This window comes from Eschscholzia californica, unplaced genomic scaffold, assembly GCF_041429995.1.
Source record: "Eschscholzia californica isolate CP2 unplaced genomic scaffold, dmEscCali1.0.p SCAF_5, whole genome shotgun sequence".
NCBI classification, from domain to species: Eukaryota; Viridiplantae; Streptophyta; class Magnoliopsida; order Ranunculales; family Papaveraceae; genus Eschscholzia; species Eschscholzia californica.
This window is the reverse complement of record NW_028238472.1, coordinates 16872587-16929504: the sequence shown is the minus strand read 5'-3', so window position 1 is coordinate 16929504 and position 56918 is coordinate 16872587. Positions and strand designations below refer to the sequence as shown.

General features: G+C 37.6%; 4 protein-coding genes, 1 long non-coding RNA gene and 1 pseudogene across 12 annotated transcripts; 4 read left to right on the top strand and 2 right to left on the bottom strand.

Annotated features, from left to right (window-relative positions):
- The first annotated feature begins 15427 nt into the window (after positions 1-15427).
- Positions 15428-16539, top strand: LOC147537513 (uncharacterized; annotated as a pseudogene).
- Positions 16540-23755: 7216 nt separating this feature from the next.
- Positions 23756-25989, bottom strand: LOC147537512 (envelope glycoprotein). The gene is made up of 3 exons (XM_086644419.1): positions 25663-25989; positions 25454-25572; positions 23756-23962 (listed from the first exon to the last, which is right to left on the bottom strand). The coding sequence occupies exons 1-3, from the start codon at positions 25794-25796 to the stop codon at positions 23943-23945; spliced, it is 273 nt and encodes a 90-aa protein (XP_086500545.1). The 5' UTR covers positions 25797-25989; the 3' UTR covers positions 23756-23942.
- Positions 25990-29456: 3467 nt separating this feature from the next.
- On the top strand, positions 29457-32573 carry LOC147537511 (NADH dehydrogenase [ubiquinone] iron-sulfur protein 8-B, mitochondrial). Its single transcript, XM_086641664.1, has 8 exons — positions 29457-29665; positions 29959-30037; positions 31224-31277; positions 31383-31474; positions 31555-31668; positions 31876-31943; positions 32034-32145; positions 32229-32573. Exons 1-8 carry the CDS (start codon positions 29612-29614, stop codon positions 32322-32324), a joined length of 669 nt encoding a protein of 222 aa, XP_086497790.1. The 5' UTR covers positions 29457-29611; the 3' UTR covers positions 32325-32573.
- A 1422-nt stretch (positions 32574-33995) lies between these two features.
- Positions 33996-34833, top strand: LOC147537510 (uncharacterized). The gene is made up of 2 exons (XR_015225495.1): positions 33996-34368; positions 34570-34833. It is a non-coding gene; the product is annotated as an uncharacterized LOC147537510 (long non-coding RNA).
- A 1078-nt stretch (positions 34834-35911) lies between these two features.
- On the top strand, positions 35912-44444 carry LOC147537509 (nucleolar protein). 8 transcript variants are annotated; one of them, XM_086641436.1, is made up of 27 exons: positions 35912-36339; positions 36451-36612; positions 36709-36874; positions 36982-37101; positions 37203-37339; positions 37443-37602; positions 38589-38656; positions 38841-38939; positions 39047-39162; positions 39459-39633; positions 39721-39831; positions 39906-39984; positions 40097-40240; positions 40328-40441; positions 40821-40942; positions 41034-41116; positions 41219-41343; positions 41442-41556; positions 41641-41778; positions 42245-42341; positions 42450-42575; positions 42919-43011; positions 43099-43204; positions 43296-43423; positions 43561-43647; positions 43763-43909; positions 44036-44444. In XM_086641436.1, the coding sequence occupies exons 1-26, from the start codon at positions 36166-36168 to the stop codon at positions 43898-43900; spliced, it is 3183 nt and encodes a 1060-aa protein (XP_086497562.1). In that variant the 5' UTR covers positions 35912-36165; the 3' UTR covers positions 43901-43909; positions 44036-44444. The 8 variants fall into 8 exon arrangements, with proteins under 8 accessions (XP_086497562.1, XP_086497558.1, XP_086497565.1 ...); XM_086641432.1 differs by having other exon boundaries at positions 41439-41556; XM_086641439.1 differs by having other exon boundaries at positions 35917-36339; positions 44136-44444.
- A 550-nt stretch (positions 44445-44994) lies between these two features.
- LOC147537508 (peroxidase 7-like) lies at positions 44995-46684 on the bottom strand. Its single transcript, XM_086641890.1, has 3 exons — positions 46335-46684; positions 45892-46237; positions 44995-45639 (listed from the first exon to the last, which is right to left on the bottom strand). The coding sequence occupies exons 1-3, from the start codon at positions 46650-46652 to the stop codon at positions 45215-45217; spliced, it is 1089 nt and encodes a 362-aa protein (XP_086498016.1). The 5' UTR covers positions 46653-46684; the 3' UTR covers positions 44995-45214.
- Between the last annotated feature and the right edge of the window lie 10234 nt (positions 46685-56918).

The following is a 56918-nucleotide window of genomic DNA, read 5'->3' as shown; positions in this document are numbered from 1 at the left end:
GTATCCAAATCCGTTTGGATCGGATTGGATTGGTCGGTTCGGATACTAAATGAACACCCCTACAAAAAGGAGGTCATATGGGAATTTTTGATAAAGTTAGAGGCTAGGCAGCAAGCTGGTTACAAAGTTAGGGGTTATTTGGGAAATAACCCTAAATAAATTTATTTTTTGAAATAAACTACAAAACTAATACCAAGATACATTAAGATTTATGAAATGAATGAGCACTATAATTGTCTGATTTCTGCTCTTACAGGTCATCCTAAGGGGCCTAAAGCCCAACTAATGTAGTTCTACTACTTATTTATACCTAAGTTCAATAATTCTTGAATTTGCACTTTTATATCGTCGATTCTTGGACCTACGTGTTGAAAAATGGCTGTTAAAAATGTGTTTTTAAAGAAATACTTTTCTTTGTTGACTTTAAGTTTGAAATTTAGGTGTAATAATTTAAAATCTTAAAAATCTTAAGAGTAAGGTGGGATTTTAGTCCAATACAAATTTAAGACTTAAGAATCCTTAAGATTCAAGAGTCTAAGATTTCAGTTGCCAAACAGAAAACAAAAGTGACAAAGACTAAAAATCATTACACAACTACATGACATTGGATCATGGAAGAGTAATCTTAAAGGCGTCCCTCCAAATTATTACTAGCGCCCCCTGAAGGAAAATTCCGTAGGAAAGCCTTTAAAATTAAGGGTTATTTCTCAAATGGTCAGGTTCCCGCGTAGCCCCCTAGTTTATCAAAAATACTCAGATGACCCCTTTTATGCTGTTACCGTCAAAACACCGTTAATGTCAGACTTTCTATTCTTAAATTACCCTTCCTTGTGTTAAAACACGCATTTTCATGTGCATCTTCCCCAGGCTTATTTAATGACTCACTCATCTTCTTCACCTTCTTTCTCTAAAAGACTTACTCATCTTCCTTACTCTCTCTCTCTCTCTCTCTAAAAGACTTACTTTAAAGCCTTCCTTATTTTTCTTCCCCACCAACAGAGAGAAAGAACAAAAATTATAATTATAATCAAAATCAAATAAAATATATCTTGTTTCAGTTCTTATCTTACTCTTAAATTTTAAATCCAGAGAGAGAAAGTGGATAGAGATGAGAGGTAACGATAGAGATAAAGAGATTTCACTATCGATTTAACAGGATCATTTCGAATCGATCCTTCTATTACGTTCGAATCGATCGACTGAATCTTCACCTGAAAAGGCATCGAAGAAACAAAATTTCTTTTTCAATCCACTTTAGAACATCAACAGAGTTGATCAAGAGTTGCAAAATTTTAACCTAATCGTTAATGGAGTCGATCAGTTCTCAACTCCGATATTCGTTAATGGAGTCGATTAGTTCTCAATTACGATAGACTTCCAGTTGAAATTTGTGAAAGAAAGTTATACTAATTCAAATTACTACTGCAAAAGACAAGTTTCATCAAATAATCTGACGATGATGATGATGATGATGAAGAAGAAGAAGAAAAAGATGATTATCTCTAGAGAAGACAACCACACGCGAGCCTAGAATTGGTGACGAACATATAATAACTGAAAGTCGTTTGATAAGGGCATCTTATTAGTGAACAAATTGCAACAAAGTTAGTAAACTGAAAATAAGAATCTATGAAAACTTAAAAGTGTTCTAATTAAACTTGATTTCTATTAAAACCAGTACTTAAACCAACCCAAATATTCTAAAATTACAAGTTAATCTTGTTTTCTCTTTGGGGAAAAGCATCATCGTTTACTTGATTCTCACGTTGGTGATATAATTGGAAAGGTAACATCAATAACAGTGGTTACTGTAGGGGATTACTAGGGTATCTCATACACCTAATTGTCTAGTGTTGGTAGCGGAATCTCAAACATCTCTATGTTTAACACTAGTTTCCAGGATCTATACATGAACATACAATGAACTAGATTGGAAAGATGATTACCTCTTAATCGCTTTCCCACGAACTAAATCCCGACCAGTATTCGGAAGATAAGAACTCCAAGTGTAGCTCCTCTACTTGAGACACCGAGTAATGACTTGAACTCCCTCCTTTCAGTCAGCTAGGACCTTCTTGAAGGTTGAGATGAAGAACTCCTTATTCTTGACTAGATACTTGAGAAAACTCCTTTTCTCTCTCTCTCTCTGAGATGTATATTCTGAAACTCTTTCAGGTTCTCAGAGAAGCACACATACTTGGCTTAGAATTGTCTCTTTCAACTCTTTCAATTCTCTTTCAACTCTTTCTTAACTCTCTTTCTTTAGGTTGTATTTTTTAGGTATATATAGAAATCCCTAGAAGAGGTATTAGACTCATACTAGGATTCCTAAAACCTAATTATAAGGCAACACCTAAAATACCCTCCTTTGGGTCACTTACAGTGGCCGGCCTACATAGCCCTTTATGGGCTTCCTTGGCCGGCCCATGATAGGCCTAAAATAGGTCTATTCCCCAAGTGTAGGGATCAAGTTATAGTAAAGTTTGTAAATCGGGAAATCGTTCCAAGGGACAAGTAATTTTATCTAAATCTTAAATTAAAACCCCTTTCATTAATTTTGGTTGGTTTTTGAAAACTATTTGAAAAGAAAACAATAAAAGACTAAAAGAAATGAAATCAAGATAGGAAAGAAATCTAGGGTTTTTTATTCCACCACATAAATGGACTATCTAAAACATGCATTCAATTAACAAATTCATTTTTTCATATATAACTCAAAATCTAACATAATAAACTATTTAGATTCCGGAAGATATTCTTTAATAACACATTTCAAAATCATTTATATTTTAATTGATTATCACATAAAATTTATATTCCTTAATAATCATTCATCATCTAATAAGCATATCCCATCTAATAACTTAACAAAAGCATAAAATATCTCACTATGAAGCATGAATAAAGACAAAATTATAAGATCTATATGAAATAACAATTAATAGACATTGAAGCTCAATACAAGGATTCATTAATCAATAACATATTTCAAAATAAGCCCAAGTATGGGTTTCCTCTACACCCTAGATACAAGATTAGCTACTCATGAAATCTAAAGTAATATTCATTGAAATTCTAAAGTAAATGGAATAACAAAAGATAATGAAAAGAAATCACCAAATGAGATTTAGATCCATAGCTCCTTGTGCCTCCATGTTGATGTCCAATATTAGCTCCAAATATTTCCAAGAATATTACCCAAAACTCCAAATAATAGCTTTTTAGAAGATGAAAGAAGAGAAATTTAGAAGAGATATAGAAGAAGAAGAGATTTATGGGGAAATTAGAAGTTTGGATGAAGAAATTAGAAGGTTAGATATAGAGATTAGAAGTAGAAAGAAATTAGAAAGAAGATATGAAGGTGGTAGAGAAAGTAGTAGAAGAAATGAATTTAGGGTTAGAAGAGGGAAGGAGAAGTGGCTTAGAAATTAGAGAAGGAAGCCTTTTGAGAGGGATTTTAAGTCTAAAGAGAAATGAAAGAGGTAGAGATTTATTTATAGGTGGGTTGATGGCTAGGGTTTTAGGAGTTAATTGAGAGAAAATGGGAGAAAGAGGGTTAAAATAGGAAGTTAGGGTTGCTTTCTACTCAAGAAATGATTTCTTATTGGTTGAACATAAAGTGAGACAAAAAGCAAGGGCATAAAAGTAATTCCCGGAGGGCTTAAAAGTGAAAAGAGGGACCACATGCTGCTGTCCGTTGGGTGCATTCAGGACGTGCCACGTCACCTGGTTGTGTCCCACCAGCCAGAATGGTGCCCAACAGTGTCCCACCAGTCTACATTGTTTGACTCCAACTTTGACTATACATATCTCACTCTTCCGAACTCCGAATTCACTTCCGTTTTCTCCTACGAGCTCGTCTCGGACTCTACTTTTCACCCATGCACTGATCTTGGACAAATTTACCAGAATACCCTTGTGTCCAAAAGACCAAAATGCCCTTCAAGTAACTTCCTCTCGTTTTTAATCGTTTTTCACACATAACTCTACAAAAGACACCTAATCAAGAAAACCAACCATTTTATTATAATAAAGACTCGAAACCGACTAACTTGGCTAAATTAAACGACTTAGATGGGACATTTTCATGACCCATCAGCCCACTTAGGGCCTAACCGGCCATCACATGGCCGGCCCTATTGCCTAGGTCGGCCATCTCATCGTCGGCCTTCCTAAAGCCTTTCCGGGCCTCCCTTTTGGGCCCGGACATGTTTATATCTATTCGGACTTCTCCGAATCTTTCTGGACTTACCAATAATGGATCCAATCCACTTATTTGCCATTATCCTTCTAGTCAATTCTCTCTGTTCAAATTATTACTCTGATGTGTAACCCTTGTAGGATCCGGTCTATGTTAGCCGCGAATCAACTCCTTGATTCGACGATCGTAGTTGGCTTCTAGCTAAGCATTACAACCCATAATTGGACCGGACTAATGATCTTCCGAGTAAGGTCATTAAGATCCTATTCGCCAAATTGTACGCATTGCAACGTTGGTCGAAGGACACTCCTTCGGAAGGATACCATTCCTTCAGACTTAGGCATTGTATCCTTCAGTTACTGGTCTTGGCCTAATATAGTCTTCCTCATCTTTGGGATGGTGGATGGTGACCAAATCCGGCAATGGAATTATTGGCCCTTGATTCCGTAGGATAGTTAGAATTTTTAGAGGAATGAGATAAGGGATGTTGAAGAAATTTTAGAGGGAGAGGGAGTTCAGTAGAAGTGAGAGAAATGTAATAATGGTGATGTTGATTGAACCTTAGGAAGATGCGCCTGAAAAGGTGTGTTCTGACTAAAAAGATAGAAGGGTAAATTTGGAATGAAAAATTTGACTTTCAGTAATATGACGGTAACGCCAAAAAATGATCATCTAGGTATTTTCGATAAATTAGGGGACTACGCATGAAGCTGGTCATAAACTAGGGGATATTTGAAAAATAATCCTAAAAATTAAGGTGGCCAATATATGGACAATCAATTATCTTATACTGAAAACAATTTTATGTGGACAAATGGAAAAATTAAAAATTTTATATGGACAACTATTTTTAAGAGGACATTCCTCTAATATATTTCACTCATGTCCTCTAAACATTAGGGTTTTTAATTTTAAGTCATCTCTTTTTCTTCTTTCATAAATCTTTGGCAACACCTTCTCATTATTCTTCATCAACAACATCTAGAGAGAAATATTCCTTGCTGACCATTTCATCAGCTTCACTAGCTCTCATGTTTTCAACCTTCACCTTACCAAATCGTGAATAAGGATTAATTAAATGACATGATCTCATCAATAATGTCACAACGAAGTTTCCCTTATCTAACTCACTGAAAGTGGACCAGTCAGTCAGTCAGCCATGGAAATAACAACTCCATCTTCTTCATTCTTCAGAACTACTAGTATTAACAACACTAGTATTACTCGTTTCTCTCCTGACACCCTTAATCTCCATCCATTTATCTCCACAACTTCTTTACTTCTCCGATTTCAATTTCTCGTGATTTTCTGTCCTACAAATGTTGCTTATAATTCATCATCTTAAGAACTAGCTCTTCCCCTTGAAGTTAAAGGGTTACAACTCTCATTTTTCTTTTCAGATTCACCTTTATAATTGACAAAGATATAATTTCATTTTGTTTTTAGGGTTCCCAAATATCCCCCATTTTTATGACCGGTTTCCTGCCTAGCCCCCTACTTTATCAAAAATATCCAGATGACCCCCTTTTTCAGTTACCGTTATAACACCGTTAACCACCTTCTCTCCTCCATCTCATCACCTCTCTCTGTCACCTCACCTTCTTGCCACCTCATCGTCTTCACCGTTCGGAATATTTTTAGATATGTTCTCACGAATATACCATTAAAGATCTGTTCGTGAGAACATACCAGACCTTCGGCGAAGGTTTCCCTTCGCCGGAGTGTTAGAGAGAGAGAGGAAGAGTAAAAAAGAATTATGTTTGAAGGTCGTCGGCCGGAAAATTGGTCAGCCGACGACTTTCGCCGGAGAAGACGATGAGGTGGCAGGGAGAGAGGAAGAGATGTAGGAGAGAGAATTGATGACTAGTTAACAGTGTTCTAACGATTACTGAAAAAATGGGAATTTTTGATAAAGTTAGGGGCTAGGTAGGAAGTTGGTCACAAAGTTAGGGGCTATTAGGGAAATAACCCTTTTTTTATATATATTTTTGCAATGGATAGTGAAAAATCGACAACACGAGATCACATCTCTTAACATTGAAATTCAAATATATAAAATAATTTCTTAACAGTATTTATGAGATTAAAAAGAAGATGAAGGGGAACCATTTTTGTAGGGTTTTGTGTATCCTATACACTAACTAGTGTTGTAAGCGGAATCTCAAACATCTCATGTTTAACACTAGATTGCTCAGGATCGTTATGCATAAACTAATCAATGAACTAGAGAGGGATAAATACCTTAACGCGTTTTTCCCTCGAACCATTCCAATCGCATGCAAAGATCGAGAGCTCCAATTGTAGCTCCTCTACTTGAGACACCGAGTGAATAGACTTGATCTCCCTTCCTTTCAGACTGCTAGGACTTACTAGAAGGTTGAGAAGAACTCTTCTTCTTGACTAGATTGATAGAACGGGAGCTTTTTCTCTATATTCCTCTCTCTCCAATAGCTGTATATTCAGAGAGAGAGAGAGCTGTATATTTTTCCTTAGAGAAAAGTCCACACCTTTTCTGTTCTCAACTGACCCAATATATAGACAAACCCTAATTAGAATCTCATTCAGATTAGGTTTTCTATTTTCTGGGTTACAGAAAAGATAATTACCAAAATACTCCCCTTAAGTGTGGCCGGCCAGGGCAGCCCACCATGGGCCTTATATGGCCGACCCACTTACTCTGGTCGGCCATCTCATGGCCGGCCCAAAGAGCCTTCCTTCTATCTTGTCCCGAATCTCCATTCGGACCCTTTCAGCCTTTCCAGTTGAATCCCATCCAACTTTAGCCAGTTCCCGTCTAGTTAATTCTCTCCGATCAAGCTACCACTCTTATGTGTAACCCGTTGTAGGATCCGGTCTATGTTAGCCGCGAATCAACTCCTTGATCCGACGATCGTAGTTGGCTTCTAGCAAAGCATTACGACCCCTAATTGGACCGGACTGGATGATCTTTACGTGTGGTCATCGTTATCCTAACTGACAAATTGATCGCATTGCCACCTTGGTCGAAGGACACTCCTTCGGAAGGACATCTCCTTCAGACCGAACGGATAAATCCTTCAGTCTCCCACTTGTACTTAGAACAAGTGCAATGCTCGATTCCCATGTCGCTTAGTATCTCATCTGATACGTCACACCGTTCAGACTTTCTTGATCTAGAGAACAACTGTCAATTCAAATGATTAACTCTTAATCCATTTGAGTGTGGCCACACATTTTCCAGTTGCTTCTCCTCAAATGGCCCGGAGATACTTATTCCTAACTTAATAGGAGGACATCATCCAGTCTTGCACTCCCACCTAACTTCATGTCTATCCTGTCTCCCCCAGTACGCTGCCTTTATAACCTCCTTTTACGGCGCGGCGTTTGACAGTACCAAAGTTCGACATTCCTTACATAAGATGAGTGGAGCACTCATGTTTACGGAATCTCTCCAATCTTGCCTATGAGAGTTTGTGACGCTTTTTCAACTCCTTGAAAAACTCTCATCTTTGGGTTATCCAGTGTAGATTCCCCAATCTACACCCATGTAATTGACTTAAATACCATATTCCTATAGCCCATGGAACTGCGCTATCAGTCAATTCCCATGCTAGTATTCTTAAGTCATTGTTGTCCATGCAATGACCTGGACTAGGGACTCAATAATGAATCTATTCCATGTTCACTTAGTAGGGTTCCATTTACCAGATCACGTATCTGATAAACCTACCTGGAATTCCTCATTATTTTTGGACTGTCATTAAACACTAAACCATGATTTAACGACGAAATAATTAACTTATTTCTGATAATAAGAGTTTGTAAATCTTGAGCCTTCCCGTGTAACTCCTTACACCCCCAAGTTTACTAGTCTAAGCTTTTCAGGAAAGCTTAATGCCTATGACCTTAGTATTACCACCATACTTAGTCAAGGTGACAGTTTAGTTAATAGATCAAATCTATATGGATTTTGCTTGTTATCATCCGATGATAATCTTCAGTATCGCCATACCGAATTAAAACTTCCCAAGTTTTAACTACTTTCTTTTATTTGTAAAGTTTGCAACAGACTCTGCCTGGAACCCTTCTAGCTTACTGTTCTTCCAAGTCAAGATTGTCATCTTATTCTGGAAGTTTGCAACATATGACTTTTCAACCTTTTATTTTCATACCGAGATCACACAAGTTCTTCTCAAGTACATTGTGTGATCCAGATCAGCTTATCTGGATTTGATTGGTGACGACCATAAATACTCCAAGTATTTTGTGACGTCGAGGCGAATGCTAATCATGTCCCACATGACCGATCTTATGCCTTTTGCATAACCATCTTTCTCATGCGTGCTTGCTCATCAGAATCCTTCAGATTCTAAATCTTGCTAAGCTGTGTGCCATGAGACTTGGGTAGAAATACTTCGTTTGAGTGTTTCACATTGGACTTTTCAAGACCTTTTCTTGAACAAGTCTTATCACCTTCTCGATCTATCTCCATAGATCTTTGGTGCCCAAAAGCATTTCACCTTTATGTGGTCCTTTTATTGAGTCAGTTCTAAACTGTTTTCAACATCAGAATGTTGTTCTCAATCTCTAGTATGTCGTCTACATACCGGACCAAAGAAAACTGGGTCACTCCCACTAACCTTCTTGAACTTCTTAAATTCAAGATTTCTCTTCATTCCCAAAGAAAACAACTCTTGTATTCTTTGCTGAATCGAAGATTTCAACTCCTACTTGCTCGCTTTAATCCCTTGATGGATTTTGAAGCTTGCATTCTCACTAGCTTTAGAAGAGTTAATCTTCCTCCTGAATGAGTCATGTACACATTCCTTTGCTAGTAATAGATCATTATGGTCATGCTCTGGGAAACACCAATGTTTCCCTCCTTGTCTGTTTTTCACTTTGAAAAACCTATTTGATCTTAACAGGAACCCTTCCTTTAAGCAAAATAGACCAAGTTCCAAACTTGATTTCAGACATGGATACCATTCTGATCATATGGCTCCAAGCCATGTTTCGGAGCGATTCCGTCACAGCTAGCTCATTTTCTTCTTCAGCCGGATCCTCATCCTCTGAGACAGATGTATGAGCTTTCAAGGTCTATAAGAGGTTTGAACAACTTTGAGACTCTCTCAACTCCTTGAGAGTTCTCCTGCGAATCACATTCGCTCTGCGCGGGAGGATCTCCGAGATCTACCATCTCTTCCTCTCTTTCCTTTTCTATCGGCTCAGAATAGTTAGGAATCGCGACTTCTGACATCGGTACAACGGTGTCAGTTTGTTGCTCAGATCGAATTTCTTCGATATCTAATATTTCTCCCACTTGTCTTCTTGAAATAACTCTTATTTCAAGGAAGACACCACCACGAGCAACAACCACCTTGTTCTCTGATTGCTTGTGGAAGAATCCCCAATATTTATTTATCCCATAAATAAATATTCTTTCATGATATGCAAACTTGGTTCTCGGAAACCATTTACGTTTCATATCTATAGACCTTCAGAAAAGACCACTTTTGGAACCCTTCCAAACCCATACTCTTATGGTGTCTTTTCAGCTTTTGACGGAATATGGTTAGCTAGGATGAACGACCGTTTTGAGAATATATCCCAGAAAGTGTTCGGAAGATTGGCTTTAACTCATCATTGATCGACTCATGTCTCACATGTTCGATTACTCCCACTAGACTCATCATCCATATGATGTGTTTGTGGAGCAAGGTGAGAAACTATTTCTCAACTTCTTTTGATGGTCATCAAATTTCTGATTCAAATATTCATCATCTCGATCCAATCGAATGACTTATATTTTCGTCAAGTGGATTCAGGTTGACTCTAGTTAGTGTACCAATAGTTTTACGTACATCTGTATGTACAAAAACTATTAGTTTACTAGTCCTTTCTCCCTTTCTAAAAGGTGACTTTGTCAAATGGCCACGTTGAACAAAATTCACATGTGTCGTATGATTCAAAATCATTAGACTTAGAAATCCATACCATTGGATCTTCTTCATGTGTTTTATGTCAATTTGACCAATGACAAAACATGAGTTGACCTCTCCGAATCCTTTGATTATAGCCTATCGTATCATTGTTAATGTTCTTGGTTCTCTAAGAACCTTTCGTTAATTTAGCCCTATTTTAAAACATCTGATGTTTCTAGAAGAACATAATAACTCTTATTAAGTTCTACCTAGATTAGTGTCTAAAAGAAGACTTTGATCCCTTTCAGCATCCTTAGCAACTCTTGCTTCTGCTCCCTCTTGGATCCTCACTTCTTTTAGTCAAGTATGTTATTTCCACGAAGGAAATCTACAAAACTTGCTAGATTAACTTAGTCAACAAAGATACAAGAATCGGAATTCATAATTCCTTTTCTTTTCTCTTCCAGGTACTCAGGGTAGTTTCCTTGAATGGCCTAGCCAAACTTTTACGTCGACCCTTTAACCTTTTGAATCATAAGAACTCTTCTTATATTCTTTTGGTAACTGAATCTTAAGAACGTTTCTTAGATTCACTTTTCCTCAATGTTCTTATCAAGACGACTTTCTTAGAGGCACCATCCTCTCCATTCACGAAATCTAGTGGAACTCTTCCTTTAGTTGTCGAATGGTTGTGCACGCATCCATATCATTAATCCCTACGTTAGAGAAGAATTTTATGGATGTTCACAAAAGACTTTGGATAATCATATCCTCAGTCGTCCGAAGAAACAATGAACATTAGGAATGATATATTCTCGGACATTTTCTTTATTTCGAATTCGAGAACGCTTCTCGGATTCCTTTCCAATCATGAAAATAATTTTCGTTTAATTTCTTCTAAAGGAATGAACGAAGGTTGGAAAACTATTTTCTAACAGTCATATATTCTCTACTTTTAAAAGAAAATAAAACAAAATCCTAAAACTTATTATCATTGCAAAAACACTTTTTGCCATATTATTCAGTGAAAACCGTCCCCTTTTGAATAATATGATTCCAAGATCCCATTCCTGTGAAGTTAAGCGTACTTTGGCACTGCCCTTAACTTCACCCTCCTGGGTGAGTAACTCCTTACTGATCATATCTCATATGACTCTTGGTTGATGAATAACACTTATGTGTTCAATTCATCCTTTTGCCTCGAAATCCAAAACCCTTTTGCTGACTCGTTGAGAATAACCATTTAGACATGTAGACCTCTTCATAGGTCTACCCGTATTGTCCCGAGGTAAAAGATGGCACCCTGCTTTGGCATGACCCACCATCGATGAACAAGGGCGCAACAGGTGTCTTAATCTGGGTAGGCATTACTCAAAATTCTTTTTGGGGACTCTTACGTTTTTGTTTGCATGCATTACTGTGAACTCTAGCATAATCATACACCACATAAAACGTAAATAAGTAAATGCGCGCGAGAAAATAAATCAAGCAGACATGATCCTAGTATGGCCCCTAACCTAAAAGATCTAATCTTCTTAGGTTCTTTGCTTGTTTAGCCTCCGTTCGCCTGGATCTCCATCCTCGAACATCCATTGAATTCTCCCACTCGAACCACGATCTCATCCTTTGGCTCTTCAATGGACTCAATTGTACCCTTAACTCTAATTACAAGACTCAACGATTCGCAGATCGTATAAAACTTGAAATTAAATTAATTACATCGGGCACCCATCCGTGCTTAAAAACAAGATAGAACAATTCTATGGCCATACTAGAACCCGCATCCACATCCATACATACATAATAATATGACACTCATAAAACACCCAAGTATGTATGAGATTCGCTTCCTTAGGTCGAATCTAGGTTTGCTATGTTCTAGATAGCTATTCGGGAGATACTACCGACATCTCTATGTCTAACGTGCCTCAAGTCTAACTAATGGCTCGTTTGGTTTTATCCTAAAAGATTTTGAAATCGTTTTGGAAAAACTCCGATTCAGGCTTTGGTTGCCCGGGTCGCTTTCGGAAAAAATATGGTCAAAGTCGGAAGAAGAAAATAGAAACCTCCCACTTAAATCAAGGCCCAAAAGACTCGAGTCTAACTCCAAAGACTTAAGTCAAACTTGGTCAAGGAACCCTTTGACTAGACCCAGTCAAGTCACGGTCAAGGTCCGAACCAAGGTCGGACCCGGATTGGCACGTTCCAGACCGTGCCAAGTCCCTCGGGTGGACGCGTCCTGGCCCTAGGCCAGACGCTTCCCAGCCCAACAGACGCGTCCTAGACGCTCTGCCCAAGCCCATGCTTCTCGAACTCCCAGTCCGAGACAGCTTCTGGTCTCACCAGACGCGTCCCAGACGCGTTCTGGAAGGAACAGTCCCGGTCGCGTCCGGATTCTCAATCCGAGACGCGTCCGGACTTCTCTGTGGTCGCGTCCTGAAGACGCGACCTCAGGTGCCAGACGTTGATCCTTCGGAATCCTAGTCCGAGACGCTCTCGGACGCGTCTTTCTGTCCGAGAAAAGCTCGGACGCGTCCTTATCCGAGACGCTCTCGGATTCCCAGTCCGGGAAGGACTGGGACGCGTCCTGGTCAGTCCGGCTCTGGACAGGACCATGCTCCCTTCCAATTTTCCAAAATCTTCCATCTTTTTGCTGTTTTTGATGAATCTTCATCCAAAAACCAGCAATTTGAAAACTCTTTTCAAAAAACCATCCACTTTAAAATTTTCTTTTGAAAACTCTTTTCAAAAACTCAAAATTTTAAAGCTCTCCCATTGAAACTCTTTCAATTTTCTATCCGATTAAGTCTAAATCTAATTTAAACTAATCAATTTCATTTTTAAATCCCTATTTAAACATAAAATCATCTAATCAATCAAGCTCGAATCTAATTCGACTAGTCAGAGATAGTTTCATGCAACCGGCTCGTGATGCCACTGTAGGGTTTTGTGTATCCTATACACTAACTAGTGTTGTAAGCGGAATCTCAAACATCTCATGTTTAACACTAGATTGCCCAGGATCGTTATGCATAAACTAATCAATGAACTAGAGAGGGATAAATACCTTAACGCGTTTTTCCCTCGAACCATTCCAATCGCATGCAAAGATCGAGAGCTCCAATTGTAGCTCCTCTACTTGAGACACCGAGTGAATAGACTTGATCTCCCTTCCTTTCAGACTGCTAGGACTTACTAGAAGGTTGAGAAGAACTCTTCTTCTTGACTAAATTGATAGAACGGGAGCTTTTTCTCTATATTCCTCTCTCTCCAATAGCTGTATATTCAGAGAGAGAGAGCTGTATATTTTTCCTTAGAGAAAAATCCACACCTTTTCTGTTCTCAACTGACCCAATATATAGACAAACCCTAATTAGAATCTCATTCAGATTAGGTTTTCTATTTTCTGGGTTACAGAAAAGATAATTACCAAAATACCCTTTTTGGGGTATTTTGATAATCCCCTTAAGTGTGGTCGGCCAGGGCAGCCCACCATGGGCCTTATATGGCCGGCCCACTTACTCTGGTCGGCCATCTCATGGCCGGCCCAAAGAGCCTTCCTTCTATCTTGTCCCGAATCTCCATTCGGACCATTTCGGCCTTTCCAGTTGAATCCCATCCAACTTTAGCCAGTTCCCGTCCAGTCAATTCTCTCCGATCAAGCTACCACTCTTATGTGTAACCCGTTGTAGGATCCGGTCTATGTTAGCCGCGAATCAACTCCTTGATCCGACGATCGTAGTTGGCTTCTAGCAAAGCATTACGACCCCTAATTGGACCGGACTGGATGATCTTTACGTGTTGTCATCGTTATCCTAACTGACAAATTGATCGCATTGCCACCTTGGTCGAAGGACACTCCTTCTGAAGGACATCTCCTTCAGACCGAACGGATAAATCCTTCAATTTTCAGATAAGTGCTTGCCGGATATTTGTGTAGCCGTAAGAGACGAAGAAGAAGATGAATGGAAATTAGGTTTTTATTTTTGTCAATGGTCCACAAATTAGTATTAGTTAATATTTAAGGCCCTATGGAATTGTCCCCTTATTAAATCAAAGTCAACTAAGTCAAACATAATCGACTCGTTCCGGCCCGAAAATAGTTGTCCATATAAGAAAATCGGTTATCCACGTATTATCCACCAAAATTAACTATCACAAAAATGCAACATGAATAGAATGAGCACGTGCACCACTAATTCATTGACACTCTAATCTTTAAAGATCATAAAATGATCCTAAAAAAGCACGAAGAACTCCTAAAGGGTATTTAAGACACAATTGTGAATTTAAATATTCAAGAAGATAAACTATTGCACCCAATAATCGAATCATGACCTCTTGGTGCACACTCAACTGAGTTATCAATGGATGTATGGCTTTAAAAAAAAAACAGATGTACGGAAGAATTAAAAAAATAATGCATATGTTAGGGGACTAAAACTTCAACCGGGAAATAGATTCATATTTTTTGAAAGATAGGGAGGCAAACAAGAAACTGATCATATTCTAAGCGTTATAATTCATGGTGAAAACAACTATTTTATTGTAATATTTTGTCTTCCACTACTATCATGTGTAACATCTACACTAATGAGGTCATATGTAACCTACAACTTAAAGGCACATTCATGTGTATGCATGTAACTCCTTGTGTAAATGCCCATGAATGTCCTTACTTTGTAGAGCCTATAAAAAGGGTTCTAATCCAATGTAATTGACACAACAAAATAGTAGAATATTATACTACAATCTTAAGGTACAAATATGGTGTTCTTAGTCTTTAGTTTTCTCTCATCTCTAATCTCTCTTCTTTACTTAGTTTTTCACAACACGTTATCGGCACGAAGCTCTATTTTTTTTAAGAAGAGAATCATAGAGAGTATACTTCCAAATAGTTTTAATCCTTATAGTATACATAGGAATAATTTTTTTTCCTTCACTTGCATCTTTAGGAAAAGTAATTAAATATGAAGGTAGTAATTTTGTTAGACATAACTATTCATATTAGCATTTGTAGCATATATCTTTTTCATGATAGGATTGAAATAGTCTTCATCTAATATTATAGATAAACTCTAACAAACAATTTTTTTTTCTAATGTTGTTCATATTAGTTTTTTTTCCCTATGTATGCATGATTAAAATTGCTAGTATCAACCATGTCCATCTATAGTGATTATTAATAGTATTATGAACATATTGATATCTATGCAATGATGAAGATTTTTTTTTTAAAAAAAAAAAAAAAAAAAAAAGGAAGAAAATAAGCAAGTATTTTTCTTAGACATATTTATCTAACTTGTTTGTTTGTATTGTTTAGATCATGTCGGATAATCTTACAAAATTGCAATTTCTTGCTCTTGATATTACGGGAAAAAATTTCTTGACATGGATTCTAGATGCTGAAATTCATCTTGATGCGATGAATCTTGGAAATACCATTATGGCTGCAAATGAAGCATCCCCACAAGATCGGGCAAAAGCAATGATTTTCCTTCGTCATCACCTTCATGAAGGTCTGAAAACTGAATACCTAACGGTAAAAGATTTAAAGATCCATATGTTTTATGGACGAATCTGAAAGAAAGATATGACCACCAAAAGACTGTCATACTCCCAAAAGCTCGTTACGATTGGATGCACCTGCGTTTACAGGATTTTAAGACAGTAAGTGAATACAATTCAGCATTGTATAAAATTAAATCTCGCCTACAATTATATGGAGAGAATATAACTGAAGAGGACATGCTAGAGAGAACATATTCAACTTTCCACGCATCGAATATGCTCCTGCAGCAGCAATATCGAGAGCGTAGGTTTACAAAGTACTCTGAATTAATTTCTTGTCTTCTTGTTGCTGAACAAAATAACGAGCTGTTAATGAAAAATCATAATGCTCATCCCACTGGGACTGCACCATTCCCTGAAGTGAATGTTGTTGCATCAATGAACCGTGAACGCAGACATGGTAATGGGCGTGGTCGAGGTCGAGGTCGATATAATAATCGACAACGTGGTGGCCCTATTAGGCATTCAAGTGAACAAAAATTAGCATCAAACCACGAGATGTGGAATAATGCCAAATACAAAAATGACAAAGGAAAAGGTGTACAAACATCTAATCATCGTGAATATAATTGTCACCGATGTGGTATGAAGGGGCATTGGTCACGTGTTTGTCGTACTGCGAAACACTTGGTTAATCTTTACCAAAATTCCATGAAGGGGAAAGGTAAAGAAATAGAAGCCAATTTGGCAGAATTTGAAGTACCGATGAACAAAACTCCCTTAGATATTTCTGACTACTTCATAGATCAAAGTGGTAAAGAATTTGAAGTATCCATGGATCCAACTCATCTGGATGTTTCAGATTTTTTTGCAGATCCAAGCAGCAAAGAATTTGATGTTTTACTTAACAATGGAAATGTTAACTAGAATCTATACTAAAATTCTAGTTTTAATATGCTTTTAGGAAGAATTTTTTTTCTTAGACTATGTTTTGCTTTTGTCATTTGCTTTGGTCATTTGCTTTCTCAACAATTGTGTTTTTGTTATGTTCCTTTTATTATAACATATTAAAACATTTCTATATTTTTCTTTTAGTTTCTTATTAGCATGGAGTTTACTAAAGATTTCAAAACAAATTGTGGGGATGAATGTCTTATCGACTGTGGAACGACAAATACTATTCTGCGGAACAAGAAATTTTTCTTCCAACTAAAATTAGTCAAGGCTAATGTCATCACAATTTCAGGACCCACAAACCTGATAGAAGGCTCTGGCAAAGCCGTTGTTATACTACCAAATGGTACTAAAATTGATATCCCAAATGCTTTATATTCTACTAAATCTGCACGAAATCTATTAAGCTTTATAGATATTCGTCATAATGGATATCATATTGAGACAACTTGTGACAAAATGAAAGAATACCTTTGTATTACTTCAATAGTCTCAAACAAAAAGCTGATACTAGAAAAGCTTCCAGCTTTTGCTTCGGGTTTATACTATACAAGTATAAGAACTATAGAGTCTAATTATTTGATGAACCAGAAGTTCAATTCAATGACTCTTGCAATTTGGCATGATAGACTTGGTCATCCGGGTTCTATAATGATGCGTCGAATAATAGAAAATTCACATGGACATCCGTTGAAAAACCAGAAGATTTTTCAACCAAACAATTATCCATGTGCATCTTGTTCGCAAGGAAAATTGATTGTTCGACCATCTCAATCAAAAATAAGCATCGAGTCACCTAGTTTTTTACAACGGATTCAGGGAGACATATGTGGACCTATCCATCCACCTTGTGGGCCATTTCGATATTTCATGGTCTTAATAGATGCTTCAACACGATGGTCACATGTCTGTCTATTATCAACTCGCACTGTTGCGTTTGCTAGACTTCTTGCTCAAATAATAAGGTTAAGGGCACAATTCCCTGACTACCAAATAAAGACAATTCGTCTCGATAATGCAGGAGAATTTACATCAAAGGCATTTGATGATTATTGCATGTCAATTGGGATTACTGTTGAGCATCCAGTAGCTCATACCCATACTCAAAATGGATTAGCTGAATCTTTTATTAAACGCTTACAGCTTATAGCTCGACCATTGTTGTTAAGAGCTAAATTACCTAGTTCGGCATGGGGACATGCTATATTACATGCTGCAGCTCTAATTCGTATTAGACCATCTGCTTATCATCAATACTCTCCAATACAACTTGTATTTGGACAACAACCAAATATATCACATCTTAAAGTGTTTGGTTGTGCTGTATATGTGCCAATTTCACCCCCACAACGAACAAAGATGGGTCCTCAAAGGCGTCTTGGTATTTATATTGGTTTTGATTCACCTTCAATAATAAGGTATCTAGAGCCACTTACGGGTGATGTATTTACTGCACGATATGCCGACTGTCATTTTGATGAAGAGAAGTTTCCACCGTTAGGGGGAGATAAGCCACAAAATGAGGCAAAACGTGAAATTTCTTGGAGTACATCCTCTTTATCTCATCTAGATCCTCGCACTAGCCAGTGTGAACTTGAAGTTCAAAGGATCATTCACTTACAAAAGATTGCAAACCAATTACCAGATGCTTTCACAGATTCAGTGAAAGTAACAAAGTCACATATACCAGCTGCTAATACACCAGCACGGATTGATATTCCTAAAGATCAACTTAAAGATACAAATGTATCTAAAACACGGTTAAAGCGTGGCAGGCCTGTTGGTGCAAAAGATACCATTCCACGGAAAAGAAAGAAACATGAAAAAATAAATAGTCCTCCAGAAGAGGCACGAAGCACACATGTACATGAAACGATCAATCAATCCACCAATATGGAACTCACTGCCCCAGAAGAGGCACAAGAAACTAGTGTGAAAGAATTATCAACTAATTATATTAGTACAGGAGAATGTTGGGAAAGAACCAAAATCATTCCTGACAATAAATTTGCTTTTGCAATAGCTCTGGATGTAATAGCAAATAATGACGATCATGAACCACAAAATATTGAAGAATGTCGACAAAGAAAAGATTGGCCAATGTGGAAGGATGCTATTCAAACTGAGCTAAATTCTTTAGCGAAGAGAGAGGTATTTGGACCTGTAGTTCCAACACCAGAAAATATAAAACCTGTAGGATACAAATGGGTATTTGTGCGCAAAAGAAATGAGACAGATGAAATTGTCAGGTATAAAGCACGTTTGGTTGCTCAAGGTTTTTCTCAAAGACCGGGTATAGACTTCCAAGAGACTTATTCTCCTGTAATGGACGCAATAACATTCCGATATTTGATAAGTCTAGCAGCATCGGAATGTCTTGAAACACGTCTAATGGATGTAGTCACTGCCTATTTGTATGGCTCACTTGATAGTGACATCTACATGAAAATTCCTGATGGATATAACTTGCCTAAAACATCTAAGTTAGGATCGTCAAACATGTATTCGATCAAGTTACAAAGATCGTTATATGGATTGAAACAATCAGGACGAATGTGGTATAATCGCCTTAGCGAATACCTTTTGAAAGAAGGATATATTAATAATGCAATTTGTCCATGTGTATTCATTAAGAAATCAGAAAATGGATTTGCCATTATTGCAGTCTATGTAGATGATTTAAATCTTGTTGGGACTCCAGAAGAGCTCACTAAGACGGCTGAATATTTGAAGAAAGAGTTTGAGATGAAAGATCTTGGCAAAACTAAATTTTGTCTTGGTTTACAGATCGAACATTTGCAAAATGGAATATTTATCCATCAATCGATGTATACAGAAAAAGTCTTAAAACGCTTTTATATGGACACAGCTCATCCTTTAAGTAGTCCTATGATTGTTCGCTCACTTGATGAAAAGAAAGATCCATTCCGTCCTCGGGAAGATGATGAAGATCTTCTTGGTGTTGAAGTACCATATTTAAGTGCAATTGGTGCTCTTATGTATTTAGCAACTTGTACCCGACCAGATATAGCATTTGCTGTAAATTTATTAGCAAGGTACAGCTCTGCACCTACCAAAAGACACTGGAATGGTGTCAAGCATATACTACGGTATTTGCGAGGAACTACCGATATGGGCTTGTTTTACTCGAAAGGAATAAAATCACAATTATGTGGCTATGCAGATGCCGGATACCTCTCTGATCCTCACAGTGCACGGTCACAGACAGGGTATCTATTTACTAGTGGTAATACTGCAATATCTTGGAGATCGGTAAAACAAACTATAATAGCTACTTCTTCCAATCATTCTGAATTAATTGCTATTCACGAGACAAGCCGTGAGTGTGTATGGTTAAGGTCTATTATCCAGCATATTCGGGCAACATGTGGACTTTCCTCAATCAAGGATACTCCAACAGTATTGTATGAAGATAATGCAGCTTGTATTGCACAACTTAAAGGGGGATATATCAAAGGTGACAGGACGAAGCACATATCTCCTAAATTTTTCTACACTCATGAGTTGCAAAGAAACGGTGACATAGAAATTAAGCAAATACGTTCAAGTGATAATCTTGCAGATTTATTTACTAAAGCTTTACCAACTTCAACATTCAAGAAATTAGTCTATAACATCGGAATGCGTCGGCTAAGTGATCTTGCACAATCTCAACCATCTGAACGTCTATGAGGGGGAGTATCTATGAGGGGGAGTGAACTAAGAAAGAAAGTGACAAAGTGAAAATGTATCTTACATTGTAAATCTTCGAACTGTACTCTTTTTCCTTCGCTTCGGTTTTATCCCATAGGGTTTTCCCTGGCAAGGTTTTAATGAGGCAGTATCTACTTCTAAAATAATCGAAGATATTGAAGAACATTGTACTCTTTTTCCTTCACCATGGTTTTTCCCATAGGGTTTTCCTGGTAAGGTTTTAATGAGACAATTTCTTATGTTGTGGAATCCAAGGGGGAGTATTGTAATATTTTGTCTTCCACTACTATCATGTGTAACATCTACACTAATGAGGTCATATGTAACCTACAACTTAAAGGCACATTCATGTGTATGCATGTAACTCCTTGTGTAAATGCCCATGAATGTCCTTACTTTGTAGAGCCAATGTAATTGACACAACAAAATAGTAGAATATTATACTACAATCTTAAGGTACAAATATGGTGTTCTTAGTCTTTAGTTTTCTCTCATCTCTAATCTCTCTTCTTTACTTAGTTTTTCACAACATATTTTACTTTTTTTTTTAATGTCACCTTTTTGGAGAAACAAGAAAATTTTCGGAGCACCAAATCTAAGGTGAACAATTTTGGCCCATTTTTCTATTTCTCTTTTGTTTCTCCCAAACTCTCACCATTATTTTGTCTCCACGTCGGTAAGGGTCGCCGGTAAACTGTCATTGCCGATCTTTAATAGCTTTTTAGACGATTTTGCTTTCTCTTCTCCCTCATGTTCTTCTTCTTCCTTCTCTCCTATGACACCGCCCTTTGTCTTTTTCTTTCTATATATTTGCTCTAGCGAAGGGGAGAGCTCCTTCGTCGGAACTCGTGTTTTAATAGGGGAATGTGTAACCAGCTAGTTACACGACCTGGTGTGGGGGCCAATCTGGTTTGGGGGTTTTCCCTCAACAAGGAGTCGATCTGGTTTAGGGGTTTTCCATAAATCGGAACCCGATTTGTTTGTGGGCAATTCCCAAATCAGATGGGTGTTCCGACGGAGAAAACCATCCCCTTCGCCAGAAAAGAGAGGTACAAGTTAGGGAAGATAAAGAGGTTGAAAGAGGGTGGAGATATATGTGGTAATGTTCGGAAGTGGTGGGAGGACGAGCAAGAAGAGAGAGGGGAATAATGGTGGTTGGAAGCGGTAGCCGAAGTTAGTTGACGAAGATGGGAAGGAAGAAAAAATTTTGTTGCCCGAAAAATTCAACAAAATCTTTAATTCTCTTTAAGCTTTTGTACCTCAAAAACTTTTCTTCTTCCCCGAGATGCCGACCTAAAAGAAAGTTTACTTTTTGCCACCTACACTTGACGGTGTATTTTTTAACTGAACAAAACTACAACATTTACTATATTAAAGTCAACTTTTTGCCATTTACATTCTAAAGAATTTTTTACTCTAAGGTCCAAAAAATGTTATGAACACAGTATCACACAAAATCTTTGAAAAATCCAAAATTTGTAGAATTCATCAAAGAAACATATTTTACACGGCACTGTTATCTTACTACATAAAGCAAAACGTAAGTAACCCTATGCATTTTACTGTTTAATTTCATGAAAATTATTTTTGTTACGTAAAAGACAAACATTTGCCTATACATATCGACACCTTTACTAAAGAATTAACACATTAGCGACAAATTTATGTATTTGCATGTGGAAAAAAAATCGAAATAATAGCCCTTTTACCTATTTTTTATTATTATCAAGTTTAGACCTTAGACCGAATATACTTTTGTTTTGGGCCGAAAAATATCTTTACCAAAAAAAATTGGGATTCGTGCCGAGGTAGCTTCGAAATAGTAAATTTTTACCACAAAAAAGTTTAAAGATAGCTACAAATTTTACTAAGGTTAGACCTTAAACCCAATAAACTTTTGTTTTGAGCCGAAAAATATCTTTACCAAATTAATCTCCATTTATGCTGAAGTAGCTTCCAAGTTATAAGTTTTTACCACCAAAAAATTTTATGTTTAGTTCAACAAAAAAAAAAAAAAAAATTTATGTTTACTTTTTTTCTGTTGAGAAAAGCTACCCTACTTTACATTTTGAACTGTGGGTCGCTTTTTTGAGTTGTTATGACTCATTCTTTGGGGTTGGAATAACTCCAACCCAAAAGGGACGTAAGATAAAAAATTACTTTTTTTTATTTATAAATAAATAGAGGAATTTATCTCAAAAATCAACTCCAATCCAAGAAGAGTTTAGGCATAAAATTTGTGCCCTGTCCGGATTTTTTGTGGGTGTGTCAAAAACATGTGTGATCTTGTGTATGTATGAAACACGTGTCTGAACTATTTTCGAAATATTTTTTTAAAAATTTTCTTTTTCTGATTTGGGATTTCCCATTTATTTTTCGAAATTAAATATGATTACAACTACGTGATTGAAAGCTTAAATTTACTTAATTATGATTAAACGACAATGAGTACAACCGACTAAAGATAACTAGAAGGTGTTTCTTAGGTCTCGTGGAAGATCAGCCATAAAAGCATCTCTAGCTCCTTCAGCATTCGTGCACCATCTTCATCGAGAGTTCTGGAATCAATCATCATTAGGTTCACATCATATTGATCTCTAGTATCTTGCATTTTGTGGTTCTTGCATTCTTGTAGTATTGTAGGTTTTCTTGTTGAACCCTTATTAGAGATTCTTTTTGTATCTGTCCAGTTTCTTATCGTAATTTCACAACCCCATCCATTGCAAGAAAGAAAATGGGAGTAATTCTAGAGAGAATTTGGGTGTAAGAGGGGAGTATGGGTTGGTCGTTGAATTGCCCCCAACAATCAGATCTGGTCGTCGGGGGCAATCCAACGGTCGGGAGCATTCCCCGCATGACCGTTGGGAGTCCAACAGGTTATGTGGGGGAGGTCCAACATAAAGAGTCGCACCCAATTGGGGCTGAGCCTCGGCTAAGCCCCAAGGGACCCAGCTTGGACTAGGGGTCGGGGCCTAAAATTTGAAATTTGGGCCTCAATCCCTTACGACTGGACTTGCCCTTATGCTATATTACCTCTAACTCCATAGAGGGAGAATTCTGGTGCAAGGAGGACATCCTTATTATCTTCTCCTTCAAACCTCTCTTTCCTCTAGCTTCTTCATCTGAGAGGGTGAGAGAGAGAAGAGTTCCAATCTTGGCCAATTAACCAAGGAAAAAGGAAATGAAGATTTAGAACTTCTGTTCAGATCGTTTCTCAGTAAGCAACCAACATGAATCCTTCATTTTCTGAAGATTTAGTTAATGTTTGTTTAGTTTTATATAAAACCTAAATCAAGAGCTCAAGTGGCTCGTGTCAAATTTCATAACGCTTTTTTTTCGTCTGACTCGTGATGTATGACTTATTTGAATGGTTGAAAAGTAATTCAAGCCCAAATAGAAATGCAAATAGTAAGTGTTGAGAGAGAGAGAGAGACAAGAGACAAGTTCAAAATTGCTTATTACAAGAGAGGCAGTCCCCTATAAAACTTCCCTATTTCATTTCAATGTGAAGTTTCAATAGTCAATAGTTTGGAGATGGTACAACAAAGAGAAATTTATACCAAGCAAAGGAACTTGAGAGAAATAAAATAGAATTGAATTGTGACCTAATAGCATGATTTCAGTTAAGGTTGGTTCAGAGTGAAATTAGTTGTTGGCCTTCGTCACCGAGGAACTCCAAAGTCTAAGAAATAATAGACGAGGAAGATGATCAGTAAAGGTAAAACTTCAAATATAAAAGCAATAAGATGATAGAAAGACTATAAAATACTCCATATATGAAACCAAATGAGTGAGAAAGAACAGAAAAGAAAATAATAAGTAGCCTATAGTTGAATATCAAGAAGAACAACACAATTCCATGACACAACTCAACCTCAAAGAAACTACGAAGAGACAAGGTATCCTGAATATCACTGACCAGAAACCGGTTTCATATTCTGGACAAGTTCTGTAACACTAAAATGTGGGCATTAAATGACGAGTTTTCAGTGGAACAACAATTGTGGATAAATATTCGTTAAAACAAATTGTCTTTTTGTTTTGAGTCGAATTCAGGTACTCCCCAAGGATAACTAGGACAAGATGACACGCCATAATGGTGCAATATAGGACACCTATTCTAAACAGTTCGTAGACATTAGTCGGACTTCAGATATCAAAAAATTTACTCAGTTATCTCAAACACGTCCGAAGTTCATCTCATGGCCCTTTATTTGGTACGAGATTTTGATCCTTCATCTTTTAGAAGTACTGACTACTGAATACCACAGATACACAAGATATAGAAAATAGTAACAAAAACATTTTGGTACATTTCCCCAGAAGCAGACACAAAACAACATCCACACTCCTTAAAAAAGTGGATAGCAGTTCCTTTATAACCCTACTAGCTCTGATGGCAGTATCCGGAAATCGGAATTTACCACAGTGCAGTCAATCATTCAGACTGATTCCATCCCCAGACAAAAAACTATCAAATTTCCTAAGCACACTCCAACCCACAAATTGCAACTATGCGAATCAAACAAGCTATGTGTTCCGTGATGTTGAGCTAGAGGAACGATACAAAATTCAAACATTTATCATGTAAGTTAGTTAGATAGACCAAGCCATAAGATGCTTAACCGAATTTAGGCCCATAGAGGGGGTGAAAGATCTTGAGGTAGATGAGTTACGGGAATACTTAAAGATCATATTGACTAATGACACGGGAATAGTTTGCCTACGAACAAAATGATTAGGCAGCTTAGTCTTTTGTCCTTAATCTCCTAACATAATTTATTACTTCGGTTTGCTCGTTTTTCATGTTCCCTAAAACCTGCTAACTTGCAACAACAAGAAAACATTTCGTCAAATTCACAGACCACCCATTACCAGACATTTCAAATTAAAATACAGATGAAGTTGTCTATTTCCCTAAAGATAATCAGACAACTGACAAGAGTATGCATTCCCAATTAACATCAAATACTTCATATTTGCAACGAAAAAAACCCTAAATCTGTCAAAATATTTTGCTTCTAGATGCTCATTACACCAATTAGGCATCTGTGAGAGAAATTTTAAGGGTGAATTACTGCAACCCCCACCTTTTCATAATGCACTTTAACAATTGAACATCCAAGATATCTATATAAATAGAGATAGAGAGAGAAAGTATAAAAATTATTACCTTGAGACATCCAACTCCAGCAACTGGAATCAATACCAATTCTAGATTTGAGCCGAGAAGAAGCAATTGCATTATGAAGTGGCATAAGAGAATCCAAACTTGATAATGCCACAGCAATCCTGAAAATGAGAAGAAGAAGAAGAAGAAAAGAGGTTATCAAATAAATTAAAGAAGGAAGATTGTCAAGGTTTAAGATTGGATTCACTTACCTAAAAGCGCGAGGAATGGAACTTGTTGGAAAGGGAAAAGGAGAAGATAGGGTTTTAGGATTTAGGGTTTTGTTACGAAGTGTAGAAATGGATCTCAAGCTGGAATTTGCGGCTGTTCGGCAAAGAGAAGCCATATTCTTCTGCTTTCGTAATTTTTAGGGAGACGAAGAAAAAACCCTTTCCATAAGGAGAGAGACCTTTTTCGTCTGGCGCGTGGTGGAGTGCTAGCCCGGGGAACAAAAGTTAAGTTAGTACGTGATTTCTCATACACACAGCAGTGCAGCACCATCTTCCCCCAAAGTAGCCCTAAATCCTCCTAAAAACAAAGGCCAGCGCTTTGGGGAAAGCTAAATAGTTTCCGGGGTGTGAAATTTTAAAGGGAATATGTAGAATTTTAGAGATTTTCCGGGGAAATAAATTTTAAGGGAAAATAACAAAAAAACATTCCACCTCACCTCAATCTATCTCCACCTCACCTCAATCTATCTCCACCTCACCTCACCTCATTGTCTTCTCCGATTTGGTCGCCGGCCGGAAAATTTTCCGGCCGGCGACCATGAAGAAAAAAAAAAAAATTTCACTCTCTCTCTCTCTCTCTAGAAACTCCGGCGAAGGGGTTTCCCTTCGCCGGAGTTCCGGCCTGTTGAAGAACAGACCGATCTGGCCTGTTGAATAACAGACCGATCTGGCCTGTTGAAGAACAGACCCGATCTGGCCTGTTGAAGAACAGACCGGACTGGTCTGTTCTTCAACAGACCACTTCCGGTCTGTTGAAGAACAGACCGATCTAGTCTGTTCTTCAACAGGCCAGATCTGGTCTGTTGAAGAACAGACCAGTTCCGGTCTGTTCTTCAACAGACCGGAACTCCGGCGAAGGGAAACCCCTTCGCCGGAGTTTCTAGAGAGAGAGAGAGTGAAAAAAAAAATTTCACTCTCTAAATAAAATTGTCAAACAAAATTGTATTTTGCTTTCTCTAAACAAAATTGTCAAACAAAATTTTTCACTCTCTAAACAAAATTTTTCACTCTCTAAATAAAATTGTCAAACAAAATTTTTCACTCTCTAAACAAAATTTTTCACTCTCTAAATAAAATTGTCAAACAAAATTTTTCACTCTCTAAACAAAATTGTCAAACAAAATTTTTCGCTGAGGTGGAGAAGTATTTTGCTTTCTCCCTAAATAAAATTGTCAAACAAAATTGACCAATTTTTGACCAAGTCTTCACACCCCGGAAACTATTTAGCTTTCCCCAAAGCGTTGGCCAAAACAAAATGTGTGTTTATTTGTCCTTCACAATGCATACTATACCACTGCCTAAAATGTATAATCATTGTACACACAACTAGGGTGGAAATTATGTCTGAAACCTAGTTGCAAATGTTTGGTTAGTTGAGAAATGTCAAATCTAAAGTATGTAGGGGTGTGTATATTTGTCCCGCCTACATATAATGATCAGACTTGGATTTTTCTATGAAAGTCCTACCTGATCGTATTACCTGAGTTTTAAGCCTGTACCACTTACCTGTCTAAATAACCTTAGAAATAGGGGTATTGGTCACCATTATTCCTATAAATCGTAACATTTTCACTTCCTATGCTAAGAGAGTGTGTGTGTTTTGTGTGTGTGGGAGAGAGGGAGGGAGGAGAGAGAGAGTGTGTCGTCTGCAATGGGAACAAAAGAGCATGGAGAAGACGAGCTTGAGTTCAGTAGCGTTGGTCCAAAGAAGAACAAAGAGAGTCAACAGATGTAATAGTTGTACAAAATAGTTTCCTTTATATTTCGAATCTTCACCATAATATGTTCTTTTGATGAGTACTTTTTATTTATTTTTCTTACGTGGATAGCTCTAGAATTGAAGAAAACATAAAAATCTAATGTTTTATTTATTTATTTTGACACGGACAACTCTAGAATTGAAGAAAACATACAAATCTTTTATCTCTCATCTTCAATCTAGTTTACTATTTATTTCTCTCGTCTTCCTGTTCTACATTTATTTTTGTAGATCTATAAATTATAATATTTTTTTGATATCTAGTATATGTACGATATGTTGTATGTTTTATCCAAATTTTGTATGTCTGAATTTGACTTTGTTATGTTTATTGTAAACCCTACTTGTATATTCTTGTATAAGACTATAAACTGTTATTGTTTCTCAAGATCTACTAATATTTATATCATACGTGGGATCTAAGAACCTTCACTTTTGTTGATGTCGAAAATTAACTCCCGGTTAAATCAGCATGAAAAAGGGGAGTTGATGCATGACAGTCTCCGTTATGATAGAATATTCTGTTTAGAGATGAGAGATTCCTCTATATAGCTCTGTCTCTCTACTCTGCTCCACTCCTCTGTTCTGCTTCTTTGCTCCTTGCTTCCTCCTTCAGCTCCTGACTTCTTGTCCAGCTCCTAATTCCTTGCTCCGGCTCCCGATTCCTTGCTCCTGTTCGTCTGTTCCCGAGGGGGGAAAACCTGCAAAGGGTTCGAAAACCGCTCCGACGCTCAAGACAGTCAGGGTGCTCTTTGCAGTAAAAGAATGAATATTGATTGATCTTTTTGGGGGTCGAGTTATGAGAAATCTGTTTCGGGGGGTGATCCTTCTGGTGTGAAGGGATCTTATTTTTAGGAGAGATGGTCTGTTTGTTTCCCAGAGATCGTGTCCTTTGAAGGACGATGTGGGGGGCCTTTTATAAGCGAAGGTAAGCCGACTGTCCTTAGTGGCGGTGGTGAGACAGTGGTCGTCAAACCGTAATAGAAATTACCTCTTTGCGTATCTAGGGTTTCTCTTCGAGTCTATCCCTGATCTTTGATAAGTGAAAGTTCCTAAGTTCAAGGATACTTCGTTGATATCTTGCCGGAGTGATAGACTCTAAAGGAGAAGTTTCCTCCTTCAGATACTGTTGAATCCAACCGGGCTTAAACATTTTAAGATGTGTAACCGACTGAGATCTTTCTGGAGAGTCCGGGATTAAGTCATTAGGTTGCGCAGTGCTGATATCTTTCCAGTTCCGGGCGTAAGATATGGGCCGAACCTGTGGAGACCCCCCCTTATTCCTTTAGAGATCCTAGGGCCGATCTATCCATGTCAAGGGCGTTTTGTGCAGAGCTGGTTTCTTCTGGCCAACCTCCCGGTTGTGGGAATGTGTGGTGGACCATCAACGGTTTTAGCTGTCCTGCTGCCTTAAGTCGAGCTGTTCCGAGAGACTTCTGGTCTGATCTTTGACTCTACAGACGTCCGGACATTTTATGCATCATCAACTTTGTGTTGATATAATTTGTTTTAGCAAAATGTAATTAGTCCAGATTTGATAATAATATGTTCACTCTTGTATTAGATATCATGGCCTGTTTTTATCTTCTTGCACTTGAAAGTGAAACGCCTGCTACCGGGCCTGCTTGAAGCTCGTTAAGCCCGTCATAGGGGTTTTGTGCAAGGAATCTTACACGTGTAAGTGTGTAGCCTAACTGTTACTATATTAATTGATTATAACTATCTATATACAACTCAAATGTTTAAGTAAGTCAAAAATATCAATCGGTCAGACTTGGACGGAAGGTTGGTTAGAACTTTTTGTCCGTGCCCGTCCGACTAAATTTGGCGGTCCGGACGGGTACTGTCCATGTCTCGGACATCGGGCTCGGGCGGCTTGCGTACAGACCCGGCTTGCGGGCCTTTTTCCCATCCCTAGCAGATCCTGGGTACAAACCCTTGTGTGTGGGCATTGTTAAAAGCCTTGTGTGCCTCTATTATTAGCCAAACAAAATGACCATTGTTATTGGAATTTGGAGTGACTAAAGTTCTAACGACGCCTCACTATGTGCTAAAGGCGCCTTTTTCTACTAGCACCGAACTACCGAAGTGAAATTTATTTCTTTTCTTCCCCATTTGTATCTTCCACGAGCTTCATTTTCTCTCTCGCTTTCTCTCTCTCTCTCGAGCGCCATGGCTGCCATCTTAGCTAAGAAATCTATTCTCGCGCTTCAGGCACGGCAACTGGTAAGATACAAATCCATCAACTTCGACTCTTCATTTGATTGCATCATCTGTGGAACATCTTAGTAAACCCTAGTTTTCTCAGTTAGGCGGTTTTAATTTCGATCTTTATCTGATCTAAATCAAAGATTTTCCTCTATGGGAAACCCTAATTGTTACATGGATTTAAATTCGAATTGGGTGGTTGTTTCTATTCTGAAATTGTCAAGGTGGAAAGGATTTCAGTTTATGTCTCACTAGATTTTGTCAATTAAGATTTTGTTACATGATTTAATCTACTTCTATTTGGTTCTTAGGCTGGAGCAGGACAAGCTCTGCAAGGCTCGCGTCATTATGGACTACGATTCAGTGCTCACCAGTTTTCTACGAAATTAGGTTTTCTTTTTTACTTGTCAAGTTCATACCTCACAGTTCCAAATCTTAATCGTAATCACCGATTTGAAAATAGCATTTCCAATGTGATTATTGAGATGTTTCCACACCATTAGGTACATTGATTTGGTATCATAAACCGGTTTGAGTAGCGTTGCCCTGAAGAAGTGGCATTGTAAGGGTTCATGTGTGAGTTCTAGGATAGATTAGCCTTGTGCTATGGTGCTGGTGGAATGCAATTTCATTTATACAGCACTAGGTCGAGTCATAAGGAAATTGGGGCATTGGCCACATAACTAATTCCTTGTTTCATTTATGATTTCCATCGTCTCATTGCAATTATTCGTGTTGATCAGTGGAAACTGTATGTGTGAATCTATCCAGCAGTACCTGTGGCATGAGCTTGCTAGGATTAATCTTAATTGATGTGTCCCAACCTCCTGACCGTTGTTTAAATAGTGTTTTTCTGCTTCGAGGAGGTTTGATTTAATGAGACAACGCGTAGCATGAAGGCGTAAATTTGGTTCGAGAAAGTCTAACTAACGCAATATGTTGAGGACATAACATAGTTTACTGCTAACACAGATTTAGAAACAGAAACAAGTCGAGTAGCAAATAAACAAGTGGCGAACAAATATAAAACAAAATAGTCCAATTTCACAGACTCTGATGAATATGAATAAAATACACTTCATGTCAAATCAAAAGATTCAATAAGGTCAACCTTGTTTTTTCTATGTTTATCTACATGTTTACAAGTTATAGAATTAAGTAATGGAATAGATACTTTTTTCTACTATTCACATCCTGTTTGTATGAGATATATGACTTAACCTGCCTCAAGGCACACATTGTGGGGGCGTACTTCTCAGTGTGAAGAGATAATGAGATATGCACTCTGTTGGTTTAAACAGCGTAGGCCTCAAGGCGCACCTCGACCGCTTTTAGAACGTTAGTCCTCAAATCAAATATGTTAGTGCTTAATCAAGATTCCTTTGAAGGTGGAAACTAGATTTAATGGAACTTTAATCTTATATTCTTTGAATAAAAATAAACTTCATGTCACCCACTCTATGTAACATTTAGGTTTGTATTTCCTGTATCCACATTTGGGGGCATCTTTTCATACCCTTTGAGTATGATTGAAAGATTTTATCTTTCTGAATTGGATAGTTTGTGGTTTATGCAGAGGATGAAGAAAGGGAGCAACTTGCAAGGGAGATGTCAAAGGACTGGAGTGCTGGTAAAATGTCCTTAGCTAGTTCTTATTTTATTCTATTTCTAACTTTCAATGATTGGCAGCATCATTGCTTTCTGCATTTATATTCTAATGCTTAGTGAACTGCAGTTTTTGAGCGAAGCATAAATACATTGTTTCTGACTGAAATGGTGCGAGGTCTTAGTCTGACACTCAAATATTTCTTTGAGAGAAAAGTTACTGTAAGTTACTCTGTTACCTTCTTTCTTGATCAGTTTGTTTTAATGATGTCTATTCTCACGAGCTCGTATTATATATACAGATCAACTACCCATTTGAGAAGGGTCCTTTGAGCCCACGTTTTCGTGGGGAACATGCACTCAGGCGTTACCCAACTGGAGAGGAGCGATGCATCGCATGTAAACTATGTGAAGCTGTAAGAGTTCCTAATCCAATTTTTATGTGAAGAATTCGTTTATATTCTTTTTGATACCGCAAGTTGCAAGAATGGGAGAGTAAAATATGTCAGGTGAAATTCATCTAATTCATTTGAGCTGTTATGGTATCTGGATTGACTATTTCTCTTAGACATTGATAATGGAATGCTTCTATGTACCTCATGACTTCTTGGTTGTCATTCCAGATCTGCCCAGCACAAGCAATCACAATTGAGGCCGAGGAACGAGAAGACGGCAGCCGTAGAACCACTAGGTAATATATTTTCATTTATCTATGCATCTCTCTCTCTCTCTCTCTCTCTCTCTCGCACATGCACCATATCTCAAATATCTGTTTTCGCAGGTATGATATTGACATGACCAAGTGCATTTACTGTGGATTCTGTCAAGAGGCATGCCCAGTGGATGCTATCGTCGAAGGACCCAACTTCGAATTTGCTACAGAAACCCACGAGGTAGATTTGGTTATAAGCTGTTGACCTTCAAAATCTCATCTGTCTTCACATAAGAAATAATTATATCCTTGCATTTTTCGCAGGAGCTGTTATATGACAAGGAGAAATTGCTTGAAAATGGTGATAGATGGGAAACAGAGATAGCTGAGAACCTCAGGTCTGAGAGCTTATACCGTTAATTTGGTTGATGTTCGAAGACGACCACCTCTTTTGATCAGCAAAGATTGTTTTATATCGTAAACTTGATAAATAAAGAAGGGTTAGTTTCTTTCAGGATGTTTTGAAGAGAGAATCTCATTTTCGAGATTCAGAATTGATGATCCTTGATGTATGTTTTTCTTCTTTTGTTGGATGAACTTATTGGTCTTCTGGATCTTTTCTGTTAACTGATAAATGCAGAAATTGAATAGAAATTTGTAAACTAGAAAGGTGAACATGCACCACAAGTTTCTAGCTAACAAATGTAGCAAGGCTCTATAAAAACTTCCATTGTGGAACAGGAAGCTAAATTAATATTCTTACTAACTTCGTTCATGACTCGAGGAATGACTCGTGATGTCTGCCTTGTCTGAATGGATGATTAACATCGATTTGAGGTCCACTTGTTTCGGACCATTTTGATTTGAACAAGACGGGTCAGATTTTAGACAATGAAGAAAAACGAACTCCATCCTCTACCAAATCATGCAATCTATAGACTTGCCAAGGGAAATATGAAATACAATACTTTTACAAGTACAAAATTATAGGATTTTTGAGTCAACAGTCCAAAATCTGGGGGGTAAACCCAAAAAAAATCCACTCTTGCCCAAAAATTAGTTGCAGGTCCAAATGTCAGTTTTTTTTTTTATTCCCCTCTTGCCCTTGGACGGGACATGCTGACTTTTTCCTGAAAAAAAAAATGTCTGGTAAATAAAATAATTTACCAGTACACGAAAAATTCAAAGTTTCAAAATTTTTTGAAAATTTGAAATTTTCAAACGAAATTTCAAATTCCCGCCCAACAAACCATCTCTTCCCGGTAAATAAAATAATTTCCCGTACACAAAAAATTCCAATTTTCAAATTTTTTTGAAATTTTCAAACGAAATCTTTTTTTCGAAATTTTCAAACGAAATTTCAAATTCCCGGCCAAATTTTTTTGAAAATTTTGAATTTTTTTTGAAAATTTTAAATTCCCGCCCAGCAAAAGTGTCTAGTACAGAAAAAAAATTCCAGTAAATAAAATAATTTCCCAGTCACAAATTTTTTTTTTCGAAGTTTTGAAATTTTCAAACGAAATTTCAAATTCCCGCCCAAATTTTCAAATTTTTTTACGCAATTTCAAATTCCCGCCCAACAAAAATGTCTAGTACAGAAAAAAATTTACAGTAAATAAAATAATTTCCCGAAAAAAATTGCGTTTCCCGGGAATTTTTCGGTGGCTGTTCCGTAATTTTCTGAACAGTACACATTCTGATGGACGGGTTGTCAGATTATTTTTCAGAAAAAAAATCGTTTCCCGAGAATTTTCGATGGCAATTTTGTAATTTTCGATGGCATGAACGGTAAATACTTTATTCTCTAAGGGCCCTTTACGTAATTTTGACCCCCAAACTGACACATTGGACCTCCCTTTCATTTTTAGGCAACTTTGGGTGAAATTTTCATTTTAGCCCCCTTTTTGGACCAATGGCCCAACCCCCCAAAATTATATACTAAGTACCAATTTTCTGTTTTAATCGGTACATTTATGCATGATAACTCATGCAAGTTGAATGAACTGCTCTGGAAGATTTGATTCTCTCTCTACCTGTTGCTTAACCAGTTATTCCAATCAAATGGCATGAACATTTTCCTTTCTCTATCAGCTTATATATATATTTCATACTTGTATGTTGGCATTCATATCAAACTTCCTGAAAAGACCCATACTAGTGAAATCTTGAGTTAGGTAGAGAAATGGCAACAGTTTGGACAGCCGAGGAAAACAAATTATTTGAGAATGCTTTGGTAACATTCAATGAAGAAACCCCAAACCGTTGGGAGAAAATTGCAGAAGTGGTGGGTGGAAATAAAACCGCCGAAGATGTAAAGAAACACTACGACAGCTTAGTCGAGGATCTCAAAAATATTGAAGCTGGTAATGTTCGCATACCAAAGTACAATTCAGATGACAAAGGTCCCAGCACTAGTTACAGCACCAAATGATGGTATATGCTCACGAACTTTACCCTATTTCAGGTAAATCCTTACCTCTATAAATCAATAACGTAAAACGATTTTTAATGATGAATTCAAGTTCAAATTGTGGTTTTTGACCTCGAAATATTGACAACTATCTAAGTGGACATATATTTTCGAACGATTTAAAATTGGGAAAAAATATTAGTTACTATTTGGATTAGTAATTTATTGATATTTAAATGTTTAATTTGTGTGCAGGGTGAAGAATCATAAAAGCTTTACTATCTAATGGGTGATCTGCAGCAATAAAGAATTAGAAGTCTTTTACTTAGTTATTAGTTTATATACTTAATATTTGTTTGTTTGAATGAAATAGAATTTGTTAGGTTAGTTTTTAAGGTGGTGAGTTTCTCAATCTTATTGATCTAAATATGTAACTTTAATGGTAAGTGTTTTTCCTACCATTAGTTAATGGAGACTGTCTTTATTAAAAATGAAATGGAATATGGAGATTAAAATTAATATGGCGATGCTATTTATTGTAGTTTTTAACTTTAATGTAACGTAATAATGTTCAATATATTTTTTTTTTACTTTGATGTTATTTATTGTAATATCCCAACTAAGTATTTGTATGTCGATACATATCTCCATCACCCATGTGCTTACGATTTAGATCAGTAAGTGTGTACACATGGAAAGTGGGATAAAGACTCCGGATACAATACTTTCTCATTTTTGCAATTTTATTAACTTAATCAACAATAACTTAAGGGTATGTAATTTCGCATTTGTTTGAATTAATTTTTTCTAACATTTACATCTATTTTATTAATACCAAAGTCAATAAACTCTGGATTTCCACGTTCATGAGATCGAATCTGGAAACTCTGTATTGCGAAGTGAGTGCCCAACCAGTACATCAACGAGGGACATGCACCTAAAATTAATACACTTCCAAGTGTTAAAAGACATCGTGGGAAATGAGATCGTCTTCATAGCTCGAGTATGAATACCCTACTAATCTGACATAAGTACACAATAAAATTGCGTAAAAGGGTGGAAGTGAACATGTTAGAGATCAGAACTTAGATTCAGAGGTACACCTATAATATCACCAAATTCACAAGTACTCATCAAAACGTGAGCTGGAAGATAGGTAACATAAACTTCACGACGAGTATGGATATTAAAATGCAAAGTACGGTGTCGTCCAGGATACCTCGGAATCATCCTATGATTCCATCTTGCAGACACCCTCGTTTCTTCCGAAAACGATGGGTTTATGCTTAATCCATCTTAAGTGTTACAAGAAGTTACATTCGAGCTTCATCTTTATAGATACCAGACGGACTCTCAAGTTTAAATATTGTATCTTACTCAAGAAGAGCTGCCAGCCTTGCAAGCTACAGAATGAAGACTGCTCTACAAACCGAAATTATAATTTGCACTTCTTCAGTTCTGATATTTTGTTGTATTTCTTTACTTATTGTATTTATGTTTTTCTTCTTAGTTTATTGTAATGACTTCTTAATATTAATGTATTCCTTTCAACAAAAAAAAAAAAAATGTTAAAAGACATCAAACACCATCTTAATTTGGTTTGGGTGGAGTAAAATGTTAGTCTACAACTCTACATGTGAACCATGCTCTCCCTAACCCTAATATATGGACCTGTCCGTAAAGACGAACCACTGGAAATGACTTGTAATCCTCAGATAAACCTCACTGCGGCTGCTGCACCTTCTCTCATATTCCAGCCCTAAAAGGCTAAAACCCTCACGTAAACCCTTCTCCCTCTCTCTCTCTCTCTCCCTCTAACACAAAGCGCAGACGCGAAACGAAGAAGCATCAATGGAGGTTGATGGTGGACCTGTGGTGAGTGTTTCGGATTCAACAGACTTGAAGGTAGGTGAACTCTTGAAGGAAGTCCTCGTCGACTGCGATTCAACCACCATAACAAAGTTCATTGGCGAAACTTTTTCTTCCATTAAGGAACTAATCAACAAAATCCCTGAAGATACTAAGGTTTCTTCTTCTTCTTCCTATTTTCTCTCTCTAGAATCCAACATTTTTGAAAAACCCTCTCTCTGTTATTCAATTTGACATCCTATTATTGCTTGTAAATTAATTATGCAGGTTGGTGAAGATGAAGCACCAGGATTCATCAGAGACATTAAAGCTGATAAATTTGAATTCAATTTTAAGAGACCTATATCCATTGAAATTGGTGGAAGTTATTCATTTCAGTCTATTGCTAAACCCTACTTTAATCTTGATCTTTTCATTAGACTACCCAAGGTAAAAACAAATATTAAATCTTTCAGCTTTGTATTTGTTTGTTTTTCCTAATTAGGGTTTGGTAATGAGATTTTATTGTTTTTGTTGGTCTGACAGGAGTGTTTTCATGAGAAGGATTACTTGAATCATAGATACCATGCAAAGAGATGCCTTTACTTATGTATACTAAAGAAATACTTGAATGCATCTTCCCTGATTAAAAAGATCGAATGGTCTACCTTTCAGAATGAGGCCCGGAAGCCCGTTCTACTTGTTTACCCAGGTGTGCTACTTTACCTTGATATTCATGAGTTGATTGAGTATTTTGTCTGTAGTATTCAATTTGCCTGCCATCCAGTGAAATAACAAGAACTTGCTTCGGTCTTGTAGTTCAGGAGCTTGTCGACATTCCTGGGTTTTTTATTAGGTTAATTCCGACGGCTACATCTTCTTTATTTAGTATACCAAAACTATGTTTGACACGAAATAATGTTCGTGCACTAAATCAAGGTAAACGTAAGCTTCTATTGATGCAGTAGACCACTAGTTGTATTTTCTTGAGCCATGTCCGATGTTTTTCTAGCTAACATTTGATCTTTTCGCTTGATTAGAGGGAAGTGTTCCTCAACCTACACCCATGTATAATAGCAGCATTTTGGAAGATATGTTCCTAGAGGAGAACGCTGAATTTGTCCGGAAAACTTTCCAAGGATGGAAAGAATTGAGCGAGGCATTAATTTTGATGAAAGTATGGTTTTCAGATATTGTGTTATTGTTGCTGAATACATGTGGTTGCAGTTTTCTTAAATTCTGAAGAAAGTAATAGTTATTGTGTGTTTATGTTGATATAGGTGTGGGCTAGACACAGAACTTCAATATACGCTCATGATTGCTTGAATGGATTCTTAATATCCATTATACTATCATACCTTGCAACAGAATCAGGAGGAAGTCGTATTAACAAGTCAATGAAGGCAATGCAGATTTTTCGTGTCACATTGAATTTCATTGGTACTACTTATAACTCCATGTTTTCCTAAATCCATTTTCTCCTTCATTGAGATTTTACCTTAAGCTGAAGTACCACATTTGGGTGCTTTTGCAGCCAAGTTGTGATTGGTTTTACTTGTTTCAAGTGTAACCTGTGTTTTTGGCTTCTTAGAATTTGAAAAGAACTACACTGTTTAGTTAGTCATGCTGATTCAATAGATTTTTATGTCCAGATATACTTGTTTTTCATTTCTCTGTTGAACCAGCATGTGTCAACTATGAAGGGTTAATTCCGTTTTGGCCCCCCCAATTTGTGACAAACTCACGATTTTGGCCCCCATAAGTGTCCGACAATTTGATTTGGGTTCGAGGGGGCAAGAAATTTCAAATATTTCCAGAACTACCCTTGGGATCCAAAATGGGATTAATTACAAACAGTTTTAAAAACATAAACTCCACCTCATCTCTCCCTTTTTCTTCCATTTATCACCTCTCTCCTCCACTTCATCTCTCTCGCCACCTCAGCGTCTTCTCCGGCAAAGATCGCCGACTGAACAAATTTTCCATTAACTTGAAGGTCTGGGTTTCCTGATCTGGCCGACGAAGGGCTACCCCCTTCGCCGGCAAGAAAATAGATAGAGAGAGGGAAAAGAGATAAAAGATTTTTGTTTAATGTTTGAAGGTCGTCAGTCAGAAAGTTGGCCGGCCGACGATCTTCATCGGAGAAGAAGATGAGGTGGCGAGAGGGATGAAGTGGAAGAGAGAGGTGATGATATGGAGGAAAGAGAGGGAAAGATGAAGTGGCTTTAATGTTTAAAGTTTTTTGAGAATTAATTCCATCTTGGCCCCCAAGGGTAGCTCCGGAAAAAGTTGAAATTTTTTTGTCCTTGGGGGCCAAATCGAACTGCCGGATACTTACGGGGCCAAAACGGTGTGTTGGTAACAAATTGGGGGCCAAAACAGAATTGACCCAACTTTTAAATTACTGATTCGTTGATTTTCAACAGCAACTTCCAAGTTGTGGGACAAGGGTCTTTCACTTCAGCCTCAAGTCCAAAGCAAGATTTCCAAGGAGGTTCGATAGTCATATTTTTTCTTTCTAGTAAATATTCATTTTTTTTAATGTTTGTGGAAGTCGTTAATCATCACTCTTCGTCGAAGCACATATGTTCATGACGTTTCTGCATGTAGTCTAAAGCTTTAGGGAAATTGTTGGCATTTTTTTAATCGTAATTGAATTTATGGATTGGCCCTTGCAGAAGAGGAGGCAATATCTACAATCATTTCCAGTAGTTCTATTTGATTCTATGTCTCAATTTAACCTAGCATTCCGGATTACAAGAAATGGCTTTTCAGAGGTATCTCTATATTAGCATTACACTTTTGATTCACCGTATTTGAAACGACACTGCATTTCTCGCTTCCTCTATTCTCTCTAACACAATCTTGTCTGAAAATATTCAAGCTTCAAGACGAGGCTGCTTTGACACTAAATTGCATTAACAAATGTAGAGACAGTGGGTTTGAAGAAGTTTTTATGACCAAGGTTGACATTCCTTCAAAATATGATCACTGCATAAGGTACTTTTTTTTGGCTTTCACTAGTTAGATATAAAGGTTTACTTTAAATATTGGTAGTTCATGTTTCATGGTTGTAAGTTTGTTACTTATTTACTTCTTATCATATCAACTGTTCACCTATGGAATTTATATTGGCATCTCCTGGTCCTTTAACTTTAAAATCCTTCCTGGATCCTGCAGACTGCAATTTTAACTTTGAAGTATTTCGGCGCAGAAAACAACCTATGGAATTGTACTTATAGTTCTCATCTCCGGTGCTTGTTACACATGGATTGTTTCTTTTTGTCTTTTTTCAGAATAAAATTGGAAGGAAGCGATGAGGTTTACGCCTCTGGGTTTTGTGTGGACAAAGAATGTTGGAGAAAGTACGAGGAAAAAGTGCATTCTCTCCTGGAACAAGGACTTGGTGACAGGGCAAAATTTATTCGTTGTACTTGGAAAAACAGTGTCTCCGAATGGAATATTAAAGAGGTACATGCTCAAACTCTATTTTATTTCACATTATAGTCGATTGGTTTTAATCTTGTAATATCACCTGATAAAGTACCTTGGTTCCAGGGTTTCTCAAGGTTTGGCAGCGACCCTTTGCTTGTTGGGATATCAGTCAGCTCGCCTGAGAAGAGTTTTAGAGTGGTTGACATTGGCCCGAATGCTGAGAACAAAGTAGAGGTATTTGGCTTGTTCTTGCTTTTTCTTCCTTTCACGAGGATTATCCACCTAGACTTAATATCTCGCTGCATCAGGTTCTCAAGTATAGAAAGTTTTGGGGAGAAAAGGCAGAGCTTCGAAGATTTAAAGATGGAGCTATTGCGGAAAGCACAGGTAGGCTACTTTGGTTCACTTAAACGTTGATTTGTCTCTGGTTTCAAGAGAAAAAATAAATTATTTTCCTTGTTGAGATGACTTAGTTCCTGACAAACGTGTTATGCCACAGTATGGGAATGCCCGCAATCAGAAAGGCACCTGATTGTTAAGAGAATCACTGAATATGTTCTTTCACGACATCTTTCTGTATCAAAAGAAAATGTGACACATACTTCTGATCAACTGGACTTTTGTCTTCTTAATGGTGCTGGAGGTAACATCATTAGCTATCCTCTAAGAGGAATCTTTGATCCCCTCATTTACTGTTATTCTAACTTAATGTGTTTGTGATGATATTCAGATTCAATATCATTTCATAGGAGTCTTCTTGAGGCATTTGAAGTTTTATCAAAGCGATTGCGCAGTATGGAAGATATTCCTTTGAGGGTATCTAGCGTGCAGCCTTTAGACTCAGGTCTGTTTTTTAGCCAGAAAGATCCATAGACGCCTAACAGAACATTTATAACTTTTGTCAATCTTAATACACATTTGTTTAATATATGTCCTCTCTCACGTACTGTTTTCAGTTTTCATTTAGATATCTTATTGAGAATTTCAGTAGGAGAGTAAGAGGGTAGTACTCCACATCAATTTTATCCTTTTGGCAGAACGGTGGTAATATTGTAGCTAAATTTGGTAGAAGTTATTCATACATCATATGCCGGGGAGGCGCAAATTTATGGATTTTCTTTTTTGGACATTCGACTGTTTAGGTTATGGTAGATTATACCCAATTAATCAGTTTCAAAAAATTATACCCAATTGATATTTTCTTTGTTTATCAATGAAAACAGCCTTCCGTTCCACATCAGTTTTCCTTCCTGAACCTCATCCTCTGGCTAATGAGAAAAACATAGGGCGAAGACCTCAAAAGCTCTGTTCTACATGTCTGGAACCCATGGATGTTATGATTCAGGCAAGTTAGCTGAAGTGTTTAACTTGAATCTGTGTTCATTACTTTATTTATAACACATCTAACGATGCTTTTACTTGATTACTTCTACTAGTTGGAGGGTTCTGGTAACTGGCCAATGGATGATGTTGCTATTGAGAAGACTAAATCAGCGTTTCTTCTAAAAATTGGAGAAAGGTGGGTAGCCAAACTTTCTAGTTTCAGAGTGATCGAACTTCCAGTTCACTAGCAACATCTAAAATTTTCTTTGGATTTATTTCAACGGTATCGCTATGCCAGTCTTCAGAAAAGTTGGGGTATGCCTTGTGTTGCTGCTGAGGATGAGCTGGATGTCTTGATATCCGGATATGCATTTCGTCTTAGAATCTTGCATGAGAGGGGTCTGAGCTTATTGAGAAAACAAGGTCTGCAATTTTTGTAGCAAAACATATTTCTTCATAACCGCTTATCTAGATTCAACTAAATCACTGACATTATAATCATGGATGCTCAATTGTAGCAGGCAGCAACGCGAAGCGGATTACTTCTGTAGACAAGGAACTTTTTATTCGTGGTCAACATTCTAGCATGATCAATGGTTTATTGGGTCGTTTCCCTATCTATGGGCCAGTTGTCCGGTGAGAGGCATCTCTTTTCTTACAAACTTTATTGGTACTCCATCTTCCTGAAAATCACTTACATTGTCCTTTTTTCTTGTGAAGGCTTGCTAAGAGGTGGATATCGTCACATCTTTTTTCCTCATTCCTGGCAGAAGAAGCAGTCGAATTATTGGTTGCTTACCTCTTTTTGAGGCCCCTACCATTTTACGCTCCTTGTTCACGGATAACAGGATTTTTGAGGTGGTGTTTTAACTCATGCTCATTGGGTTTTTTCTCACGACATAGCTTTTTATTGATAATTGGAAGTCTTCAAGTTGTGTATAGTTAATTTTCTTTCCGAGTTCCACCTACAATCCTACATTACTACATACTTGTGCTTATTTAGAAGGCCAAAAGGAAAAAGAACAGACAGGGAAGTGCTAGATCTTAAACAATTGTCTCGACCTATACTTTTGATATTAAGAAGTAGATTTTATCGAACAAAACCACTGCTGTTTCTTTAGCCGCTTAATTCAAAATTCAAATTGGCCTCAATTCTTGAATTAAGTGTGACCTTCAATTCAAATTCTCTGGCCCAAATTATTATAGATTTGATCATATTGTATATTCAATTTGCTGGAACTTATAATTGATGCCCCAACTCTCCTTGATGATCTAGGCTGTTAGGGTTAACATGCTTTCTGATAGGTGCTATCTTGATTGTCAGATTCTTGCGGCTTCTCTCTAATTACGATTGGATCTTTTCTCCTCTCATCATTGACATAAATGGTGATATGACTCCTAGTGATGAAAAAGAGATCAATGTAAGAGCCAATGCATAAAATTTTATTATTCTTCATTAGTTCCTTAATTTTCAGCTATATATGTGGAGTTCTTGTTTGAGTTGCTAATTGAATGCTTTCATTGAATAGGAAAACTTTATGTCAAGCAGAAAAGTTTATGAAGAAAATCCTCAAAACTTAGAACAGTCAATGTTCTTGGCCACTGCATATGACAAGGCATCTGAAGCATGGACAAAAGTCTCACCAAACCCATCTGTGAGTGATGCTCCCTCCAGCGATACTGTTCGAAATAAATCATCAAAACCTAGTCTGTCATAGACTTGCATCCAGCAATTTCATTCTCGTGTCAAATTTTTAAAAAGGAAACTGACTAACAAAGATTAGCAATAATTTCAAAATAAATCATCAAAACCTAGTCTGTGATAGAGCAAGCATACAGCAATTTCATCATTCTTGCATCAAATTTTAAAAGGACTAACAAAGAGTCTGTAATTGTTCAAATACTTCTGAACTTGATTTAGATACAGTAACAGAGTTCTTCCTGTTTAAACTTGGTAATATTCACATTTTTTTCTTTTGGATTTTGTTGATGACGAAGGAGCTTAAAAGGATAGTTGCTTATGCTCGAAGTAGTGCAGAATTTTTGACAAACCTGATAGTCCAGGATAATGACGATGCTCAGAGATGGGAAGTGAGTGGGTTTCATGGATTTCTATGTAATTTATTTTGATTGATCAAAACCTAATTTTGTGTGTGCTCCATGCATTTTGGCTTGCAGTGTCTGTTGCGAACTCCTTTGAGCAATTACGACGCTGTAATTCTTCTACACAGAGACAAACTTCCATTCCCCCAACGCCTTCTTTTTCCATCTGAAATGAATCAAGGTTCTTATATAATTCCCTTTCTCCTAAATTTGTGTGATCACATTTCTTGCTTTTGGTGAAAACGTCGAAGACGTATATATGTTTCTGGCAGGGAAGCATGTTGCCGAAGGGAAGGCTAGCCGGGAATTTCATCCTCTGTTACATGGGAGCTTGGAGGAAATGAGGAAGAAGTTGATGGTGAACTTCGACCCAGTTCATTGCTTCTTGGAGGATTTGAAGGTAATAATAGTAAGCCGTGTTTTATCTTCTTCACAAGTTAGAACGGCATGAACATTCTCTTACAAAAATGGACCACCCGATTTTGGGTGAGAGTTGCATCGTTCAAACTAATGTTTAGTTGTTACTTCGAACTGTAGGAAGAGTTCCCGAGCAAGTTCAAGTTATGGTATGATTCAATAGGAGGTGATGCTATTGGGTTGACATGGGCTAAACCAGAATCAAAGGTAAATTTACATCAAGACCCATTATTTTGTTTCTTGATTTGGAACTGCTATTAGTATGAACTACTAATTTTTGACATTTTATTATAAGTTTATAACTAAACATCAATTTCTGCAGAAACGAGAACGAGAAGACACAAATGAGGAACAGGTAGTTGAAGAGCCGGTGAATGTGCTAAGAAGAGTTGGTGAAGTTGGAAAAGGGTTTGTGAGGAGTGTTTATTTACTAAAGACACCCACAAAGCTAAAGACCTGAAATACACATGTGAGCAGATTAATCTTTCCTTCATCGATAGGAAATAAGAAACCTTTATCCATCAGAATGAGGAAATAGAAATTTCTAATATTTCGTAGTTTTAATGTCAGTCTTTCTTTATCTCCACTGTTCCAGACTGACCTTTTATAGAACACCACCATTGCTGCACAGTTCACCAAGACATCGAAGATTTCAGATACAAATCAACTGAACCAAGCTTCCATGATATTTGCAGACGTGGGAATCAACCCGATAATCATCGTAACAGAACACAGATACATCCCGATCAGAAATCAAGACACGTATGAGCAACAAAAGAGAATCAAAGCATTGCTACCTATTCTGAAAACTAATGCAACTTTTTGCCATATTTTCTTGTAATTCTTTCCCATATTTAGCTTTTTCCCTTGTATCCTGGCTTATGATTAAGGTCTATTAGTACTAGTATTTTAACCTGGGTCTGTAAGGCACCGACAATTTTGTCCAATACACAATGGGAGATTTAGTTATTTTGATTAACTTATCCATTTGAATTTTTCTGTAATCTTATCTCATTTTTTTCTTGCTTTCTGATCATAACGTATGAAAATTTTGTGAGAATAATCAATGAAAGGTTAATTACTAAGTTCTTTCAAACTAAAATACCAGGAATAAGAACTGGTCAGGATCCAATTCATTTGATTAGGATATTTGGCAAAAGATTAGTCTTTGTTAAAGATATGACATGACTTAGGGTTGGGCACTTTGTACAAAATATTTTAGGCTTGACCTCAACCACCTTGCAAAGTTGGACGGACCGGGGGGTGGGATACACCAAAATGATTGGGAGACTTCCCCCGCATACTCCCGAATGTACCTTATCGCCGAGGTGGTTAATAAGACAAGGGGTACTTAAGTCTTTTTGTAGTCGGACGAATTTTATTTGAGGAAATTTTGACCAAATCTGTTCTTCGACCAAAGACAGGACATGATCTCTCTGGTTGAGACTAATGCCTTTTTACTTTGGTGGAGTGACATAGAACAATTTTTTTTCTCCAACATTTTTTATCTCATTTTTCAAGAGAAAAAGAGGAAGAAAAAGTAGAACTTGGGGATTAAGAATAGAAAAACATAATTATATTTTAATATATAGAAGAAATTTGCCCATCTCAATAGCTAGTATGTACAAAATCTCCCATTTATACCTTACATTCCCGCATACTTTCACCACCCTAATTTGCATAGATTACAAACATCATACTATTATAAAGAAATAAAAAGACGTGCACATAATCATAACCAGGCACGGCGTGTTATCTATGTCTCTCTTAGTTTTTAGCGGTTAACGACACCGCACTTGAGCCTAATCTGGCCTTGCTTCTTGCCCACAAGTACATTAACATTCCCTAGCTTAACCATAGAAGCTGCAAATTGAGGATCAAAAATAGTTGGTTGGCTTGCAAATGCTTCCACAAAGGGTGAAGTCCTTGGATCCAAGTTGAGTACTTGATCTGTCCTTAACAATCCTTTTTTGTTCTTAAGATTTTTGTAGTAAATAGGATCGAATGTTGTTGGAGTTGTCACGTCTAAATGCACAAACGTAGTCGTCTTTGTCTTTGATGATCCACTAATACTGCATTCTTTCTTTAGAGTGTTTAGGTATTTCATATCCATGGAAGGATCAGCTTTGCCTGTTTTGTTGAAGTTATGAAGTCTCTCGTTTATTGAGTCACATGAACTCCTTCCAATGGTGTGAACTCCTGCATCATTAGCTTCCATTAATTTAGTAGTGATTAATCAAATACATTACAATAGTCGCCAGAGCATCACAATCGGTAATATCACATATATACATGTACACCTCTCACATGAGAAATGTGCCTGGCAGGTTGCATTGGGATACAATCAACCTGCCATGATCCACCACCCTCAACTTTCATATAAGAAGTGTAACTGTACAAACACATTACGAACAAATTTTTACGAATTACTAATAATTAGTGGAGGTATACCTGATAGGACAACCAAATCAAGTACATTGAGGCCTCTATTCTTACAGAACTTGAGTAGAGTGGTAACATCCTCGTTACCCACCGGAACTTGTCTCTCGGCCTCCTTAGCAAGGGAAAATAAACCGTCTTTTCTACCGAATGGAACTGCCCAAAACGGACCTCCCGCATCCACTGTGGCATCCCTAGCCGCTGCAGTCAGAATATCAGCACAGGAAACAGTTTTCGGACATTTCCTCTCTAATTCAGCTTTAATATCGTCAATCACTTCGAACCCTCTCAAATGATTGCTAGCCTTCGCTGTCCTCTCGCTATTAACATGGTTCAAGAGAATCGAACCATCACATCCCTGTCAATATTCATGGTTAGGTATCAAAGCTTTATTGGGCTAGTTACAAACTACAAAGCTAATACTGGGTTAAAGAATAGATGAAGTTGGTGCTTACTCGGACGGCACAGTCATGGAAATGCAACCGGATGAGACTAGGAGCAAGAGATGAATCCTTCTTGATCCAAGAAGCAACTTTTCTCTGTATGATTCCTTCCACATCCGGGCAGCTCTTTTCATAATGAGTGAAGGAAAGTGATTCAGCCTGAGATTGAGGATTTATCTTCTTCCCATTCCCACTCACATTCCCCTTGGGTGATGCTGTTGTTGTTGACGATGATCCGATTACTAAGTGAAGCAGTACCAAGAAGAAGAAAAGAGTTCTTGCATTAGGAAGATTGGAGGATTTCATTTTCATCTCAATTTGAGTTTGCATCCAATATACATGAGTAATAATGTAAGAGAAATGTGTCTATATATATATATATATATCTTATTTAGAACTCTAAGTGTCATGTTACAGACCGATAGATCATTTGACTCTTGTAAATTCGCGTGTTAAATTGTCAACAAAAAATAAAAAACAAAATCACTTGAACCCTCGATCAAACAGACGTTCCTATGACACGTAAAAAGGGTCATCAAAGGTATAGCCCGGTCAATAGGTTCTGTATTTGAGAGATTATATATATCGGCAATCTAAACACTATGTATTACTATATTTATATCATAAATTACATGGGACAAATTCAAGAGGGTACAGTTTTGTCTTCATAGCGAATCCATGAGTTTTTGCTGTTTGAAAGGGGTACCTGACCAACAGAGTTATGAGTAATTGTGTGGTATAAGAAATTATATATAAATTATGTTTTCTTCTAAGTGAAATATTTTCTTCCAAATTGCATGATATCCGATGAACTTGTTGCTTGATAGCCCATTCTCAAATGTGTTTATAACGGACTTTGTGCAAGATATTTTAATTGTCTGTTTTAATTTCGTCCAAAAACTCTAGTTTTTTGATATTTTGGAGACAGAGACTTTAGGTCTGAAACTTTATTAAGTATCCATAGGTATCCAAACCCGCTCGACTCCCACCCCAATAACAAGAGAGAATATATGTATATATATGTTTGTGTGCGTGTCGGTGCTGAATATGAGATTTTCGTATAGCGAACTTGTATTAGTGAGGATGGTCAATGGTACCAAAACTAAATACGTGTGGTGCACCACTTTAATTATATATATTTATTAAACTCATGACTTGCCTCCATGTTGTTGTAGGAGGGATTTGGTGAAAGAACATTACGAGGCATATATTCCTTATACTATAGGGATGATAGGAAGGGGGTTGTTTCCTTGCATCTTCCCTTATGCCAAGTTTGTTACTTCTTTTTTTTCTTGTTTTAAGTACACACCCGATATAACCCGTATACCCGTTTTCATAGGCTATATAGACAATTTCGCAGAGAGTTTTACACAAGATTTAGTTATTTGAATATGTTACGAACTAATTAAAAAGAAGCATGATTTGCATCTTCTGAGGCAGACAATATCGTGAAGTTCATTAGAAAATAATATAAATAAACATAACTACATCCACAAGGATAGGGATTGGAAGGCGATTCCCTTTAATGAATTTACAATGTATTTATAATGATTAGAAGTATGAAGAACATATAAACCTTAAATCTTAATTCCTACATAGATGGACCATGTTGTTTTGATTGTGTTACTTAGATGACTTTTTTTGGTCCCAATTTTTGTGCTCCGTCGGTGGTAGGTGCTCCATGATGATCTATAAAATGGTCATCAGTTGACTACGACCGCAAAGTCCAGAAAATATCAAAAATCTAAAGGGTCTACCTGTATCAAGTTAACAGGAAAGTTGAATCTGAAAGAGGTCTACCACTCAAACCACAACTGGAGGGTTCGTATAATTGTCTTAGGCGCCTAAACCCTGCTCTGACTCAAATTATTACCAGGTCTGCCCTAGAAGCGTGCCTGATGCTTTACCGACTTGATCCCGGACCTACCAGAAATCTTAATCGGTGAGGATCTTAATTATTAAATAAATTTGGAATAAAAGCATCCTGAAAGGAGGAAACTTTCACTACAAAATCTATAAGATCGAAAACATGATAAATCCTAAATGCCTAGTATCCTTTAATAAGGAAACTTGCATATGTCAAATATATGGGATAATCTCAAAGAAGAACTCTAATATCTCACAACTACGAAATATAGTTCCAATACAATACGGTGAATCTAAACCGCCTCATCAACAGTCGGCCAAGCAACCCTATAAAAGGTAAGAACTCGCCTCAAAGAAGGCACAAACACAATCTACGAGTTATTCATAGCTCCATAAACTCGGGTTCAAATACTTAATTATATTACTGCAAGGAAAATCTGACTGTTTTGGCGTCGCAGAGGTTTCCGAGTTCCTAACAGGTTTCACCCTTAGATCGAGATGAGCTAAATAGGAATCAGATTAGCAGTCTCAACATCTTGAACGATACCAGAAGAACAAATTTTGACATCATCAAATTGACTCTAGCAGGAGGGTTGACTCCAACAAACTATCATCTTTCGGTAATCTGAATTCTAAACTCGGTTCCTAGTAGAATCCCGTCTTTACTTACTTTCACATTTCACTTTGAAACCAACAATGTCTTCGGAAAAAGAACTAGCCGCTAAGATCGCACGCCTCAAGACAGAAAAACAATAGGATCTGGAAGACATGCAAACTTTACAAACTAGCCTCTCAAAAGCTCAGGAAGAGGGCAAACTCTTTGAAAAAAGCTAGAGAGGTTGAGAAACATCAAGAGACCTTGAAAGTTCTTTCAAGGAATCTATTTTTTTTTTTTACCCCTGCTAGTGCATTCGCCCCACAACTCGAGGGTGGCAACATCGAACCATGTAATTATTGCTCAAACAGAGCGAAGAAAGACAAAGGAGGATGAAGACTCAAAATTGAGAGCTAGACTATCCACCAAGGGGCAACCACTGCTTCTACCAAAATTGACGAGGTAGAGCTCATACAACATCCCGCAACAGTAGGGAGTAGGAAGATTTCCTATTGAGAGATCTTGCCATACAACAACTGGCAGAGCTCCCCAAGAGATACGAAGAGAAGGATACGCCATCACAAGCAAAGATAATTCCACCTAGGTTGAGCTCCACGACACTCGAGGCACAAAGGCCCAAAAGTTTTAAGCGTCATCACTTGGAGAGCTACAACGGTTCTGGAGATCCGAACATTTTCATTCGTGACTACGTTCCGCTCATGAGCTTAACTACCACCGATAAATCGGTATGGTGTTTGGTTTTTCCAATGGTCCTAAAAGGACCAGGTAGATCATGTAACAATGCTCCTGGGGCATGCACTACTAACCTATATGATTGATTCGCCTCAGTTTTCTACACTGCCTTTTAGGGTTGTCATATAATGGACAAAACAAGGGAGGACTTGGTCAATATCGTTCAAGGAAAATGAGAGTCACTTAAAATGTATTAGTAGAGGTTTCGAAACGAGATGGTCCAAATACCTCAGTAGAATTATGAAGTCATCCCCATAGTCCTAAAGAAGAGCTTTCGGTAGGACAATATAATTAGAGAAAAAGCTTAACATGAACCTCAAACCTTGTGCAGCTTTATCGAAAAAGTATAGTTGTGGTGGAAAAAGACGAAAGGTACCAAGAGATGAAAGAAATCGTTAAAGTCCTGGTAGAAAAAGAGTCGATAAAGAGAAGAAGATCGACGCGCCGTTGGGAATAACTGACATAAAAGAGTCAAGCCTAATTACGAATTTCACAATAAAGAACAATAAAGTTTGGTTTCCAAAACCCAAAATGAAAAATAAGAATATCTGGCCCAAAGACCCGAATGCTTGGTGCGCCTTTCACAAGGACTAGAAACATAAAAATTAGGATTGCAGGCACCTCAAAAACATTATAAAAGGGTTGGTGAGAACAAAGAGATGTATAATTACATTAAAAGGGAATATCGACTGGAACTTACAATCATAAGGCAAATTAGGAAAAAGAGGACTCGACACCGAGATCCACTTCACTTCTGCAAAGAAGAATCTAAAAAAGGCGAAAGAGCTTGCATGGAGTCGACTTTAGATCCGCCAGCAATCATGACAATAGCTGGTGGACTCGCGACAGGAGGAAACACGAGAAATGCTTGCAGCAAATACGCAAAAGAAGCAAGAGGTCCACCTACAATTTGTAGGAGGCCTGAGATCGACTGAGAGACCTCCAATCATCTTCCCAGAGGATGACCTGCTGGGGATCATCACCCAACACGATGATTTGTTGGTAATCACAACAACAATAACAAACTGAAGTGTAGACCACTAATGGAGGACACAGACAGCTCGACGGATGTGATGAACTAGACTTGCTTCCGACAACTCGATATAGGTCCAAATTTCCTAAAACCATATACCACATTTCTCTCAGGGTCGAAGAAAGTCAGTTTGCCACTAATGGGATAATAACATTGCCTCTGGCTATTGGAGAAGGAATGACGAGTCGAGTGATTATGGTAGACTTCATAATAGTGGAACCAGTCACAACCTACAACGTGATACTGGAAAGTCGTTTCCTAAAAAATTCTGGGACCATCGTCTCCGTTCCCCACTTAATGATGAAATTCCCTATTCCAAGGAATTAACCTGGTGTATTAGAGATCGGCTCAAGACTGTTATATGCTCTTGACATAAAAGTGCAAGAAAACAAAGGAGAAGGCTGAAAAGCCCGAGTAAGAAAGAAGTAAAAGCAAAATAGTCAGGAGAAGCTATAAGCAACACCACCGCATGAGTAGAAGTAGGTGACGACAACTCCCAACTATGGAAAAATCGTAGAGTCATCCAATGGAGATAGATTGAACGTGTAAAGGGGAATATAGTCGACAAAGTAGGTACAATCTTATTAGAGACAGAGAAATTTATCCTCAAAGAAAGTGACATCACGAGCTGATTTGAGTCTCAATATCGTAAATGTTGTAGCAACATTTTTTAAGGGTATATATCGTACAAAATATATCTAGTTTCTCACGTCTATAAGTGTTTAGAGCAAAACAAAAGCACTCAAAGACAAAAGAGTAGAATATACCGCCTGAGGGATTCTTAAGAAACCTCTCGTGAAGAGATTTATATTTGGTAGGGTACGCATGTTTTAGATAAAGTAGGTAGAAGTCAAGATACACTCACCCAAAAAATACAACCAAAGTAGCCAAAAAGCTCAAAGATCGAGCGACATCAAACAAATATTTGTGTTTTTGTTCAACCACCCCATTCTGTGTTAGATTTTATCGTAGAGTAAAGCTATGAGCAGAATTCAATAGGATCGCAAGCACGAACTCAATAGAGAAATTTTATAGGCAATGCCCAAACTTGTTAAAGGCAATGTATTTTCCACTTATGACTTGGTCAAAAGAAGTTGACCAACTATAGTTAAAGGCAATGCCCAAATTTAAGGGTGTCTATCACCCACCTTTTATTCTCTTCTTCTTCTCTCTCTACTTCTATCTTTGCTCCCTCTCTCTCTCTACCCTCTCTCTAGCATCTCCGGAAGGGTTACCCCTTCGCCGGAGATGCTAGAGAGAGAGATATAAGTAGAGAGAGAAGAAAAAGAAAGATGAAGAAGGAAGGAGAAAGAAAAATGAGGAGGAAGAAGTGAAAAAAAAAGTCGCCGACAGAGATCACCGATCGACGACTGTTTGCTCCTTCACCGGAGATGGAAGAAGAAGAAGGAATGAGAAAGAATAAATATTTTTTTTTATGGTTTCGACAATCTCTGGCCACCAACAACCTAACGACGTTAAACACAGTTGAGGCATTGCCTCTTTTGCCTATATTGCCTTTAACCATCCCTAGACATAGAGGTGGATACCCCTAAAGTCTCTCTTTGTTTGGGCTTTTGGTTATGGGTTTGGATTTTTATTCTCATTTAGAAATCAAAGGGGCACCTTCATCTTTTTCTCTACATCTCTAATTTCAAGAAAAGACTAAGATGCCCCTCGACTTCTTTCTTTCATTACTTCCCCATCTTAACTCGGATTCGATTTTCGTTTTCATCGTTGAACTCACCATTGGCTCAAGTCGTTTGATCCCTTTGATATATTTTCTCCCATTCCGGTCGCATGAGATGATAGTGATAATTTGTTCTTTTTATTTCGCCTACGTGTCGAGCTCTATGTAAGCCACCTAACAAGAAAAACACATAAAATATTATAAATAATACCCGAAACGTACTAATTAGTTTAAGTTAGGCGTTTCAAATGTGATATTTTCATGTCATATCAGTTAGCAACCTTTCTGGTGCATCAATCGACAAAGTTGGTAAAATCCTATTAAAGACATAATGAAATTTATCCTTAAATAAAGTGAAATCACGAGCTGATTTGAGTCTCAATATCGTAAATGTTGTAGCACCGTTTTTTAAAGCTATATATCGTACAAAACATATCCATTTTGTCACGTTTATAAATGTTTTGGGGCAAAACAAAATCACCCAAACAAACAAATGGTAGAATATACTGTAGGGTTTCGTATGTATCTAATACATCTAATTGTCTAGTGTTCTAAGCGGAATCTCAAACATCTATATGTTTAACACTAGTTTACCAGGATCTATACATGAACATATCAATGAACTAGAATAGAAAGATGATTACCTTTACTCGCTTTCCCAGGAACTAAATCCCGACCAGTATTCGGAAGATAAGAGCTCCAATTGTAGCTCCTCTACTTGAGACACCGAGTATATGACTTGAACCCCCTTCGAGTTAGCTAGGACCTTCTTGAAGGTTGAGATGAAGAACTCCTTCTTCTTGACTAGATAATTGAGAAAACTCATTTTCTCTCTGTCAAACAACTCTCTCTCTCTCTCTCTGAGAAGTAGACGCTGAACTGTTGGTTTTTTTGTGTGTCTTTAGGTTTGTCTAATTAGGTCCTTATATAGAAATCCCTAGAATAGGTGTTTGACCCAAACTAGGATTCCTAAAACCTAATTATAGGATATTTTCCCAAAATACCCTTTTAGGGGTCTCTTTGGTGTGGCCGACCAACATAGCCTTTTATGGCCTTCCTTGGCCGGCCCACTTAGGGCCTAACCGGCCATGTAATGGCCGACCTCTTGCTATGGTCGGACATCACATGGCCGGCCCACCTAAAGCCTTTCCGGGCCTCCCCTTTCGGGCCCCGATGTGTTTATCTCTATTCAGACTCCTCCGAACTAATCGGACTTACCAATAATGGGTCCAATCCACTTATTTGCCATTCTCTTTCTAGTCAAGTCTCTCTCCGTTCAAATCATTACTCTTATGTGTAACCCTTGTAGGATCCGGTCTTTGTTAGCCGCGGATTACCGCAGTAATCCGACGATCGTAAGTGGCTTCTAGCTAAACATTACGATCCCTAATTCGACCGGGCTAATGATCTTCCGAGTAAGGTCATCATGATCCTATTCGCCGAATCGTACGCATTTCCACCTTGGTCAAAGGACATTCTTTCGGAAGGATACTATTCCTTCTGACCGAGGGAATATATCCTTCAGTCTCCCACTTGTACTTAGAACAAGTGCAATGCTCAATTCCCATGTCTTTTCGTATCTCATCTGATATGTCATATTTATCAGACTTTCTTCATCCGAGAACAAACTTCCAATTACAATGATTAACTCTTAATCCATTTGAGCATGTCCATGCATTTTTCAGTTTTTTCTCATCAAGTGGCCTTGAGGTACTTTATCCTGATTTTATTTAGGAAGACGTATTCCATTTTTGTACTCCCACTCAATTTCGGGTCTAGTGCATATCCTCTCGGATGCTAAGTCCGAGAGGTGTTGGAACAGTGAGACGTGTCTCGGTTGGGACAGTGCACGGGCCGTCTCGGATGCAAGGTCCGAGATGCCTTGGTGCATCACAGTCGCGTCCTAGACGCTTCTGTGCATGGACAACACGGGCATCCTTTTTCGGATGTCTTCTGGACGCGACCAGACGCGTCCTAGACGCATCTGGATGCTCCAGATGCTTCCTAGGTGCGTCTGAAAGCTTCTAGTCGCATCCCGGATGCGTCCGGTTGCTCCAGACGCATCATAGATGCGTCTGGACTCGTGTCCAGGGTCTCGGTCCTAGACCGAGACCAACTAGGATGCCCTAGAGCGCATCCGAGATGCTTGGGGAAGTCTGAGACGCGTCTGTCTCGGACTCCTAGTCTGTGTTGGACTGGGATATCTCATACGCGTCCTGGACGCGCTGGGATGTCCGAGACCCGAGAGTCTCGGACTCCTATAGTCCGGTCCGGACTAGGAATACCGGTCCTTCACGGACTGGGATTTCCAGTCCGTGTCCCACCCGGTCTCAGACTCTCAGTCCGAGACGTGCTGGTCGGGCCCGGACGCGTCCTGGTCGGTCCGACAAGCTGGGTGTCCAAAATTTTTGGAAACCCTAGTGTTCCAACTCGTTTCTGTTCTGTTTTTCACCATCCAAGCTGCTGTCAGGTACTGCTTTTGATGAATTCATCATTCTAACTTCATGGTTTTGATAATTTTATCAAAAAACTTAAAACCTAAAGCTAGTTTATGAAAACCCTTTTCAAAAAACCAAGTTTTTAGTGTTTTAGGTCATCGAATCACATCCAAAATCCCAATTTGGTCAGTTGGTCATCTTTAGGGGGCCAAAATAGAATTAACCCAAAAAAGAAACATTTGGAAGGAGTTCAGGGTTTTGATCCTTAGTAAGATTTTGTTTAAGTTTATAAAAGTTCTTTTTAAATTCACGTACCGGATCTTCTAAAAATTGAATTTCTTTTAACTCCAAAATTAGAAGCCCTGTAGCAACAACAACAAATAGAAATAAAAAAGTCAATCTAATTGATCAATTTTGTACAAAGGTTTTAGTCCACGGAGATTTTTCTTTATTCCCCAAAGTCGCGGCCTTTATTACTCCTTCATTTGAACTTGGAAAATTTCTTCAAAAAGACTTTTATTTAGTTAATATCTTGAGAGAATAAATAAGATAACATTTTAACTAACTTCTTATAAAAACCTAATTAAACAGTTTTCTCAAGTTAGAGCTAAAGTCAATCTAATTGATCAATTTTGTAGAAATTTTTTATTCCACTGAGATTTTTCTTTATCCCCTAAAGTCGCGGCCTTTATTACTCCTTCTTTTGAACTTGGAAAATTTCTTCTAAAAGACTTTTATTGTGTTAATATCTTGAGAGAATAAATAAGATAACATTTCAACTAACCTTGTATTAAAACCTAATTAAACAATCCCATGATGTTGTTCTCCTTCCTCTCATCCCTTTCTACTTTTTTCTTGTAATTCCTTCTAATGGATCGAGATTCAACAACAATAACTGAAAATAGACTGACTACTCTATCTGCAGGTGGCAGTAGTCATCATCTTCGTGAGGAAAGAAGCTTACGTTATTGTTATTCTGCTTTCATTAGTTAGTTAACCTTAGTTGTCGGGTCAGTTGCTTCAAGTCTTCTGTCAAGGTTTTCCTTCATTAATGGTGGTTCAAGCAATGGGTTTCTACCCACACATTTCGGGATTAAGGTATCTGCCCACTTATGTGGACCCCCTTGTCTTTCCATAATCTCAGGCCCGTGTTTGACTCAGTGCGGGCTGGGCTCCTGCACTAGGCCCCCACCACAAGGGGCCGTTTCATATAGAGGTTTGACTTTTTATAATAAGATATATCTAGTTCTTCGTAACGCAAAAGTCTAACAACTTAGTTTGGTAAGGGACGTGTGGGGTCTATAGGCGTCCCTAACTATTATTTTTGGCGCCTATTTTACTACAAAATTTCTGTGTAATTGGGGAACCTAAAATAGCTATAAGGGGCACTGTTAGGGTTTCTCTTAGTTTTGTCTCTTTCATGAGGTTGAGACTTCAGAGTATAATTTTTAAATCAATCTTCATTTCTACTCGGTTACACTTTTTCTTAACCATTTTGTTATTTTGCGTGTTTCTTTCACTTTTTGAAGTGTGTTTAAGAAATAGATATTTTTTTTAAACTGCAAACATCGTATTATTTATATATCAATGTTTTACAAAAGGAGAAGTAAAGTTACAACTCCTGAGAAAGAAATTACAAGATTCAATGTTAAGCACAGGCTCCCAATTGTAACCTTCACGGTTGTAGTACAAACCGTCACATAAGATTTCTCAAGACTAGCAGCCTCTCTGTCTACCTGCAACCATACATTCAATCGCTAAAAAACGAACCTGCCTAACATTGAACAACCGCCGAGAGTCATCCTTAACAAAAATCACCACTTGAAAACTAGAGATATGGAGTAAGAAACAAGACAATAGACAATAAGATCATCAGGCAACTAGAAGTAAGCAAGAAATAGCTAACAAATAGAGATTTTAGTCATTTAAAGGCATGACTCAGCCATTGCTTCCGACTGCACGAAGTAGGAAATTGATTGAAGTAGAAATACCAAAATCTGATGCCCCTTCAATTGAGACAGTAGGTTACAAAACGAAATCTAAACCAAAACCGCAGCAACGAGCAAGATCCAAGTCGATTTAGGCACTATGAGATGCTAGACCTACTTTCTCCCTCTATAAGTTAGAGAGAAGTTCCTCCTAGTTAAGGGTCTGAATTTGGGCCCCTAAAAAATGGATATCTAAACCATATGTTGTAGAAAGAAATTTAATTTATTTTTTTCAA

Bases quoted from the DNA above. Each gene is read 5' to 3' on its own strand.
- LOC147537512 (XM_086644419.1), bottom strand. From the start codon at position 25,796: ATGGCTTCTCTTTGCCGAACAGCCGCAAATTCCAGCTTGAGATCCATT. The intron at 25,573-25,662 runs GTAAGTGAATCC...TCTCATTTTCAG, and splicing joins TCCATTCCTCGCGCTTTTAG to GATTGCTGTGGCATTATCAA. The intron at 23,963-25,453 runs GTAATAATTTTT...ATTATTTCTTAG, and splicing joins CTGGAGTTGGATGTCTCAAG to ACTTTGGAGTTCCTCGGTGA.
- LOC147537511 (XM_086641664.1), top strand. From the start codon at position 29,612: ATGGCTGCCATCTTAGCTAAGAAATCTATTCTCGCGCTTCAGGCACGG. The intron at 31,475-31,554 runs GTAAGTTACTCT...TTATATATACAG, and splicing joins TCTTTGAGAGAAAAGTTACT to ATCAACTACCCATTTGAGAA. The intron at 32,146-32,228 runs GTAGATTTGGTT...CATTTTTCGCAG, and splicing joins TTGCTACAGAAACCCACGAG to GAGCTGTTATATGACAAGGA.
- LOC147537509 (XM_086641432.1), top strand. From the start codon at position 36,166: ATGGAGGTTGATGGTGGACCTGTGGTGAGTGTTTCGGATTCAACAGAC. The intron at 38,657-38,840 runs GTTCGATAGTCA...TGGCCCTTGCAG, and splicing joins AAAGCAAGATTTCCAAGGAG to AAGAGGAGGCAATATCTACA. The intron at 39,634-39,720 runs GTACATGCTCAA...CCTTGGTTCCAG, and splicing joins CCGAATGGAATATTAAAGAG to GGTTTCTCAAGGTTTGGCAG.
- LOC147537508 (XM_086641890.1), bottom strand. From the start codon at position 46,652: ATGCAAACTCAAATTGAGATGAAAATGAAATCCTCCAATCTTCCTAAT. The intron at 46,238-46,334 runs GTAAGCACCAAC...GAATATTGACAG, and splicing joins TCCATGACTGTGCCGTCCGA to GGATGTGATGGTTCGATTCT. The intron at 45,640-45,891 runs GTATACCTCCAC...CTAATGATGCAG, and splicing joins TGATTTGGTTGTCCTATCAG to GAGTTCACACCATTGGAAGG.